The sequence below is a fragment of the Pteropus medius genome, unplaced genomic scaffold, assembly GCF_902729225.1.
Source record: "Pteropus medius unplaced genomic scaffold, Ma_sr-lr_union100, whole genome shotgun sequence".
In the NCBI taxonomy this organism is placed as follows: domain Eukaryota; kingdom Metazoa; phylum Chordata; class Mammalia; order Chiroptera; family Pteropodidae; genus Pteropus; species Pteropus medius.
In genome coordinates this window covers 5,563,922-5,636,010 of record NW_024342475.1, presented here as the reverse complement: position 1 = coordinate 5,636,010, position 72,089 = coordinate 5,563,922, and positions in this window count along the sequence as shown.

Below are 72,089 nucleotides of genomic sequence, written 5' to 3'. Positions count from 1 at the left end.
AGTTTGTTGCTCTTTTTGAGAACATCTCGCATGTCTAGAAGGAATTTATTGAAATAAAGCCACACTACAGTCCCATTCTTTTTTTTTTTTTTCAGTGCTGTATTTAAAATTGCAAACACGTTATTTCGGCTCATTGTTGCTTGAGTGCGTCTCCTTCTTTATTTCTGGTTATAAATGCAACTATGTGTTCAAATACACAGAGGAAAGATTCTCACCAGAAACCAGCCTTTTTAGGTATTCTGCTATTGTCTTTATCGAGTAGCTCTTCAGTATTTGCATGGACTTTATCTTATGCCAATAATCCTGGAAAAAACTTTCTGGGGTAAATCTGGATGATATGTATAACATTTGAATTTCACAATCAACTACAAATTTCCCTTTAAGACATTGCAACTCATCTTGCTATCTAACTCCAAGAGCATTTTTCCAGGGATGACATCACCGAATAGGACTGTCATGTCCAATGAAACATACCTGTGATGTCTCTGGAATGCACATAAAGGAGTTTATAGTACTTCCTTAGATATTCCCAAGCCCTAGAATTGCATTAATCATGTCCTTATCTATTTTAAAGCAAATATTTAGTTATATCATATGATATTGCTATTTTTTCAGTAATATATTATTTTGCAGTAATATATTCAAATTACATCATCTCCCCACCCCCTCCACATTAAAGTAAATGATAGGCACTATTTCTGTCCTCTAAGCTGCTTTAAAATTCCAATAAAATTTAAAATGAGTCTCTAGCCAGCCTCCATAGCTCAAGCTTGGAGGATACCTCCTACGATTTTGTTTACCAATGTAATTATCAAACATATTTTTAATAAGTTCATGTACTTTGTACTATGCCACCAGGAAGCGGGCAGAACGTTCTGGGAGAAAGTATACAGTCCAGATTCAATAGCTGAATCTTGCTGGTCTCTGGTTTGATGAAGATGACCCTGATATCTAGTGGCTTGCAAAAGGGACACATTTCAGAAGGTAAACAGTAATATTGTCCTCTTTTTGGACTGAAAAATATTTGCAATACATCTTATATAACTATTATTTTCTCCTGTTAGCTGGCTTATAGAAAATTTCCTGCATAAACCTATTTTCACTCATTTTTTTTTTTTTTGAGCTGGAATGAACGGTCCCTCTCACACCCTGCAGTTTCCCCCAGGCTCTCTTCCTCATTTACTTTCACATCTACCTTTCTACTGAAAGCGATGGCTCGAAACATCACCATCTGTTTTTTTCTTCAGTGAGAGAACTCACATCTTAGGCGTGCAGAGGCAAAGATGTGGAAGCTCAGATGCCAGCCGGCTCCCTCGGCCCAGAAGTTGAATACATTCCAGAATATATAGGACACTAAAGTGTGAGAGACTGAAGTGTCACTTAGTGACAGTTTACAGGTGGGGCAGAGACAGAGCTCAGTGGCTGTTAGATGTTTTTCTTCCGTTTCCTTCTGGAAAGCTGTGGATTACTACTAAAGAAATTAGCAAAATGTTTTAATGAAGACAGTCTAAAAAGGTTGACGTAATCCCCAAAGAGACAGCTCTATCAGAAATAAGGAAAGAGTCCCCCAGACTGGATAACAGGAAGTAGTCAGAAGCTCCTATAGCACAGTTGCCTTTGTCTCCTCTTGTTCTCTTATGAAATCCTCTAGGGGAGGAAAAAAAAGATCCTATGTTTTTATAGGTCCCTTTTGTTCCAGTAATCAACACAGAGCAGAGGCCAGAAAAAAATGTGTGCTTTAATATTCCTTGATTTTCTTGGCCTATTTTCTCCCTATTTGTAAACTCATCTGTTAGCAGCCATCTCCCACCCAGCTCCAGAAGAAGCGAGGAGAATTCCATCAAGTTTCTAGAACACTAGTTTTTCTTCTGTAGAACTCTTAACTCACATTTATTTGTAAGAGCACAAAAATATAGATTTATGAAGTGGCAAAGGAATTGATTTCGAAATCTAAATTTTTATTTCTCTAAAGATTTAATAGTTTAAATTTAACACACAGTAATATTTATTCTTAAAAGTCTTATTTTTGGTACTAACAGAATTAACTAACACTTGATGTAGTGAATGCAGAGAGAATTTTTTCATTACATTTTAAATACCACATGAACGATTTGTATATAAATTTGATTAAAAAACAGATGGTGGTGTTTAGAGATAAGGATAATTTATTATTATGCTTTCTCTGTTTTATTTCTAAATTTTACATTTTATTTCCCAATCTCCATTTTGACCAAAGTGTGTTACAACAGTAATTAAAAAAACAAATGGGTAATGCTCCCATTTCACATCTTACTAGTAATCGATAGGGGCTTTATTATATCCAGCGTTTGGCTACATTCCTTAAACTAATTATCTTTTTTATGTCTTTTAATTTTTTTTTTTCTTTTCTAGGATGGTAGCCTACTTTCCAGAATGATCTGATTCTGCTCTCTTCATTCTTCTGCTTATTTTAGCTGCATTGCCTTTCACCTCAGAGCACTTCTGTATCACCTCCCCACACCCCAGCCATTAATCATTCAACAACAAATACCATGGAGACACTGGTCGAAAAATGAGTTAGATTCTAGAGTTTTCTGCTTCATATTTTAATTGAACTTCAGTAAAACTACTTAAAGACTGTTTTTTTTTTGATAATTCTTTTTTTAAATTTATGTCCTATTATTAAAATAAAATTTAAAAGGACAACATGCAAAGGAAGAGGTTGTTTATCTACCTTTTATGAGCTCTAGCATCTTGGAAACTAAGAAAGCACTGCTGCAGTTAGGATGGTCCCTGTCTTTGCCCCATCCCACACTAGGCATGAATGCTCTGGCCCTTTTGGAAAACTTGAAAAACCTGCTCCACGTGGGGCCTGATCTGGGAGAAAAATGAAGATCAAAGGAGAAAATGAGGAAAATTACTTTTTGTTTTTCTGACGTATTTTTGTTTAATAAGGTATGTAAACACCTCTGTAAATCTCTGAAAAGGGGCAATGATTCTAAAGAGATATCATGAAAGATCTTTTAAAAAATTCTACTATTGTTTTGGAATGTGAAGCCATGCATGATTCCTTTCTTCTTGACATACACTATGTGTGGATTTAGAGAATAAGCCATGATTCTTTGTTGTTGTTGTTGTCGTTAGAACTAAAGGAGAGGTTTAAAGAATTCTTACACTTATAAGCATTTCTAAATATTTTCTTCATTATGTTTGACCAAAGCTATTCTAGTCCTTTGCTTATTCTTTTATTCTCTCATATTAATATACTAAGTTCTTACGGCAAGTCCAGATGTTAATTTGCTTCAAATATCAATAAAGGTCCACATATAACCTTAAAATGGAGAAAAAAAAACGATTAATAATGGTTCATGAAACAGACCTGATTGTGTCATTTCCCTCCTCAGAAACCTGCCACTGTTTCCCTTTGCCTTCAACAGTGTCTGGATTGGTTATTCAGGGGTTCAGAACTCCCTCTAAGCCCCATCCCCCCAATCTAGTCCTTACCTACCTCAAACCTCATCCCTCACCACTCTCTAGCTGCCTCATCCATTTTTCATCCCAGTCCTATGGGTCTTTGAGCTTTCTAAAATGCACCTGTGTTTACATCTACCTCCAACTCTTTTGCTTAATTTGTTTCTTTCACCTAGATTGTCCTCCTCTCTCTTCTCTTCTTAAAAGAAAATTTGTTCATTATCCAAGATTGAGGTTTCTGAAAAATATCTCTATCTTATTGGTCAAATGAATATTTCTTTACTTTATTAGTTCCTCTGTTATGAATATGATGATAATTAGCTATGTATTACAGACAGCTGTACATACTACCGATTTCTTCATGAGATTTCAGATTCCTTAAAGACCACACTCAATGTGTACAGAATTAAAATAGCTATTATTTATCAAATGTATATGCATTTCACCCTATTGTAGATTGTTTGATGTTTATATTTATTGTGAATATTCCATAAAATATTTATGAACTCCAACTTCTTTCCTTCTGACTCATACAACCATATTACCCAAATATCAAATTACCCAGTAATCCACCATGACTGTATCAAAAGAAATATTGCATAAGATTTTGTATGAAAATATAAAGCACAATACTTAGACTAACTGGTATTATACAGAGAGATAAAGCACAATACTTAAACTAACTGGTATTATACAGAGAGCTTTAAATATTGATCCCTCCCCACAAAACCATATCTACTTCTCTCTCTTCTCCAGCCATGGAAATGATTTTATTTCATTGGCTCTTACAAACCATTTTACTTTCCTTCATGGGTCAGCATTCTTTCTTAGTGCCTGTGAGACCGGGTCACTGGGTAGGTAAATAAGCACTCTTGGCTCTTCCTGAACAAGACACCTGCCTTGATCATCTGCTGCAAGATTGGTAAGGCAAAACCAGCTTCCATGTCCGAATTTGCAGGCTGATTCTGCAAGCCCTGACTCCACTGACTTACCCTTTAAATTAACTTGGAACTGAAATAGGCTTAATGCTTAGTTTTATCTAAAGATACTGATCCTGTCCATCGTGAGAATGTTGGAGGATTTCTGGGCTTTTCCAGAGATATCTCAGGAATCTTGATTTACTTGGAATTTTGGAAGCATACTGTGGTACTTTTAAAATACATCCTCCAGGTCTTTGGCACTCCTCCTTCAAAAGGTGGACATTAACTCTTTGCCCTTGAATATGGGCTTGACTTAGTGATTTGTTTCTAACACACAGAATATGACAGAAATGATTGTGAGTAATTTCTGAAGCTAGGCCATAAAAGACAGCATTGCGTCTGCCTTGATCTCTCTCTTGGATCACTAGCCAGGTCACAAGGGTAACCTCTTCGCTTTTGGAGAGGCTATTGCAGGATGGACCTGAGATCCTTTGCCAACCACCAGCACCAACTTGCCAGCCATGTGAGTCATCTTAGAAGTAGATCCTCCAGTCCCAGTCGAGCCCTCAGATGGCAGCCCTGACTCATATCTTGGTTATGGCTACAAGAAAGACCCTGGCCGAGCTGATCCAGAACCTACACATCTATAGAACTCTCCAAATCTTGATCTAAAAAAATATAAGACAATAGATAATCATTTTTAAGCCATTAAGTTTTGGAGTGTTTTGTTATCTAGCTACGGTTAAAGTAATATTGAATTTGGTATCTGGAAGTGGGTTACTACCACTTTAGTTACTACAAAAAACTAAAATAGTAGCTTGGCTTTGGAATTGTTCAGTGGGTGGAAGCTGAAAAGACTTCAAGGAGAGTTTTAGTGAAAGTTTAAAGTGCTCTAAAAGGAATGTTAATATAAGCCTGATGGCTTTTGACAAGAGAGCAAGTGAGGGCTTATAAGAAAGTGAGAAAAATGTTATTAGAAACTGGAGGCAATGGTTTCTAGTTTTGTAGCAGCGTAAACTTTAGTAACGCTGTGAAAGTAGTGTGTAAAGTAGAAAATGGAACAAATGAATCGGAGGAACTAGCTAATAAGATCTCTAGGCTCGCTGGATCACCTGGCTTCTACTTGCTGATTATAGCAAAATGCTACAGAAACAAGATAAACTAAAAGAAGGTCTATGAAATGCAAAGGAACCAGGAATTTCTAGTTTTGAAAATTTCAAACTCTCTAAATAGCAAATGATGGAGTTAAAAATGGCTTCAGGGCAAAGATCAAATCTAGAGCACTGTCAGGAAAACGATGTGAACAGGTAGCCAAGGGTGTAGCTGTAAATTCATTTGTTAAGATTTCAGAAACATCTAATATGTACCTTAGAGTAGTAGTCCCCGGCCTTTTTAGCACCAGGGACAGGTGCTCCTGTGAAAATCTAATGCCTGATGATCTGAAGTAGAGCTGAAATGGTGATGCTAGTTCTGGGTAGCAGCTGTAGATACAGATGAAGATTTGCTCACTCTCCTGCCGCTCACTTCCTGATGTGTGCCCAGTTCCTAACAGGCCATGGATCGGTACCAGTCAGTGGCCCAGGGGTTGGGGACCTCTACCTTAGAGGACAATTCAGAAATTAAATTTCTAAAAAGCTTAAAAGTGTTGTCCCTCAACAGTCTCAGAAGAAGCCCAAGGTAGAGAAAGGCTTATCTCAAACACATTTGTGGTTGTGCCTTTTGTCTAATGGAAGGAATACCAACAGGAATGACAGGAGATCCACAAAGTTTTCAAAGGGAATTTTCTTGGCAAAAACATTGTTTAAACTACAAGAGACAGAAATAGTAGACTTGAAAATAAGCTTTCAGAACCCAAAGTTTCTACAAGTAAAAAGTGGGTTAAGAAAACTATTCCGTTAAAAACACAAGCTGCCTTTTACGGAAAAGAAAGAATGATTCAGAGGGAAAAACAAACAATTTAGAGGGTAGAGCCATGATCTATGAAAAATTATTCTCAAGCTTTGACTCTTAATCAAGGAACTATCAACAATCTAGCTCTGCTAGATTTTAGAATTGCCATAAACCAGTGACTCCTGCGTGTCTTCCATTTTGCCATTTTAAAAAAGGAGTGTTTACATTGGATATTTAAGCTTATCTCACCATTACATACAGGTGTGTGGCACAGTAACTATCTCTTCAGCTGACAGGGCTTCAGAGAGGAAGGAGCTGTACTCAAGGAACCACATCTGAGAAGCTTCATTTGCAGCAGGATTTGATTTAGATGCCAAGATCCTCCAACTTGAGTCTCAGTTGCTGCTGTAATAAATGAGATTTGTGGGAAGTTTTGGAGGAGGTGTGTGTATTTTACATGTGAAAGGAAGGTTAATAATCTGTAGTCCTAGGGCAGACTCTGGTGGTTTTATAATACATCTAAAAAGTCTTTGACATTTCTCCTTTCGAAAGCTAAAGCCTAAATGTTCTTCCCTAAATATGGCTCAGACCTAGCTACTTAGTTCTAACAAGTAGAATGACCCAGAAGTGACAAAATATGTTTGTTGATGCTAGGTCATAAAGGCATAATTACTTCCTCCCTGGTCTTTTTCTTGGACCATTTGCTCTGTGGGAATCCAGACATTATGAAGACACTCAGTGGACTGTAGAGAGGAAGAGAAACCGAGGCTTCCTGCCAGCACCGCCTCACCAATCGTGTAAGTGAGCCATCTTGGAAACACATCCTTCAGACTTAGGACTACAAATAACTACATCATTGGTTAACATTTTGATTGTAACCTTGCAAGAAACTCTTAGCTGAAATTCCTTGAATAAGCCACTTCCAAATTCTCAGCCTACAGTAGTAATTATTTATTGATGCATAACAAATTACCCCCAAATTTAGTGATTTCAAGAATCAAAATTTTATATTCTCAGTTTCTGTGAAGCAGGAATTTATAAGTAGGTTAGCTGGGTGTTTCTGGCTCAAGGTCTCTTATGAGGTTGCAGTCAAGGTGTTGGCTGGGGCTGTACCATCTGAAGGCTTGACTGGGCTGGAGGATCCACTTCCAAGATGCTCTCTTGTGCAACTATTAAGGATGCCTCAGTTCCCCACTGACCATTGATGAAAAGCCTCAGTTTCCTCTCCTGTGGACCTCTCCACAGGCTGCTTGAGTATCCTCACAACACGGCAGCTGGCTTCCCTCAATTCAAGTGATTCAAGAAATGGGCCAATGTGAGAACCACAGTGTCCTTTATCAGCTGGCCTTGGAAGTCACAGATCGTCTTTTCTACAATTTCTTATTGGTTACACAGGTGGGTCCCTTTCAATATAGAAGTGAACTATACGAGGACATGAAAACCAGGCAGTGGGAATCCCTGTGGACCATCTTGGAAGCTGGCTACCACAGTGAGGTAACGAGTGGTTGTTACTAGTTCAAATTCTAGGGTAATTTATTATGCATCAATAGATAATTAATATACAAACAGACCAATATGGAATATTTTAGTTAATCCTCATGATTCTAAATGAAAGGTGTTAGTGCTGCTTGCGTGCTCTGTCCATGAAGTACCAGGAGCTGTCACAGACCAGAAAGGCACATACTTGCTTCTGTTTTAATAAAGCTCTCTAGTTGGGAGACCTGAGAATCTCGGGAATCAGCATGGCATCCTAGCGGCTGGTGCCAGAATATAAATCTTGACAATTCAGTAGCCAGTTTTATTTATCAATTTTCTAATTTTGTATGTCAGAATTTAATTTTACTTACGTTCCAATTTTGGATTCTAAAACCTCTGTATTCTTTTTGGTAAACAAATGGCATATGCCTTTAGAACAAGCTTTTTATACAATACCTTTTCAAATATAAAAGATACTGGGTTTGTTTCCTATCTAGGCTTTTTTCGGAACACTATAATGTAAATCAGTCTCCCCAGACAGATGCATAGAAGTAGTGAAGATCAGGGAAGTACAACATGCTGTTTCCAACAAGGTGGAAAATTCATCTGAAACGACAGAAATCCTGGGTAATGATGAATCTCTGAGGATTCATGTGTCACAGCAAACTAGCTGATTGGTGTGTGCAGTTGAGCTATAGCTTAATATCAATACTTATGCTCCCCTTTGAATTGAAAATGAAGCAATTAAAAGTTACTAAATCCTTGTTTTGAATTGCTTCTGGTCCCTTTGGGTTTGCTAAAGCCCAGTTTTGTGGCTCTTATTTTGAGAAGTCCTGTCTTGCAAATTTGAAAGTTCATAGACTCTATTTTGAAATGGGCTTCATTCCACAAATAGATTTTGCTTTATTATTTTCCACTCCCTCTGGGGATGTCTTGACAAAAATAGCAAAACCCAAAGACTTCCTGAAGGCTAATCTTTTTTCTGGGTCATATGATTTTCAGTTTTCATCTGGAGAGTGTTTTCTGATAACAACAGGTTTGGCTGGCGGTGAACTGAAGAAAATCCTGTTGCTTTAGCATTAACAAAGAGTGGAATTTCAGTGCAGCATGGTTATTTGCTTAACACAATAGAAGCTGGTGCAGACTGGGACTTGGAAGTGTCGGATAGATTGTGTGGGAAAAAATCTATATTCCTGCAACTGAGTCAACAAACACTTCTGAATGCAGAAATGCTGACAAGACTGTAACAAACAATTTGGCCAACTTCGGTTCATATCCAAATAATAAACTGGATTAAAAAAATCCCTATGAAGAAACGGTTACATATTGAAAACAACAGGGCTCTGCAAACTAAGAGAGAAAAAAAGAAGAGTCAGTGAAATGAAACCTTAGAAACATAAAACAGTATGCAATTAATAATACCTGTCTCAGAGGCAGGTTTGGTATAGGTGGAAACCACAAAAGAAGAAATGATCAAAAAAAGATGCTGAAATTCTCAAGGTCATTACTCAAACGCACCATGAAGTGTAAAACAAACGGTAATTAGATTATAGCAAGACACTCTACCTTCTGATATTTTTAAGCTTTTGGCTCTGTTAGGTAAACAGCTTCCAAGTGGATATGAATTTACTTGAACTTGATGTGTCCAAGTTTATTGGCCAGACATAGCTTTACAGATAATTTGAATAAATCACTGCCTTACATCATGCAGATTTCCGGCCCAAGAAGGCTTATGAGGTTACTGGGTCAAGAACAAGTCCTGGACTAGGAGTTAGGAAGTAGAAGTTCAAGGCTGCCTAAGCAATCCAGGACAGGTTGATTTAATACTATGAGTCCCGATTTTCTTATCGACAAAACTCAATTCTCAGTTCTTTACCTATCTGATTCACAAGGTGGTTGATAAGGCATCGAATATAATTATACACACATATACTCACACATACACTCACATGTGTGTGTGCACACACCAAAAAAGCATTTTGGAATCTTTTTTTTTTCTTAATTTACTACTCTGATCAATAAAGGGAAACTATAGAGGCCCAGGGCTATAGAGCTTGGAAAGGTGGCCACCTTGCAGGGGGAGAAGAAGTTGGTGGAGAGGATAGCACACTGTAGTTGATCAAAATGAAAACAAACATAAATTTTAATATTTTGGCTAAGTACTACTATCGTCCTCATTATTCAATTGATGTCACTTGTGCTCAGGCAAGAAGGGAGAAAGGAGTGGATCCTGAGTCTACATTAGGTTTCATTCTAAACCTCAGATTACATTCTAATAACGTAGAAAGGAGGGAGTGGAGGTGGACTTCATAAAGTGAGGTGTGATGCTCTCATTTACTTCTGAGCATGTATATATGATTTTTTTCTTATACTATAATTCCTGGGAGACACTTGGTAATGAGCAACACAAAGACTGGTCTGCTGTGCCTATTAAGTGCTCTGATTATTTAAAAATTGTAATCACTATGTATCCTGTGCATTCCTTTTCTTCTCTTGAATAAAAACCAGTGAAGCCATGGAACTCTAAAGCCAGAGATCTCAACATTAGATATTACTGATCATAGAAGAAATAAAGAGAAAGTTGGAATAGCACAAACCCTTCATATGGCTCTAAAACAGGATTTCTCAAACTCCAAACTATTGACATTTTGGGCAGGATAATTCTTTGTGGTGGGCTGTCCTGCGCATTGTAGAATATTTAGAGCATACCTGCACTCAACCCACTAGAAGCCAGCAGCAAGCAGCCTTCTCTCCTAAGTTGTGACAACCAAGAAATGTCTTCAGACATTGCCTCATGTCCCCTGGGGTGCAAAATTGCTTCCCTTTGAGAACCATTGCTCTAAAATATCTCACAAAACTAATCATGGATTACTACTAACTTAGGGTATATTTGTGTAGCAATTGGCAGAACCCGTATCTTGCATACGGATTCTATTAGTAGAAGGTCGATGGCATATTAAACTATTTTTAAAGCATTTTCAAATTTGTGTGTGCTTCAAATAATAATGCATTTTTGAAATTGATAAGACTACTGCCTTGTTATTAATAGATAATTTTATGTTTTAATAAATAAGCAGGACCATCCACTTATTCTATGACTCTCTTTTTAATTCTACTTGCTTTATTCCAAATAAGATTCTGAAAATAGTGTAATTAAGGAATAAAATAATAGTATATAAAATCAAACACATTAAAATGTAATAGCTGAAGTTTTTCCTTTAAACTTTATGTATTTGAGATTTTCAAAATTCACTATGCTAGCAAGAAGTCTTAAAATAGAAACAAAAAAGATAGATTTCCAATCCCCACACACCTGCAACATTGGAAATATATTTAATGCATGCATGTGTGATGGTTAATTTTGTCTCAACTTGACGAGGCCAACGGAGGCCCAGGGAGCTGGTTAAACATTATTTCTGGGTGTGTCTGTGAGCATGTTTCTAGAAGAGACTAGCATTTTAATTGGACTGAATAAAGTAGACTGTGCCCTCCAGTGTGGGTGGCATCCTTCAATCTATCAAAAGCCTGAATAGAACACAAACATGGAGGGAAGTTGGATTCATTCTCTGCTTGACTCCTTAGTCAGGCATCAATCTTCTCCTGCCCTCCACACTCCTGGTTCTAAGCCTTCAGGCCCAGACTGGATTATACCACCTCAAGGTCCTCAGGGTCCGGAACTGTGGCATTGGCTTTCCTGGGTCTCTAGTTTGCACAGAGCAGGTGCTGAGACTTCTCAGTCTTGGTAATCGCATGAGCCAGTACCATATACTAAATCTCTTCATATATAAATTATATGTACATATAGATAATGTATATATAAAAATATATAATCTCTATGTATCTATACCTATATCTCTACATCTATATCTATCTGTATTTTTATCTATGTATCTTGTTTCCAGAAGAACTTTGACTTATGAGTATGTGTGTATGTTGAATGTTGAATATTTTCTCCTAACAGTTCATGTCCACTTTGAACTTCAGAAAGTTATCTTATTTGAAAATAGGGTCTTTGTGGATGTAATTAAGTAAAGGATTTGAAAATGAGATCATCCTGGATTTAGGGTGAATCTTAAATCCAATGACTGGTATTTTTATAAGAAGAGAGGACACAGACACAGGAAAAAGGACATGTGAAGATGGAGACAAAAGTCAGAGTGATGTGTATCTATAAGCCAAAGAATGACAAGAATTGTCTACAACAACTAGAAGCTGGGGAGAGATATGGTATAAATTCTCTTCAAGAGCCTCCAGAAGGAACCATTCCTGTGGATAACTTTATTTCAGATTTCTGGCTCTCTGAACTGTGAGGGAATACACTTCTGTTCTTTTAAGCCACCCACTTTGTGATACTGTGTTATGGCAGCTCTAGGAACCTAATATAGTATGTATGTAGTAGTATGGGTCATTGTCTTAGTCAGGGCTGCTATAACAGAATACCATAGATTGGGCGGCTTATAAAAAACACAAATTTATTTCTCACAGTTCTGGAAGCTTGTGTGGTTTAAGACATACATTTGAAGTCTTATAATTGTGGGATAGATGGAAGACTGAGCAGATGAAAATATCCAGTATCTAATGAAGATATCCCAGAAATAAAGAAGGAAGGACTGTAAAAACGACTCAGAGCAGTTGGACTCAAGAGTCGACGATGAGGCAAGAGTCTAGTGCAAAACTAAGCTCAGAGTCTTTGAGGTTATGGAGAGGTGCATTCAGATCCCCTTTCCGCATTTTCTTCACTCTGGGTACATGACGTGAAATCATCAGCCTTCAGGTGTCACATCTATGGAAAAGTATACTCCGTGGGCTTCCTGTGGACTTCCTGTGGACTTCAGCAGCATTTCTACTTGTATTGATTACCAAAGTCCACATACTAGATTCTCACTCACATTGTCAGAGTCAAGGACATTTAGAATTGCTCCTTTTCAAAGAAACCCCCTCTTTTATAAGTGAGAAAACTAAATCAGGAAAACCAATTGTCATGAAATTTGATGGCAATCTATTCAACCACTTTTTTAAATGGATTGCTCAAAAGGCCCAGATGTGCAATGTGTGGTAAGCTTTCCTCTAGTAATACCAAACTGACTTTGCATCAGAAAGAATAGTTATGAAAATTCCAACTAGCTGTGTCTCTTTTGAGGGACTCAATTTTGGTTAAGAGAATTAAGGAGAAATGTCACAAATTTTTGATTTATAAGGTCATACTTTCTCTTTTAAAGTATTTATGATCATTAGAAAATTTAATGTTTCTGTGTTTATTCTTTTGACGACTGGCAATAAACACTAGTTAAAATAGTAAAATTTGAAATTATAATGTATGACCATATTCTGATGTCCAGAAATGGAAAGAAAACTCCAAAAGAAAATTCTAATAGAAAAAAAATAAAAAAGGTAAAATAAATTAAATGTCTTTTATTGCCCTGTTTCCTATTGATATTGAACAGAGTTCAGCTACAGAGCAGAATCAATTTAATTTTATTGAGGCATGTATATATTTATTTTTAAAATTTAAACTTCAGTGGGTATATAGAAAACACAGGCAACATTTTAAAATATGGCAACTATAATGCAAACATCAAAATACATTGGGTCAAGTTAGATTAAATTGCATTGTCCACCTCTTTTATCAATAAAATACATTCTAAAATCTGTACTATTTAGTAAAAAAATAAGATCAAGTAATGAAATGATCAATCAAGTGATGAAAAAGTTTTCAAATAAGAGGCTCTGTGTACTTTGGAAAGAGATGTTTAAAAACACAAATTGCTTATTTTTAGCACAAAGTTTATTTTTGATGAGCAAACTTGTATTGACTACCAAAGGAAGGTAGAAATGCTGCTGAAGTCCACAAGGGGAAAATCTAAGCTCGTTTCTTTTCTCTTTCTCCCTATTAAAAAAAAATAATAACATTTTCTTAATTAGCTTATTTTTTGGCACACAAAGAACAAGCTTAGTTTCTTTTCTTTTCGTTCTGTCAGTTGACAGGAACTTCAGGTAAAAGAAATGATTTTAATAAAATATATTCTCTCACACAGTGTGGAGTGGAAGGTAGCTGAGCAGGAATAAAGATGTTAGTGCTGGCTCCTCAGAGACGTATAAGATGTTCACGTTAATCTATTCGATCATCCCTGAATTGCTGATTGCGGCTCTTTTCTCTCCAAGGCACAAAAGGGAAGCTTAATATATTTATAAATGTACATACGCAGAATATACAGCCTGTATTAGGCATGCTCATTTGCTTTCTTTTTTACCACTCTCTGTTTCTGCCTTTCTTCGCACTGTGAGCTGAAAAATGGAAGCAATTTACCAGAGCCATTCCTAAAGTTCGCCTACCCGGCATCCTGAGTTTTATAATTGCTGTGATATTTCACCCATGCCAGCTGAGATGAGTGAAAACTGTTAGTGGGCTATAGTGGGGCTGCCGATATGTGGATATGTCATGGGCAGCAACCTATAAATCTCTGTGTTCCATTTCTTCTCACACACAGTTGCTACTCCTGCGGCCATGTAGGGATTCCTGGGTTTGGTTACAAGAGTCCCTCTTTCCTCTCTGAGACATTAGTGATCATTGTTGAAATTGCTCTTGAGACAAAGCGAGCATCTTGGGTAATAGGCCTTTATCCTCTTTACTACTCTGTATAGAAATCCACACTGTATGTAAAGATACCTGACCCTTGTTACAAAAATTAAGCGTCCAAATAAACCGTCAATTTTAGGATAACAGGTTGATCTTTGGTTTCCAAAAATGTTGTAGTTGAAGTCTCATCTTTCTCTGAGCAATATCTGAATTGGTGGTTAGATTGGAGTTCTATAGTTTTTCTCATGCTTGCCTAGACCCATGGTCATTCAATAGCCTCTCCTATATGCCTTTGCCCAAGATGGATTTATCTTCTTTTAACTTCCAGATGAATGATGCCCTTCACTGTTTAGTTAATACACTGAAAATGTTCCCCAATTTTGCATTTTGCTTCATAGATCAATTACTGCCCCATTGTTATTCTATTATATGTAAATACATTTAACAAAAATAGATTACATAATTTTTCCATCATTTATAGTGTTGATCACATAAAAGCTGGAGCTTAAGGTAACAGAGTGAGATGACATGTGTTTATCAGTCCCCAACCTAAACCATTCCCCAAATTTATCTTTCTACTAACACCTGAGCCCTGAGATAAATTAGAAATGGACAGTTATAATGGGGAAATTCTTTAGCAAATATCAGACATTTGTAGTTTTTATTTTTATCTCGTTTGTCCTTCTAGCGATATCTACATTAGGAGGAAATTACCACTAATATCTTTGTTTTGACTCAAAGGTAGGATAAAAAAAGTCTATAATTAAAATATTCTGAGAGAATGGTGATTTATTCAGAGGAGAAACATCTTCAATGGCACCACTTTGATACTGACCTACTGACTAATATTTCTTTAGATGGTTCTTTTTTTTTTTAAAGTATGCTTTTTTCCAAAATTGAAATATCTTAATTGTTCTTGTTGAACTTGTAATATATTCTCATTAAAAACTATAAACAATACAGAGCCTATATAATAGTAAGTGAAAGGATGATCTCCTAGTAATATATATTGCTAAAGTTTGAGTTATGTTTTTTCCTGCCTCTTTCACATATATATTTATTCTTAGAATAAAAGTATATCGTATATATTGTTACAGATATAACCAGATATTTGCACTTACTCTATTGCATGCCTGTTTTCACATTCATCCTTATAGGCATGTCTAATTCTTTCTATTGGCTTCGTAGTGCTCCATGATATAGATTTATTATAATTACTAACCAATCCCCACTGGTGTACATTTAGGTCGTTTCTTCATTCAGTATTGTGATAGTTTCTTAGGGCTGCCATAACAAAAGACCCATATTGTGTGTCTTAAAACAACAGAAATGTTTTTTATCATAGTTCTGGAGGTCAGAAGTCTAAAATCTAAAGTCTAAAGGTGTTGACAGTGTTGTACTCTCTCTGAAGGCTCTAGGGAAGGATCCTTTCTTGCCTCCTCCTACCCTCTGAGGGTTGCTGCAATGCTTGGTGTTTCTTGGCTTATAAATACATCACTTCAGTCTTTGGCTGCATCTTGTTAGGGCCTTCTCCTTATGTGTCTTCTCTGTATATCCTCTCCTTTTCTTCTAAGAACACCAATCATATTGGATTAAGGGCCCATTCTAGCATGACTTCATCTTAACTAATTGCATTTGCAACAACCCCATTTCCAAATAAGGTCACATTCTGAGATTCTGGGAAGGACAACATTTTTTTCTGCGGGATTGGAGAGGGTGGGACTATTCAACCCAGTACAAGTTTTACAAATAAAGCTCCGAAGATTATATAATATACAAAATTTTCTGACTAATTCTAAATAAAGGAATTGCTAATGTGAAATGTATAACATTTTCAAGGCTCTCATGTTTATTTCCAGACTTTTCTTCTGAAAGGTTATATACCGACAGAGTACTGTGCTTGGTTTTTCCACATGCTTGTCAAAACTGGGTAGTGTTAGGTTTGCTAAGCTACTAGATTTAAAAAATATATAGTTTTTATTATTTTATTTTGAATTCTCTTGCTTATTAGTAGGTTGAGCATTAAAGCAAAATAAAACGGATTCATGATCATTTGAATTCTTTTACAATTTACCATTTATTCTACTGTGGTAATCATCTTTTTCTTAATATTTAAAAAAAAAAACACTTTATATATTAAAAATATTAAGCCTTTATCTGTTCTCTATGTTGCAAAAATTTCTTGTTTGTTGTTATTGTTGTTGTTTGCATTGATAGTTTCTAATAACTTCATTTTTACCTCACAAAGTTTTTATTTTTTGTAAAGTCAAGTATGTCAGTCTGTTTTTTTATGGCTCCCTTTCTTTAAAATTGTAAGACCTCCCTCACCACAAGATTTTATAGGATATTTTCTGGGTTTTGTTGGTAAAAATATTCTTTCAGGCCCTGCTTTCTCAGCCTTGTTTTAACTCCTTGGATGTTCCATACCAGATGCCCTGTATCTCTTAGAAATTCTTCAAAATCTCTGGCATGCTCATGGAGCTAGACTCTGCTTTCAGGGTGTTGCAGGGTTTTGTTTGTTTGTTTGTTTGTTTCTCTCTCTCTCTCTTTCTTCCTTTCTTTCTTTCATTTTTCTATGACTTTGTCATTGCCAGGGGATATAAGGAAAGACCTCACCATAAGCTCAATTTGCCATTTGATAAACAAAGACCCCTTCTCTTTAAATAATAGATATTAAAATAAGACTTGTTGACTAGGAAAATAAATACATATAGGAGTTGTAAATTTTATGTGCTGCAAAGGAATTAAGTAAATTCATTTCTTTCCATTTGTAGTTTTGGAATGACTTAATGAGGCCTTAGAAATCTGGACTCCTCTTTAAAAATAAAACACAAACTTAATTTAAAAAATTAGAAAATGAAGACAATATTACAGGTTTTCAGTTGGGAAACGTCAACTCTCATTTAGTACTTACACTAATAGTTGGTTTTTCATAAAGTATGCTAGTTCCCTGTCTATTACAACCCCTAATAAAAGTAGTTAACTGCCTACCAAAATGCTACTGTCATATGCCTTTAATATCAACTGGCTTAACCACTCTGCAGCTCAGAGTCAGAGGGTTTATAGACTAAACTAAGCAGTTTCTGCTTTTACTTTCATCGTAAGTATGATTATGTCATACTCTGCTTCACCCTTCGATGGCCTCCTATTGCTCTTACTAAAGTACAAATACTTGGACTTAGCCTGCAAGAGTCCTTAGGAGGTGGTTCCTACCTATTTCTTCAGGCTTTCAAAGCTCCTAACCCACTGACCTTCCTTTAGTTCTCCTGACTCCTTCTGCCACAGAACCTACAAGCCTGTGGTTCCCTACACTTGAAATGCTTTTTCCCTCAGTGTTGCACTTCATTTAGGTAATTCCTGTGCATCTTTTACTTCTTAGGGAACTTTCTCAGGGAGCTCCTTTAGGGAAACCTTGCCCTGTGCTCCCAGGCTATGTTAGATAGTTCATTACTCACCATCATGCATTTTCCTCTTTTCGTCCACAGCGTTCATCAAAGACATGAAGAAAGAATGACATGAATGCCAGCATATGAGATCCATGACAGCAGAAAACATTTAATACAGTAATCCCCATTATCTCCAGTTTTGCTTTCCATGATTTCAGTTACCCGGGGTTGACCACAGTCTAAAAATACTAAATGGAAAATTCCAGAAATAAACAATTCATAAATTTTAAATTTCACGTAATTCTGAGTAACATGATGAAATCTCATGCCGTCCTGCTCCATACAGCCCAGGATGTGAATCATCCTTTTGTCCAGTCTATCCATCCAGTATACGCTCCCCTTCCTGTTAGTCACTAGAAGCTGCTTGGGTTATCAGATCAACTGCTACAGTATTTCAGTGCTTATGTTCAAATAACCCTTATTTTACTTCATAATAGCCCCAAGTCTGATAATTAAGATATGCCAAAGAGAAACCATAAAGTGCTTCCTTTAAATGAAAAGGTATGTATGTATGTATAGGAAAAAAACATAGGATATATAGAGTTAGACGCTATCTATAGTTTAAGACATTCACTTGGAGTTTTGGGACATACTACTATACCACATTTTCAGTCTCTCGAAAAAATGTTTAGCAGCTCATGCAAATTTATTAAATATTTTTAATGAATAAGGATAATCTAATTGATTGAGAGAATAACTGTAAGTCTCTTGTGTGTATTGCATTTGAGAATAGAGGAGGTGAATGTGGTCATAGTTAAATACTTCTTTTGCCCATTAAATCTCACCTGGCTGACCAGGCTTTCTGTCTGGATCAGTAGATACCAAGAAATCTTCTTATCTTCGTACTCAATGTATTCGCTTTCATCTCCGGGAAGATTTACATTGGAATAATCCCTGTGTCTCAACACAATAATAAAAATAAATAATATAAAATTGGTATTTTCCACCAATATCTATGCTGTTTTCTCCATGGAGATATCTTCCCTTCTGTATGAGTAACATATTTAAATCCTTTTTTTTTTTTTTTTTTTAGATTTGTAACTTCTTTAGAAATTTTCAAATGTATAGATGGCATGTGTGGGTCCTCTTGTTTGGATTCCTCCTTTCTGTGCCCTGTGACATTGCAGTGTGGCTTCACTTCTTTCTGTGTAAACATGAACAGTTCACAAGGTAAGCAAGAAAAAAAATCAAGTTTCAAAACTGTTATGAGTGACTTAGTCCTGTATAGAGAATTGACTGGTAATGTGGATCAGTCCCACAAAAATGAGCTATCTTTATAGATTATCTTTTTTATGTTTGCAAAAATATTACTGCCATTGCCATAAAGCATGTTATGAAGTCTTCTTACTTTGTTTTCATTCTCTCTCCCTTTATAAAAAAAATAGGATGCCATGGCTATCGTAATGATAATTCAGTGGTGTGCTCAGACCTGCTCAAGAGTTAATGGTTAAATTTTAAGAAATTTAAGAGCTTGTTGACACCATGCTGATAGCTCAACATCTACAATGTGAGAACTTCTCACCATGAAAATTAGGCAAATGTTACAAATCAGGGCTCTAGTAAATGCTCTCTCGGGAGCTAGGTATTAAGCTTTTACCAGCACACCATTGCATGACATAGGAAACGCCTCCCCTCTTCAGAAATGTATATGCTCTTCCATGCTGCATTCTCAAAAAACCACATCAGTACATGCATAGTTTCTTTGATCAAATTTATGCTATTCTAGGTAAATTTGTATCTCCACTGTGTCTTTCACTTTCTGATGATCTGGGAACCTAAATTATTTCTTGCATGTGTATCTTTAACATCCCAAGGGATCATAATTAACCTGATTCTTATTAAAAGTGAGTAAAGAAATCTGGAGGGAGCTTTGGAAAATCCTCGGAGTTAAGTGACTAGAGATCTAATTCTGGTCCTGACATTTCCCATGTGTGTGACCTGGAGCAAGTTACCTAACCTCTTTGTGCCTCAGTTTCCTCTTCTGTAAAATGAAGATAGTCTTTTGTATCTTTTTGGACTTTGCAATAATGAAATGAAATGGAGAGAGTCAACTAACTCTGGCAGACTTCACCAAGAAGGATCGTGAGGTTAAACACAAAATGAAGAACTCCCTCGTGTGTGTAAAAGTGGATTTCTTTTGGAGTGGGCATATACGTTCATAAAGGTCTAGAAGTTAGTGTGTCAAGTGGTTGATCAGAGATGAGGTCAGAAGACGTCACTGCCTACAAATCGTAGTTGAGTTGCACTTCAGAAATAGCTAAGGGGAGGATGCTTTGCTGGCCACAGCTGTCAACAAGTGACTCTCCAGTTGAATCAGATGTGAGTATCCAGAATGGAAGGAGAGTGCTTACATCTTTTCTTCCTTGGATAGGTGTGCTTGGTGTATCACCTTCACGTGCATCAATGAGTTGGCTTTCTTTGGCTTTCCTTGGCTGTGTAAACCTACTTGTTAAGGAAACCCTTTGATTCCTTGGGCAAAAATGACAGATGTGAAGTCATCAATAAAATCTTTAGTGTATATTTTGTAAAATGCATGTGTGATTATCTACATAGGACAATGATGTGAACATTTGGGGCAATAGAATTTGGAAACATATTACTAAAGAGGAAAAATATTATCTATAGACCTATTTTTGTTTATAATTTTTTTTGATGTAATCTAAATTCACTGGGTTCGACTTCAACTTTCTAGTTCACTTGAAAATAAACCAGAATGTTGCTGTCTCAGTTAGTGGCCCCATAATTTCCTATCCCAATGATTTGGTGATTTCCATTCTTCTCTCGCCTACAATTAGATAAGTAAAAAACACTCCCCTTTAAATGCTGGTAGACAGATTCATACATATTAGCTTCTGGACACCACAATAACTAAGACTCCATCTGTGTGTCTGTACAATTTATACACAGAAAACCCTGGAATTATCAGTTCTTCTTTTAACAAAAAGAATGGGTTAGACACATTCATGCCAAAACTAAACATTAATGTACAAAACAAACAAAATGTTTTGGTAAAATATGAACCATCCCAGTTTCAGTTCAATTTGAACTTATACTCATAATACTTTTTCAAGGTGGGAGAAAAGTGTCTATTTAATGTTGAGATATCTTTAACTTCAACGTCTGGAAGAAGTGGTATAAGTGTTTCACAGAAGAAAAGAAATACCAGGAGAAAAGCTTCCACATCTCATCATCTCATTCTAGCCCAGGGTCTCAAGGCAATACTGAAGGGGAAGATTTGCTATATTTTACAGCAGACAAAGCTTTCAGCACAAAAGGAATAATCCTCATTCCTTTTATTATAGATACGCGCACACATATACAGATTGCACATGAATTTTGGCACACAGACCAGAGCAGGGATTGAAGAGGTAAAACAAGAATTCCCTAACTTCAGTACATTCTTATGTACAAGATTTCCTGCCAAGTTCTGCAGCTCTGAAAGGCTTAGAATGTCTGGAGAAAATTCCAAGAAACATGTAAACTTGACATCTTTTATTTGTTCTCTACTTCCAAACTTCCCATCTCTTATGGGTCCCCCTCCGTCACTAATCATAACAAGGGTTCCTTTTGGTCCTTCTCATTACACACTTACCAATTGAAAGTGAAAAATTATGCTTCAACTGTGAAAAAGGTTCCAGCTTCTAAAGAAGATAAACTGGAACGAAAGGTCTCCTTTGTTCATTTTTCTTTTCTCTGAGAAAGCTACCTTTAAGGGTTGCAAGAATATAGCAAGCAATTATTCTAAAAGGATGTGCTTTGATACTTTTAATTCATTTTATCTTCCTTGTATTATGAAAGCTATACTTCTTTTTAAGGCTTTCAGACAACCAGCTTAATTTTCATATTGATTCATTCGAGGACAAAACAAAACTTTGTATAAACTGAATGGAAAATGACTCTTTTGTGGAGAAGAATTTGTGCTTGCATTTAATTATAATGCGTGGAAGTGTTCCTCCCTATTTAAACATTTAAATGAGGAGAGAGTATAAATAGAAATTTTAAAAAGCGAGTGAGCACGACATAGTTCATCCATCCCAAAATGAAGGTCCTCATCAGTTCTTATTTTTCACGAAATCCAAAGCCGATGTGATTGTCTGGGCTTTCCAATGTGTGTCTGAACATTTTAGGAGAAAATTTTTCAGTGCATGTGATGATAACTAAATTAGTAATATTCTTCACTTATACAGACTTATCAAGGAGGGGGGCTCAAAGTGCTTTATTATCTAATTAAACCTCACAACATGCTGCAATTTTATTAATACATAAAGTGAGATATAGTGCAGTTTAATGTCTGACTTTATTGTATAAGATGGAAAAAGGAATGAGAATAGAAATTTGAGTTTGAAAATAGAGCACATTTCAGCCACTGGGCCATCTAAACTGCTACAGTCTCAGGGAACATGTATTTCTGTTTATCAGAAAATTTTGGCAAAACATAATAGTCTTTATATAAGGATATTCAGTTTCCACATTTGTAAAAAAAACAAAACAAACAAACAAAAAAAAACAGTCTTATCTTATGGAGTCATTTTATAGATTATGTACTATGAGACCTTATTTCTTCTTGTCTTTTTCTTTTCCTTCTACTTTTATTCCAACCACACCTTCTTGAGCCAAAGAGAGTGCTACTCTGCCTCTAGTTATCAGAGTGATTTTTGCTTTGCTCTAGGAAAGGAAGAACATTTTTTTTTTAATTTTCTTTAATGAAAAGTTATTCAGTATGTGAAGCTCTGTGAGAACTTCTGCCATCCTACTATGCTATTTCATGCTCATCCTTTGATTTGCTATAGAACTTAATACAGAACCCTGCATGTAGCAGGTGTTAAATAGATATTTACTGAAAGAAACAAAAAGCCCTTCCCAGAAATATTTGGGGAGAATATGTGACATACTAAACAGAAGACTGTTTCTCACTACATCCCATACCATACATGGCTAAGAATTTGGCAGAAAATCCCCATTCAAGTGGTCATATGGAAATGTAAGCTGAAGAAACATGCCGAGAACCTAAAGAGTACAATAAAATCCAGAAAAATTGTATGTATGCAGGTATGAGAATTGGAGTGTATATATTGGTCCTCTAATAAAATCTTAGTGGTTGAATATAGTAAGCATTTGCTATTATTCATGAATCTACAAGCCAACTGGGCAGTTCTTTTGGGCTGAGCTGGGCTCTCTTGCACTTTTGAAGGCGGGTGTCTGTAAACTGGTTCAGAGTAATCTAGGCTGGGGAATGTGAGCTCTTTGCATGGTCTCTCAGCCTCTAACAGATTCATCCAAGAGTGTTGAGTATGTAAAAGGTGGCCTCTTGAGACTGGCATACATCACTTCAGCTGCCTTCCTCTGGCCAAAGCAACAAGGTGAGTTGAGTCCAGGTGAAAGGTAGTGAAAGAGTTTGGCTCTTAATTGGAGGTGAAAGATCTGGATGCAGAGGGACAATGAAATCACTTTACCACAACGAGTGACTGTCCAATTGGCATTTTAACTCAGTGCAGAGAGAACTCTATTCCAGTGGGGAAAATGACTAAACATCTAGATCTAAATTAAAAAAACCAAACAAACAATAAGGGTAACAACAACAACAAAAAAACCCCAGAATATTATATTTATAAACTTGAAATGATAAAGGCCTTCTTAAGAAAAATATAAATCTTAGAATTTGTACTAGAAAAGGTAAATAGAGTTGTTATATAGAAAGTTAAACCTTCTAAAAAATACATGAAAGCATAACAATAATTAAATGATAAATGTCAAAATTGGTAAAAATATATGCAAATTATATTCACAAAATTAATATCTTTAATATTTGAAGAATTCCTACAAATCAATTTCGTAAAAAGATTACCAACATTATAGAAACAAATTTTAAGGGATATACAGAGGCCAATATATTGAAGAAGAAACAAATTACTAATTAACACACGAAAAGAGAAACGGTAATTAAAACAATAACGAAACTCAAAATTGTAACTATTGCATTATTAAAATTTCAATATTATTAAAGTTTGCAGGATAAATAGTCACTCTCATGCACTATTGGTGTGTAAATTGAAACAGATTTTTATCTATAAATCATACAAATAAGAAATATTACTTTATTAATTACTGAAATATTATAATTAAATCTTATTTTTGCATTAACCTTTTGTTTGTTTGCTTAACCATTATATTATTTCTACACGTTATTATGCACATAGTAAAGTAAAAGTAAATTAAGCTTTTTCCAAAATGATGATTGTATATCGAGCCTGTAAGTTACGTGCCTGCTCTTATTCTTATTACCTTGTAAAAAGTACTTAAACTTTTGGCTACACTATTTTCATCTGCAAAATTAAAAAGAAAAAATTTTGCTGTCTTCCTTTTTTAATAGTAAAATTAAATTAATTTTCTCAAATTAATGAAATCAGATTATCTTCTGTGCCGGGTTGTTGTTTATTAATGGTGGATGGCCATGTATTGATCCAAAAGCAGATGGGGAAAAAATTAATCCATCCTTCTAATAATAGATTTTTTTTTTAGAGCTATGTTTCAGACACAGTATCTGATAATTAGCAAATATTCAACAACTTTTGATTGACTATTTTATTGATTGATTGATTGCTTCATTTAATTCTCACTAGATCGGTTTCAGAAACCCAGTGTTTTATAAAAAAGAACTGAAACTCAGAAACTAAACACCTTGCCCTATGTTACAGACCTAGAAAATGGCAAGATTCCCTTGGGACCCTCCCTTTCCAAGGTTAGTGCTTATAGCTGTGTTCAAACTGAATTTAAACACAGTTCCTGGCTTGCTTCTATCTGTACCTTGTGATATATATAAGAACTCAGAACTATCTTTTCAAACAAAAAGCATATTTTGAATGAAATTAAATGCAATAAAATTTTTGCACTATCCATGAAAAATCCAGTGATGAAGTTGAAATTTTTACAAAGCCATCTTAAATTTAGATAACCACAAAAGTCTTGGGGGCATTTTCAAATTGTTAAATGAAAGAAATCCTTGTATGAGAATCAAGCAAACCTTTCCTTAGGCTTGCCTGGAGCAACCTATTAAAATGAAAAGGCAGAGGTAAATTTTTTCCCCCATCATTCATATATATTTAAATGATTATGTGAAATGGCGTGAAACAACTTGATCCTTAAATGACAACGAATGTAATTTTGACACTTTATCAAATTAGAAACCATATTTCTTTCTTACAATTTTTTTTTTTTTTTGGCTGGTTTTCTAGTACATCTGAGGATGGGTCTCCATAGGTCTGCTTTTTCTGTATTGGATGGTTCTATCATGTTCCCCACCAAACTGGGGACAGGAACCTCTGACAATGAAAAGTAGCTCAAGGTGCTACAACCTTTTCTCTGAGCAGAAATCAAGCCAGGACTACATTTCAAGTAAATGAATGACAGAGAGTTGCATGAGCCTCCCCAGCCCCCTACCCCCCACCCCCACTCCCACCCACCCCCCCCCCCCGCCAGCCTCCCCTTTTAAGATGTCCCTGTTTACTTTAGAGCTACATTTGGAAGAAATACTGGGGACTTTTAATTTTTAAATCCACTGAGTGGTATTAGGTTCACATAATGATTTTTTTAAAATACTGGATTATACTTTGCTTCTTTGTTTAAGTGGAAATGTGATTACTGAAGGCTCAGTTCTGCTACAGTCACAAATATAGTTATTTATTTTCCAAAGCTCAGTGTAGTAGGATATCAAAGTAGTTTTATAATTATCCAAACAAATATTCTTTTGGAGACTTCCTGGCTAGGAGGGCTGAAATGTTTTCATTAGGAGGAAGGGATTCATTCATCCCTGAATCTGCTTCTAGATAGGGAAAAATCTGATCATTTGCATAAATAACCACTAAAGAAATGTAAATGACAAAGGAGGATTTCATTATCACAAACCTCTCAGACTACCTAAAGGACTTGGCATGCAGGCGGATCTGGTTTCAAGTACCTTCTTACCTTTACAAGACTATTATCTTAGGCATTTCTGGAGAGAGAAATAATCTTACCATGTTTCTTGGCAACGGTCCTCACATATTAACTAGCTGGAGCCTCAAAATAAAACTCAATTGAAAGCCTCCTCTTGACTATTTGTATATTAAATATCTATCTGCAAAATCCTCCTGTGTTTCACTGTGCGTGTGGGAATTAGTTTTGCGCTGAGAACATTTCCTGAATTACACCGGCAAAACCAATGATTATAACAGGACCAGACTCATCAGAAAGATCTCTCTGTAGCATGGTACATTTTGCAAATCACTAGCACACAGAGTTCAATTTGCTCACATCATGAAAAAGGAAACTCGTGTGGATTTAAAAGGGAGAATGTCGGATCCATGATGACAGCATTGACTGATGCAGAACATCAGCCCCAGAAGGTTGAAAATGAGAAGGCATTCCCTTTCAGACCCTTGTATACAGGCTAAAGGTGTTTAGCAAACACAGAATTTGCACGGGGTAAGATCAGTGCAGCTGATTAGCTTGCTAAGATTTCACCCTTGGGCTCTGCCACAAGGCCTGCTCAGGTTTCAAGGGGTGGGAGTCTGGGCTTCAGCGGACCTGTTTCAGGAGATTAGTTCATGTTAGCTCATTTTAGAGAGGACCCTGGAAATTCTCAGCCCAACTGTGTGTGTGTGTGTGTGTGTGAGAGAGAGAGAGAGAGAGAGAGAGAGAGAGAATGGTGTGTGTGTATGTGCACACATGTAAGGATGTGAAGACTGTACATTTTTCTCCCAAGTCAAGCCTCCTTTCTCCTATAAAATTTCCGAGTTCCACCCCCTCCCCCACCACTGCATGTCCTTCTTTCCCTCCTTTTCTTCCATTTCTTTGCTCAATGACTACAATAGTTTTCTAAAGCTAAGTTGCTGGTTTGAATGTCTTCTCATTTTATCTACTTTCCCTTCTCCTCCCTTCACTTCAATCTAAACAGCAGCACCCTTAAAATCTAGGAAAAAATAAATAGTCCATTCTGGCTAAAGCAAAGAGAGCATATGTTCACATTGTCCCCCATCAGAAAAGAAGTTAAAAAATAAATTGAAATGCTCAAAAAAACAGGTGTTTTTAAGCAAGTGGAGCGGAGGAAGAAACTTTCTCTAGGTTCTTTTGGTTGGTTTAATAATTAAATTGACGAGAGAGATTAATAAGAGAAAACAAGTAAATTTAATTACGTATGTTATCAGGGGAACCCCACATACATGAGAGAATCAGAGACCTCACATACATAAGAGGTTCAAAGACAGAAAGAGAAAAAGAGGTATATGTGACATTCTGAGCAAAGGATGAGGTAAGGCACTTTGGGGCTTCAGAGTAGAGAAAGGTCACTGCGGGGTGATAAGATGAGTAGATATTCAGCAATTAGTAGTTTGCCCCATCTTATAGATAGGTCAAAAAAAGTTATTTTTGGTGGTAACACCTATTATAGGCAAGGTCCCTAATTTAAGATTTAAGGGAGAGGTAAACGTTTCCTGTGAGCCTGAAGGGTCTTGATTGCCTTTAGATTAAAGGCAATTTAAGGCAAAATAATTTACATGCCGAAGTGGTACATTTTGGGGAGGCCTATTCTGAACCCCTATACCAGAAAAGTACTCAGCTGTTTTATTGGTGAAGTTTTCATTTAATCACAGTGTTTTTGGTATTTTTGAAACATTAGTCTTGTTTTTTTCACTGTGTGAGATGACTAGTTTGGGACAGTTTTATAGTTTTAAATGAAACATTTGGTACATTTATGTGAAAAAAATGTATTAAGGTGGATAGTCACAACCTTGTATTTAACTTTCTACTCCTTAAATTTCTCAAAAATAAGAAGCAATAATTAATTTAATTATTAATAATTATGAAAATTTAACAATATTCATTATTTTTGACCTGAATAATAACACAATAGACTACATTTCTTGGGTCTAAATATGAGACATTGTACTAAGCTTTTTACATGTTTTACTCCCCCCTGCCCCCGCCCAAATAAAAAGGCCTAAAAAGTTTTAATAATTTTTCCAAAGTCTCATAGCTAGTAAGTGGTGAAGCTGGTCTGTTTGATGTTTGTCCATCATTTCATGGCACAATATTGCCTAATAGTTGCAAAAGTAAAATAATGGTAGTAGCAAGAATTGTGTACCTAGCAAGTTGTCCAGTCATCTGTGACTCTTAAAAATTGGTGTGGGGTGACTTGAGAGGAAGTGGTTTGATATTAGCGGCCAGAGGTATAGAAATAGTTAGAGGCAATCATTTTATCAGCAAACATTTCTAAAAAGCTATGTACCAGGCAGGAAAATATATCAGCTTGTTTCTTCTCTGATTTCATCTTTTTATAACTCTTTAGGGGAGGAAATTAAGTTGTAGAAAACTGATATTAATGCAAATAATTCTTGTCTATAGCAAAGCAAATGAATTTTGTCCAGTATGTATAACTGATTTCTACCTTACAGCAAAGATGACCCAAAACACTAAATTTTATTTTCCTACTGGATATTAATCAGTTTGGCATAGATCTGCAAATTCACTTTAGCACTGCTGATTGCCTATATCTATGTCTAATCTTTAAATTAAATTGTTTTTGAACTGATTTTAACAACTTGTTTGTTCCTTCTTTTATTAATGAGTTAAATAAAATCTTTACATATGTTCACTTTATTTTTACATAAAATTAATAATTTTACCTTGAAAAGTCAAGTATCCTCATTCATTTATTATCTAATAAAGCTTATGCTTCAGAGCAGTTAAATGGGGAAATGGGATTTATTTAATGTAACCTCTATTTGTGGTTGCTTATATTACTGTATCTATTTTTCACTTGGCAGTGGGAGTTGTAAGAAGTTGCTTAATGTGATTAATGCAGGATTGAAGGATAGTATTGGAAAACAAAACAAAACAAAGAAATAAATTCTAAACTTGGTGTATGAGTAAGACCACCTCTGACTGCGCCCCCTCCCCACCCCATCCCACCACGCTTCACACACATTTTCCCGATAGGAACCTGCCTTCATGTGTTAGAGATTATAGGGCTTTATCTACAATGCCACTGCTCATTTGGGCAGTTTATAATTCATTGCCATAAGAATGGAACAACTTTTGTCTTGATTTTTCGTAATATCAGCTGAAACTTGAGAACATTATTAGTTAGCATGGCCTGGCACATGGAAGCACAGGAAATATTGGTCTACGATGAGAGGAGGAGATAAAATGCTTATCACAAGGTTCAGTTTATCCTTCTTTGCCTGTTTCTAGACAAGTTGTACAAATAAATGTAAGTACAGTTACATTTAACTAAGAAAATTACTTGAAAATTAGAAACTGAAACATTTCTGCAGATTAAAGGAAAACAAGAGTTGAATTATGCCTTGAGAGTTCTGAAAGTGAAGAGGTTTGAGAAATGCCAAGGGCTGTAAAAATAACTGATGCAACACATGTATTTCAGACAAGGTTTAATGAATCATAACCCTTATCAGTCTAGGCCTGGAACAGGTTTGTGGATGAAAATAGTAATCTGTGGGCTCTCAAACAGTGTTCAAGGTGGAGAAAGTACTGGCTTTGTGTTTACCATAGACCACCGACACTCCTTAAAATGCCATGAAATGTTTGTGAATAGAAATAGGTGGATTTCATTCAAAGTTACTTAAAATCAGCTGTAACACACAGCTACATGAAAATTACATTAGAATTTTCTACCACCTGTTACTAAGACAAATGTAACGCTCAGCTGTAGCAGAGTGCATTAAAGCGGAGGGTCTTGAGTATGCAAAAATGAAGGAGGCAAGAAAAAGAGGCATACTGATATAATAGAATATCACCTAATTATTAAAACATTCGCTATAATAACATTATGGGAAACAGAAAAGTGTTCACAAAGGAATGTTGAGGGAAAAAGTAGAACATAATTTTATTGAAATTTTACAGATACAGGGACCACTAAAAATATAAAACTGATATACATATATATCTATGGATTAAAAATCAGAAGGAAACATAAAAGAGTTATTTCTTTCAACTTATATTTTTTTCTTTGATTATCCTTTAAACGTGACTGAACAATGCATTATTTATGTTTGAAAACAAAGTGGAAAATGGGGGGCGGGGAGAGGAAGAAAGATGAAAAGGAGAGAAAAGTGAAAAGAAAGCTTAAATTAGAAACAAGAGTCAGAGAACCAGCAGAAAGGAGGTCCAGGACTGGGCAGAGCTGGCTCTCCTTTGAAGGCTGAAGCACTAAGGCTTGTTGTGTGTGACCAGGGTGTGTCCAGTTCCTATTTCCCTTCAACGCTCACTTGAAACTCCTGCCTGCTGGACCACGATGCGATGCGTCTGGCAGACTTTCTGGTTTTTGTTTTCCTGGTCTGAGCAGCGGTGACACAAAATCCTTTTGCTTTATGCAGAGGAAGGAAAGTAACGTTCCTTAGGTAACTTTTGTCTTAGTAAATTAAATTGTCCGAGCAGACTCATGAAGCAATGTGCCCCGCTGGCGTGCTGTTAACAGGCAGCAGAGGCATTGGAGAGACGCGGAGGAGCTGCAAAGGCAGGGCTTAAATTCTTTCATAGTGAAGAAGTATGGGTACAACTCTGACTCTTGCTCTGCCGTTGGAGAGCAAAGATCTCCCTTATGAAGTTTCCAAACACAATCAGAAAAAAAAGGGTATTCGACAAATTTAAGTCAAAGGGAGACAATTATTGCATTTTTAATTTAGGATGCAGCAGTCAGAGATGAACAGACAAGATTTTAGATGACGGTAAGAAGGCAGAGTCATACACGTAGGGACAAAAGTATTTTAGCTCCTTCCAGAACACTTGGATAAAATAACAAATTACTTATATGACAGTTGATAATGCCATATTTACGGTTCTTAAATACAGCTCTCATATTACCTATTCAGATTCATCTTGGCAGAGCTAATTCTTAACTTGTTAATGCTTCGTTTAGGCAGTAGCTAAAACCTTATAAAAGAGAATATAAACTTTAGGAGGAAGTTTGCATGAAAGCGTTTTGCAAGTTGTAGATGCTCAATTAGGAAACCATATAATGGAAAGATGTCTTTGAAGTCAGAAAAAGTTCAGCTCTAAACTAAGCCCCTCACCAGTTTATGACCTTGGGTAAATTACTTACCCCAACACTCAGTTTCTTTATCTGTAAACAGATTTAGTGAGGATTCAGTGAAATGATGCACCAAGTGGGGCCAACACATGGCAGATATGCAACAGGAGTTATCTTGTGCAGGTATTTTAACAGTAGTAATATTTGAGTGAGGCACTTTCTAACATTTTCTAGCCCACATTTTAATGGTCATGTATCAGATACATGGATCTATAATCTGGTAACAATGAGTAAAATGGAATAGAATAATATGATTAGGCTCTATTAGAAAAAATATGGATTCCTCTTTTACCTATGTAGAATAAAAGAAAATAATATTTAATAAAAATAATGAAAGCCCAAACTTAAAGGAGCTTGGCCTAAGAAATTAATATGAGTTATCTCATTTAATTCTCATATCAATTCCAGGAGAAAAAGTGCTACTATATTGTCAGTTTGCCAACAAGGAAACTGAGTTAATGAAATAAATTGCTCAAAGCAGAGGGATTCTGGAATTAGGACTTCAAATGTCTGAGTATAAATTTCAAGATTTCACAAATAATAGACTTTCTGGAATTTTACGAGGAAGAGATCACATGTGTACATTAATCATACACAACCCAAAGCTTAGAAATGGAGAAATAATGTTTCTCTATAGAAACTTATTTATGCAATACATTGAGCATGTAAGGAGAGTCCCTTTTAACATGAAGAAAAGGCGTTGGCAAGAAGAAGAAAAGAAGATTAGTTAACATTAGATGTAGAAAAGGGAGTGACCAGGAGGCCAGCTTTGGCAGTGAATCTTCAGCAATGCACCAGGATACCAGGTTTGGCAGTTTAATAAAGAGGATATATGCAAAGATGTGGGAAGAGTATAGGAAAATCACAGAGGTAATATAGACCCCCAAGAAGGAGGGAAGTGCTACTGCCCCCAGGCATGAAGGGCCACCATATTGTGGAGACAGTGCTCTTTGGAAAAGGTACCCTCACAAGAGGAGTGGATTTTTTTGAGAAAGATGAGGTGAGCATATAGGGGGGAGCTGGGGCAGGAGATGCTCTGACACCACTCTCTTCCCTTCCTCCAATCTGCCTGTACTCCATATTGGCAGAACTGAACTGGAAACAAGGACTGCTCTGAAATAGGGCACATGGATCTGGTCATGAAAAGTTTCATACAGGATATCGAGGAGTTGGGATCTTGTTCTATAGGTGATTGGAAAGTGTTAAAAGTTTCAGAGAGATCGCTCATCAGCACCGTATCCCTATGGGCACATACAACCAGTTTCCTCTGTGACTACCCATTAACCTCCTCTTGCTCTGAATCAATGGACTGTGATTTTGAGGAAGATGGAATGAAAGACGGCAAAACTGGAGGCTGAAGTGCAGTAAGTATGCTAATTCAGTGATTAACAGGATGAGAGCTTGAAGTAGAGTAGTGATGGGGATGTAAAGGAGAGGATGAGTATGACAAATAATTTGAAGGTAAGATATGGAGATTGAGGAGAAGAAGTTGAAGATTAGTCTGGGTTTATTGCTTGAGAGATGAGTATCTCACACAAAATGAGATAGAGAATATAAGCTTTAAGAGGAAGTTTAGTGATTAATGTAATCAATTTAATAAATTTAAATTTGCTAAATATGTTTATAAGAGTCTTATATAAGTTTAAAGTCATCTTGATCTTAATCAATATCAAGACTCATAACTGTTAGTTTTCACTTCAAGCTCATTCATGATCTGATCTTTATCTTTTCCACAAATATGGCATCTGAAAATATAGACTTTGAAGAATATTGCAGGTATAAATTTTTTGTCTCATTTTTCTGTTCCAGTCAATTCATCTTACATATTTTTATAGTTGGACAGTAGTTCAAATTTGATTGCAAAGGTTTGGCTATAGGTAATCTTAATTAAATTAAAATAATATATATTTGAATTTATTATAAATATTATCCAAATAAATTTTAAAAATTAGTAGTTTAGTATGCCTAAATTCTTCCTTCTGGAACTGTTTGGCTTTAGGCAAACTACTTCTTACTCAGTTTCAATAATATGCAACCACTTGCAGTGTTATAAATGAGTTTTCACAAAACACTCCTTCCCTATAGGCAAAATAGAAATAATAATACTTTGCAAAATTGAGGTCATAAGTATTAATTATTTCATGTTCTAAGCAGAGATGCTGCAGACATTTTGTTTCTAAGACAGGATGTTATTTCGTTGCAATGCTTTGTTCTCCTATGTAATTATAGATCACTTAAAAAGTATATTTAAAATATGACTTTATGTTTAAATCTTCCAAATAACATGTTCAAAGGATAACAATTTAATTATGGAAATATGATTTTCTTTATTATCATATTCTCTCATATAAATATGATTCTAAATGCCTTAAATTCATGCATGAATGTTACCGTTCAACGTTTATTCTTGTTTTGCTCTACTTATTGCTTGTGATTTTGTCAGTTAACATAAGATTTTATTTGCAAGGCATCCTCTCTAGAAGGTGTTTGTTTGTTTGTCTATATATTTATTTATTTATTGGGGTGGGGGACTATGTTGGCAATTTCCATAGCTGCCACATTAATTGTATCTATTAAAATAACCCAGTACTTCCAGTTAAGCTAACATGCTGGTCATAAATAGTTTAGGACACTTATTAGCTGATTCATTGAACATTACCTTTAAACAATATTTAAAATCTTTACTAATTAGCACCATTTGTGCAGAATCAGTTTCTTAACAGAGTAATGCTTTACTATGTAAAGGTAAATACTTAAAACAAAAAACAGCTTGATATATGTAAGGACCCGTTTGCTCTAAACTCAGCCATTATCGTCCTGAATTTGGAACCTGGTGTTTATTTAGCCTCTGTAGACATATAGCCTCTGTAGACGTATAGCCTCTGTAGACGTATAGTCCACCTTCTCCGGGGATTGCCTTCTTGATACTGGTATACTGGGACTTAGAAAAATGTTCTGAAATGTGTTGACTACCTCATTTCTGGTGGAAAATCCTTTAATTGAATGTTTACCCCAATTACCCCAAATAGAACTTGACATATTCTTGCTAGTTTTAGGGGCCTTAAGCTCTTCCTAGGGCCTGACAAAATCCTTTTAAAAGCTCTTGCTTCCTGTCCTGTCTTATCTTGTCACTCAGTAACACAGTGTGGGGAGACAACATGGAGTCGCAGTATACAATGTCCTTGCAAAACGGAATTTTCTCCTAATCAGCGGGATTTTACATAGTTGCTCCGCAAATATACCACCCTTCAATTTTGCTGCAGGTAGTTGAAGAATAAAACTTTTACCAATTGCTTTAAAGTATGGCCATCAGAAAAAAAAAAAAAGAGACTATAAAATATTGAATTGTTCACATATGATCCAGATACTTTTCTGGCAAACAGGTTTGTACATAAGAAAGTACAGAAGATAATAATGTCCTTATCGCCATAATTCAGAGTGCAGCCTAGTCATTGGAGGCATATTCCTGGCCAGTTTATTTGCCTGAAAATTTATAGCTATTTCTTCTGGCTAGCATACAGTTTGTGATTACAAATGAGGTGAAATATAAAGAGTTCTAGCTTCTAGACAATCCTGTCTCTGGTGTGGGGAATTGATCTGCAAAGATATAATTAAATCTACTTTTAAAGAACTCTATTAGAGAAAAAAAAAAAAAAGAAACAAAAAAACTGCTATGGAAAGAGCCACAAACTTTAAACACATTGTCTTTAGGGTTTAGCAGAAAACAGAGTTGGGAAGCTCATTTACTAAAATAGCACCACACACAGTCTTGTCTTCATGGAAATGGATCAGCATATTTCTACTAATAGCTCATTTAAAAGGGATTTCAGTAAACTGATTATGATTTCTGTTATAAACTGAATGTTTATGTCTCCCAAAATTTGTATGCTGAAGCCCTAACCCCCAAGGTGATGGTATTTGTAGGTGGAGACTTTGGGGATTAATTAGGTTTAGATGGGGTCGTGAGGGTGGAGCTTTCCATGATGGGATTAGTATTCTTAGAAGAAGAAGAGGAGACACTTGAACTCTCTCTCTCTCTCCCTCCACTATGTGTGCACACAGTGAGAAGACTGCCATCTGCAAATCAGGAAGAGCATCCTCACCGTGAACCAAATTTGCTGGTACCTTAATCTTGGACTTTCCAGCCTCCAGAACTGAGAAATAATTCTGTTGTTTAAGCGCCCTCAGTCTATCATTTGTTACAGCAGCCTGAGATGACTAATACAAGTCTCTTGTTTTAGTTACTTGAAAAGACACTTAAGGAATCCAAACTTCCATGGTTATCAAGCTAAACCTGATGAATTAAGTTGAGGCGGGACCTGTCCTCCATTTCCTTATTCTGTTGTGATATAGTTTATTTCTACACTGGATAAGCATCAAGCAACTACAATAACTGAAAATCAAGAATATACTCTTTAATGAAAAGTCCAGACAATATTACTACAGGAGTAATATTGATGACATTGGCCATGACTTCATTGTCATTTGGGTTTGAAGGGAGTGAAAAGTAGAAAAAAGAAGGTGAAATTTGATATGCACATCTTCCTAATCACTTAGATCAATTGAGTTTTGCAGAAATACTCTGTATTTTCTTGAATTTTGACTTTATCATCAAATTAATCTAAGAAAGAAATGAAAGGTCAAAACCCTTAAAGGCAAGAGGCTTTGATTAAGGGAATTGTGTTGGGCCATGCAGACACTCTAGGGCTAACTACTCTCTTTGCCTTAAGGAAAGAGAGCTTGGAATGCTGCCTCTGGAATTCTTTCCACCCCAGCTATCAAACCAGAAGTCCCAGAAAGACAGAGCTAATTGGCTGAAGTTTCTACATCTGCCCCAGCACTCACCTCTACCTCCCTCTGTGTCCCTTGTCCTCACCCTACCAGCTCCAAATAAGAAAAAAACAAAAAACCAAAAAACAAAAAAAATAACAAAAACAGTCTGAAGACATTCCATTCAACAGACGCCAAAAATCTGTTTATCAAAGCTTAGCCTGTACTTTTTTTTTTTTTAAACATTGCACTAAAAAGCCTGATTTTACTGTTTACTCTTTAAAAAAAAAAAAAAAAACAAAAAACAAAAAAAAACCAAAAACATAGAACTGTGGAAGAACAATCTAGACTTAAGAGAACGGTTCTTGAGCCTACTGGTTGATGGCATCCTTGAGACCAAGATGCTCCTCTTGGTGGAGAAATGGGGTGAGGAAAGGTGGTTGCTTGGCTCTATTTACAAGATTGTCTCTTTACTGTCTTTAAAAGCCAATTAAAACAACCAGAAGAGGCTTCTAGTCATGCTTTAATTTCAGGCAGTTTTTAATTTTAGGAGAATGAAAATTCTTTATTTGGTAATTTCCTTTCTTGCTCAAGGTTTGTATTTTTATAAGGTTTCCCTCTCTTATCAGCTTGGCCACTGTCGTGGCTATTGTAACTTAAATGTTGACAAAAGGTAAAAAAATAAATAAATAAATACAACCACCAAAAACCTTTCCAAAACAAAACCACAAAAACAAATACAATTTTTTTTTTTTTTTTTTTTTTTTGGCATGTTGCCTTCTGAAGGGTGCAGTGCTGGGTAACGAGGAGTGCAACAAGTCTCAGGAGTATCAACAGAGACTGAAATGGAAGGAGCCAAATTTAATCTTTTTGGAAAAGAACTCAACATGTCTTCAAAGAAACTACTGTACCTTTTAGTCCTTATGTTCTGGAAGACTGAGTTATTTACTCACAACTGTTTAACACTTTTGCTCCAATGTATTTTTTTAGCCATCTGCCAATATGTCACAAAGTGTGGCCTTACAGCATATACAATATCTATGACCATATCTTATAGTCTCCATTACAGATCAGTAGGTATCATACAGAATCTGAAATAAATTCAAGGAAAAGCTTAGTCAGATATCCAGATTGCTTTCCCTATGAAGCATCATTTAGTATGGGCACTCACTACCTTTACCTAATGTCAATTTAAGATTTTACCATGGGTTGGGAACTACACTGGGTTCTGACAATACGAAAATGAACAGGACATAGCCTCTGCCTTTAGAGTCTGGAGAGGAGAGACAGGTAAGCGGGATGACTGGGGACACCTAAACTGAAAGATAGGGACCACAAAGTGACTGCTGTATCTGAAAATGGAAGAATCACTCACTCAGCTGGGACCTGGGGAAAGAATGAGCTTGGTTTTGTCTGTCAAGTCACTCAGAGAAGAGGGTATGAAACATAGGAGAGAAAGAGCGTTTCCCCTTAAAATAACTTTTATAGCAGTGAGAAGCAAATGCAAAATCCCAAACTTCCCAATCACTGCCCACAACAACTCTTTGCAAGCTCGAAAGAATATGTGAATTTTCATTCCCAGGGAAAAAGCGGGAAGGCATGTGTGACAGCACTGAGGGGTCTGGAGGATAGTCAGGGGCTGCAATTGTTTGGAATGGCTAAAGTTTCCATGTGGAAGCTGGGCTATTGGATGGACAGGTAAGCATGGGGCAGAGCACTAGGTGTGGATCTCTCCTGAGCTGTTATTTTAACAATGTTAGAGGAAAAACTGGAAGACTGGACATAGAAATGTGACCTAATTATGTCCCATAAGCTCATTCTAGTGGAGAGTGAAGATGGATTCGAGAGCTAGAGGCTGGGTGTAAAAGGAGCAGTTGGGCGATGAATGGTGAAAGAAGATAAAACAGCATAAGGAGGGCGGGAAATATTTGAGAGTATTTATTTAAGGCTTAAAAGCAACAAAACTTGGTAGAAATTAGAAATGGGAGCTAAGAAGGAGGAAGATTCCAAGATATTAGCCATTGCTTGTCTTTACTTAGTGCTCGCCATATGCCAGACCCTGCCCTATACGTTCTTGGGTTATTTCATTAAATACATATTAGAAATCTCTGTAATACCCATTTTTCCAAATGAGGAAATGGAAGCTCTCAAAGAGATTACGTCACTTGTTTAAGGTCGCTAAACTTGTAAATGGTTGGTTCAAAAGCTGGATTCAAGTTTATGCTTAAATAACTGGCCAAATCCTTGTACCATGCACTGAAACAGAAAAGAAGAAGAATCACAAGAGAATATAACATTTATTGAGAGCTTATTATGTGTTATGCAGCATTCTAGTCCTTTTTCAGAAATTAACAAACAATCCACAAATAACTCTCTGGCAGTATGCTATTGTTTCACTCATTTTACAGATGAATAAACTAAGGCTCAGAGAGGCTAGGTAATTAGACCAAGGTTACACAGCTTGCAAAGTATAAGAGTCAGAATTTGAATCCAGGCAATCTGGCTCTAGAGCCCATGCTTTTAAAAACTTCATTATACTAGGAGTTTGGAAATGTGCTTTAATACAACTACCCATATCCAAAGAAAAATGTCCTCAAGAGATTTAGATTTATTAGTTGGAACTCAGAATAGTGATCTAGTCTAGGGATATAGATTTGGGAGTCACGACCTTATAGCCGAAATTTGAAATCTTGGAAGTATGTGAGATCATCTACAGACCACCATAAACTATACATATTAGAGTAATTGAATAATTATATCCATGACTACAAGGCTTCTTAAATCTCCTCTACTGGCAGAGCACTATTTAATACCTGTTTCACAGCATGAAGCACTATCAACTACCCCACTCTCTCAGGAGAAGTTGTCACTGTCACTATTGATAATTAATCTCATTTACATGAATATTCGTTTACATGCAAAAATGTGTTATAATTGGAAAGCTTGTCAATGCATTTATTTTGTCACAGGCTATTTATTTTGTCTATCTTCCAGTTTTTAGGTGGATAGAAAATCATAGCATTTAGCTCTCTGAGACTGTGGTGTTTCTCAGTGTTTTAATCAGAGTGAAATAAACTAAGGCAATTAATTACATAATTAAGAAAAAAATATCATTTGAGGTAGCTCAATAGTGGAGGGAAGAGTAATTATTTTTAATATCGAATTATCTCCCAAGTTGTTTCAATTCTCGTCTGTGTGACTATGCCTGTAGAAGCAATATAATTATTATGAACAAAATTAACCACTTGCTGAAATGTACATGCTACAGTAGAAATAGAATCCATGCAAATTCTTTAAAAAGTCAGTCTTTCTCTCAGAAGAGGGGATTCAAGAATATGTTGAAATAAAAAAAAAATACTGTCAGAGGATGTTTCTGAAGTTTAAAGGTAAACATTTACTATTTTTTGGTCCTCCATGAGTGTGTCTAAACATTGTCATAATAATTAGTTAAGAAGTTATGCATCCAGAGAAATAGTTATTTAGTTTGTGGGAAATTGAATCTAGTAAATCAACTGAATCCCATTCTGTTTTCTTTCTCTTGTGGAATCATTTAAATTGTTTTTAGTGTGTAGAAACTTTCCAAATGAAAGTGTGAATCTCAAAATTTAATATAGGTTCCCATAATATTTTTAAAAGGTCTCCACGGACCTTTATTTTACCTGTTTTAGCTCATGTAATGTTTATAGCCATTGGGTGGGATAGATGTTATTATTCTCACTATTAAGAAGAGACACCAGGTTTCCAAATGGTGAGGTGACTTTCTCAAGGTCATGCTATCTTCAAGGGCACAGAAAAGACTTTCAGCAAAGTTTTCCACAAGAAATCCAATTTTCTTTACTATATTAGATGCTTCTAGGTTTGGGGGTCTTCATTTAGCAATTTGATAATGTTTTTGTGACCAGAAATGCCATAGAAATTTAACTCTTGTTTATAAAAATTATCTTATGGTAAAATTTAACTCTTGTTTATAACAATTATCTTATGGTAAAATGGGTTCTCTCATGCATTGCCTTACTTAAAATTACAATTTCCAAGAACCTATCAACACTAAGTGAGGACTTACTATACTCAAGCTGTGGTGGGAAGTCTGTAATAGAAGAAGAAAGATATTTTTTGTTGGGGGGGATTGTCATTTAATTAGAAAACTCTCCAACCTCCTTCTGAAGTAGGCTACTGCTACTTAAAATATAGAGATTCCTAGGATGCTAACACACCTCAAGTGACATGCCACATCTGTGACAGAGCAAGGACGAGCCTTCAGGATTGCTTAGGTCTTTGGCATATAAGTTCATACTCAGAGGATCTAGTTCTTTAAGCCTGCAACAGGTGTCCACAAGGTTTAAACCTGTGTTGATGCTTCATCTTGATTTTTTCTTCCTCTCACTGATAGCATACTAGAGAAACAAAAGAAGACGTATATCAGCTAAGTAAACTTAGCCTTAAACCAAGCTCAGCTTAAATTTAGAATTGGTAACATGGAATAACACCAATGAGAGTTACACTATGGATAATGTACACAGAAACTTTTCTATCAATGAATTCATTGTTAAGTATGTAGAAATCAACTCATGGCATATTATGATGGTTACTATACCATTTCCATCATACTCTGCCATGTGTTGGAAAGTCAAGGAAGGAAAAATACAAAAACATCTGGCAATAATGTTCATATTATTGTTTTTTTTCTATATCAGAATGTTCATGTTATTGTTGAAGATTTTATTTTGATTGAGAAAAACAGATGGTCTTCCAAATTCAATTACCTATTTGAAAATTATATTTTCTGCTTAACAAAGTCCTCATTGCCTGAATTGTGACCCCTTTTTATTCCTATTTTTCAATTATTTTCATCACTGGTTCTTGTCTCTAGGATAGCTTAGTTGGCTATTCTATCACAGGTTCGTGCACACATAGTCACAATTGTGTTGCAACAGACATTTGCTAATGTCTGTTCTTTAGTGGGAGAATATATAATGAATTGGTGTTCAGGAAATTTTTTAAAAAGCCCAATTTTCCTGATTTTGTGATAATGGCATTTATACATAGCAGTTTGGGACTAGACAATGTGGACTTTATTGCAGACAGGGTCAGGGAAACGAAGAACAGAAGCAAAGTTCCCTCCAGGACTCTGAAAACCAAAACTAATTTTAGACTGTAATAAATAATAAAAAACATTTATTCGAGCAAAAGAAACTGCAACTGAGAGACACAGGTTCAGGTAGCAACCTATATTATGTTCCACCTAGACCAAAGGGAGGTCTTTTTTAGAGAAAATTCTCACCTGAGTTCCCAATTTTATGCAAATGAGGTTTCCAAATTGTGCAGTTCAGATTGGATGGGGCAGGTCTCAGTCTGTTGGTAGAAGATGAAATCAGGGCTTCCCTGCAGTGGTTGACTCTAACAACGTAAACAAGCAGGGACATAGTGCCAGAAGCAGAGAGTTCAGACTGAGGTTCTTCCTGGTATACGCAGTATGCAAGGAGTCCTCGTCAGCGAATACTCTTATTATTCATAAAATTTGGCCCCATGGTTGACCACAGGGAGTCCATCTCTGCAGATAAATTCTTTCTCGGGGTTTATATCAAGTGACGCTTTCTTCTGGGGTCCACAACTCTCATGCCCTGACTTGTCTGAAGTGCCAGGAACTCTAGATTCTCGTAATATGAAACATGATATGGATGGTGACAGACCCGAAGGTTTACTAGACCTGGGCCACTGAATCCACATCTGCTTGAATGTGTACAGACAGGTAATTTCATACATTTATTTTTGTTTTTCCTGCTTAAACTGCATTAGAAAATATGCCAGAAAAAAAAAAATCACATTGTTATGTTGGTACTCAAATCAAAACTGTTTAGGCTTTGCCATGTCTTGAATCTGTTGAGAGTATTTTAAGATCATGTAAATAATCCCAAGGTTTCCAAGAATAAGTACTGGGAACTACTCAGCAGACAGCTATTTTAGTTCTCATCCATCTTCACTTCTCTTTGTCTATTTCTATTTCCAAAGCCATACTCTTTTTCCTCCCTCTCTTATTAAAGATGCCTAGCATTACTCTTCCGTAGGTTCACATAGACGATGCCTTTTATTTTTAAAAGTTTATCACTTTGTAAATGAAAAATAAGTGTGATTGTTGCTAGCATATATTAATTTTGGCTATATTGAAGTTTAAGTTGAAACCTTGGCCCAAATCCTGAAGACTATTAGCAAACACAAACAAGTGTGGCTTACATGTATTTATATTCAATCTAGTTGCCTGTTTACAAAATACATTTGGTTCTTTGAGATAACTTCCTGGACCCATTGCATTAGTGTGGAGTTTCCTAGCCAGCACATACAATGCCCTGGAATTTAAAAAGTCCTGGATTATTCAGTCAGCCAAGCAAAAGGGTATGAGTTAAAACAAAGTAGAAAGAAAAAGAATCCTTTTCAACAAGGATCCCTTGCTTGTCTGTGCCTAGAACTTCCCTGAAGGACTGCTAGCTGGACCTCATTATTCCGAGAGGCCAAAGGTCACATTCTTCATTCTTAAGGCAACACAAACAACAGTTGGTTACGGAAGACATGTTCTTCCCTCTAGTTTCAAAACTAACTTCTATTTTCAACTCATTTGCAATAAATGGCTATACCCACAGGACAGGGCTCAGCTTGGGTCTTACTTGATGTCTTCAATGGCCTCTCTTAGATTTTTTTTACCAGGTGAAAATCAACTGGTAAAATTCAAATCTGATCATTCAAGACAGCAATGTGGCCATATTATTTAGTAATAAGAAGATAACCAGCAAAAAAATTAAGAAAACAGAATAGGTAAAAGTGGTGTCTCTGGGAAGCAGAGCTGCTGGGGGAGGGTGTATCAGAGAACTATTTTTCATTTTTTTTTTTTTTTAAATAAGCCTTTAAGTACCTGCTTTTGTTTGTTTGTTTTTTTTTTATTAGTAAAGACATTATATGTGTTTTTTCCATTAAAAATAAACTCACTTTAAGTTAAACAATTTGGTTTGGTTTCTAAAAAATTTTCCATATGACTCATACCATTTTTAAATGTAATATAATTTTAACCATAATTTAAATGTCCAGATCAAGGTAATTTTTCAATAATAAATGTTTAGTATCTGGGCCCTGGAGGAAAGAAAAAAAAAACAAACCTTTGTTATAATACATTTTGTAGCAAAGCAATATTTGAATGAAGGAGAAAAGAGAGTCTGTGATAAGAAACAAATGAAAACACTGAGCTTTTAAGTTTAATTTTTAAAAAATTTACTATGATAGAAAAAATGCAGAACACAGTTTAATAGAGTTATTGGAGTATATTTTATCCCTGCTTTTATTGTCTCTTTAGAGCTCTATGACATTCTCTGGCTGCACCTATGTTATAAACCTGACGAAGGGTATGCACTTGGAAGACAAGCTTAGATTTAACACTGCCTCTCCCACTTCACTTTGTAAGCTCACTTCCTTCTTTCATAAAATGCATCACACGATAGCACCTATCTTACAGGATTGTCATAAGAATTAAATGAATGGTCTATTTAAAGAGCTTAGCACATAATAAGCATGCAATACTTTTTTATTATTGATAAGAAAAAAAGCAAATAATTCAATCATGATGTTGCACAGGCATAGAACAAGTATACAAAATACATGTGGCATTGCTATAACTTGAGTCAGATACATTTTTATATATAGCCCAATGTCACAGAAGATAACATTTTATCACTGATGAATGGTCACAGTACTCACAAATCCTATGCCCATATCAATAGCTGAAATCAACTAAAGCAAAATGGTTTAGTAATGAATGTTTCTATCCAAGTAACATCATCAAAGAGTTTTCTCCTGCTTTCTAGTTTTACAGGGATGATTTTATTTTCTCACAAAATTGGGCATATTTGGTCGTTGTCCAAATAAGTGCCCAGTAAATCATTTAGAAATTATGTCCCTAAAGACAAGAAATTCCAAAAATTAGGACTCAAGGGAAGATCATTTTCTCTCTGACTTACTTATTCCATTCCAGTTTCATAGGAAACAGCCCCATGTTCCCTGTGGCAAGAGAGACAGCAAGGGAAGAAAAAAGCATTTCTTTTGGATCCTCTACACTTTCTATTTGAATTGGCTCATGACTTAGCTGTCCTCTTTTCCACCTCAGGCAAAGCTACATAACACTTTTAAATGTGTTCTTTAATAGTCTTCAGAGAATGAGGCTTAGGATGAGGTAGATCTATAACTGGAGTGACTGTCTCTATGTCACTCACTCACATACACATACTTATAACAATAAAGTATACGTACATTGGTACTCAACATTGAAATGAGAAGTCCAATTTTGGCATTTTTGACTTTACCTTTAGACTTTTTAGTAATAAAAGTTTTATACATTTATTTATTAGGAGAAAACAAAAGCAAATAGAAAAATCAGGAGAAAGAATGGCGGGTTATTGTTTGAGGAAATGGAGATCATCCACACATTTTTTATGTCTTCTTTAAGTACATAAACATTTATTCTCAATAAGTCTATGGTGAAAACTCAATTGCCTCTTTACCTGTTTACCAATCTATAGTGCTTTAAGAATCTCGCACTAATCAATAATAGAGAGAATAAGTCTCACCTCTGAAAACAGAAAATATTACTATTATTTCCCAAAAGCTCATTTCAAATCAGAGTGTGTTCAAGAGGATTTCCACACCACTTGTCTCCTAGCCCCTCTCCTTACTGCATCTCCTGTCATTATCCTTTGAAGATTCCCCACTCTCCTAGGTCACCAGAATCTCCTTAGCTCTCAAGACACTATTCCTCAAGCCCAGATCATTGTCATGATCCACCTCCCATTTTTTTTTTTTTTTTTTTTGGAAGTAGAGAGTGAATATAATAGGTTTTAATTTCACATTTAACAAGACCAGCTATATCATTTGTGGGGTCCCAAAGCAAAATGAAAATCTGGTGTCCCAGTGGGAGTGGAGAAGTCAATCTCCCTTTGCCTTAGGACTTCTGAGGGTCCCAGAGAATGATTTAATCCTCCTCGATTGTGTTTATCCAAACGGCTCTTCTAGGATTCTCGGCAGTTTCCCTCTGCCATCCACAACTGTTTCTCCATGTTTTTGTAACCTCTCAAGACAGTCTGTCCCACTTAAGTGTGCAAAAAGCACAGACCCTGTTTTTTTCCCTCCAAAGCCAAAATAGGCTTTATATGTAACAGACTTAACTAAAAATCTTGGGATAATAGCAGAGACTTGAAACATTAAACAGCTAACTCCTCGTAAGTTTAGTGTCACTGTCCTTGATGTTTGTTGGTTTAGCCATGTGCAGGGACTCTCATACAGGCTACATATTTTCCTGGTCAAATAATTAATTTGACCAGAAAATTATTAATCTATATTTAGATTATTAATAGGTTATTGATCTATTTCTGGAGACACATTTTCTTCTGAGAACAGTCTTTTATTTCTAAATCCCTTAAGATCCCATTTAACTTATCAAGTATTACATTTGAAAACTTGAATCACGTAATGCCTGTGGTGTAAAGAAGGTTCCTCTCTAATCCAGGACAGACAAGCTTTGATAATATTCGGCTTTACTGTGGGAGGGAAGTCATGGACAGAGGAAGGCAGGATGGCAGCCCTTTTTGGCAACAGCAATTTGTTGATAAAAGAAGGATTGAAGAGAAGAGTGATGCAATCAGAAATGTGCCTCAAACTTCCCTCTTTCAGGATGTCAGCTCAGAGAGAGGGACATACTTTAGCTGAGTAAGGAAGACCTTCAAAGAAAAGGGACTTCTGCTCCCTTCCTGATTTGGGGCTCAGAAATTGCTTATAAATCTGTCTTCTTGGCACCAACATGGAAGGCATCCACATCAAAGCAAAGTGACATCGCAGACGGATATTGCATTAGATTCTCAGGGCTACGGTAACAAAATACCACAAACTGAGTGGCTTAAAACAATAGAAATGTGTTGTCTCACAGTTCTGGAGTCTAGAAGTCTGAAACAAAGGTATTTGTAGGGACACGCTCACTCTGAAACCTGTAGAAGTTAATCTTGCCTCTTCTAGCTTCTGGTGTTTGCCAACAATCCTCGACATTCCTTGGCTTGCACATATGTCACTCCAAACTCTGCCTTCATTGTCGTGTAAACTTCCTTCTGTGTCTCCTTCTTCTTTTTCTGAGAGCACCTCAGTCGTATTTGATTATGGGCCCACTCTACTCCGGTATGATCTCACCTAGGCTTAACTAATTATATCTGCAACAACCTTATTTCCAAGTGAGCTCCTATTTTGAGGTACTGGGGTTAGGATTTTAACGTATCTTATTGAGTGGGGGGAATACAATTCAACCCATGACAGAGATCTTGAAATTGAGATTTGCTGTGTCAACTTTGGTTTTGATGGCAGAGATGGAATAAAGAAAGTCCCAAAATTCCCTCATGGGGGATAGCTGAACTCTGCTGAGGGCCATCTCTGTTCACCAGCAAAGACTATGGACTTCTCGTCAAGATATGGTTGAGACCAGTCATTCGAAACATTGGTGAGAGCCACAGTAAGATTCAGTTACTCAGAGAAGGCACAGACTCTGGGGCTGAGAAAGACCAAATGTCATGCTAAACCACTGCAGCATCGAATGTCAGCTAGACATGGGCATCATTCTAGAAACCAGAGGCGTTAAGGACACTGACTCTTATTCTTTGACAAGAGGTTATCGATGTTCCAGCCTTCTTTTTTTCTTGTTTACTCAAATGCTAGTAAGAAAAGTAAGTGGTTTCAAAGTATGTAAAGGATAATTTCAATTCTTGCTTTGGATCGGATTCAAGATTACCTCATACGGATGTGCAGGATTCCCACTACAAAATGACACCACATTCACATACGTACCAGTCACACAGTCAACCTATACTAACATATAAGACAGTGTGAAGGGCACTTGCAGGCCAGTTGAGGCTTATACTGCACCTCCTGAGAATTACTTTCATGCTGCTTTTCTGTTACAAGTGCTTGAGTTGAAAGGCTGAGAAGTACAGTTACGGTGACTACTTAGTGCCCTTTCCTGGAAACCAAGACTGATGAGAAAGGCATCTAGGGCCCTGGTACAGACAATATTGATGTTATCACGAGAATTTCTTCTGAATATGAAGACCTGAAGGGGCAGAAGTAGACTAGAGCTAAGAGGCAAAGAAAAGGATGGGGGCCAGAGAAGATCGATTTGAATGAAGTTGAAGGAATAAGGCTGAGGCAAAATGCTAAATAGGTAGGAAACAGGGTGGTCAATGAAGCTGAGAAAGGGTTCAGCCAACCAAGCTTTTATATATATTTATATGTGGCTGGAAGCTTCTATTATATAGGCTTTCTGCTTGGGGAGGGTTAGCTGTTTAGAGCAACTGGACTAGAACACACTCAATAATGATCCGCATTCTGTGCACTGAGATCCAAGGAATTAAGATATCCCAAGGGAGTTAGGGTAGACGAACTAGTAACTGTGATTGGCCATCAACAGGAAAACCCAATCTAACTGACAGAATTACAATTCATTAATATTCCATAAATTTATCATATTTATTTCATTAGAATTTTTTCAAATTTATCATAATTGTACTGAGACTTTCATGTTGAATTTAAAATTTTTAAATCTGACAGTTCAACTCCTTTTTCCTTGTAGTTCGTGAATACATGCTCTATATACATCACCTATTATCTGCTAAGAAACAGATAAAGAACAATTTCCTGGTGATGCATCTCCCTAACATTCATAGCATAATCTCATAAACTTTATTTTTGAATAAAAGTTGTGAAAACCTACAAATGTCTTAAAATTGAAAATCGAAGCAGAAAGCATTTTTGTGTCCTTAAATACAGTATTTTTTGCCATGTATGCCTCCTGGGTAGAGTTAGTCTTTACGCACATTGTTGTGGAAATATTTTTCTTCCCTCACATCTTATTCTTAGTTATATTCTTTTTGTTCTAATTTTTCCATTTGAGCTAGATTGGGAAAATGAGAATTATTATTTCTGACAAATGTTATTTGAAAAGAATGATTTTTTTTTGTTTCCCAAGCATATGTAGGAAGTAAATTTATTTTTTAAAAATGGGACAAAAGCACCACTAGGATTAGTGAATAAGAATATTTAAATATTTTTGACATCTATTTACAGTTTATCATTAAAATTTACTTATTCCTCTAAATATCCCAATGATATAAGGAATATTTCTTTGTCTGAGAGGAAATATCCACAGGTGAAATATGTATTCACACCTGAATGTTAAAATGTTTCTCACAGAATGATCCTAGGACTTTTGTTACAATAGCACCCAGGATGCTTATTAAAAATTTGGATTCCTGATCTCTTACAAGAATCTACACAATAGAACCAAGGAATATGCGTTTTTTAAAAAAACCCTCTCCTCTCTCTGCCCCCATGCACAAACACATTCTAATGCAGGAGTTGACAATCATTTTTTGAAAAAAGACTAGATAGTAAATATTTTAGGCTTTATGGATCACACGTTCTCTGGTGCAACTACTCAACTCTATCACTGTAGTGCAAAAACAGTTTATAGACACTATATAAATCATTGAGCAAGGCCATGTGCCCGTAAAACTTTATTCATGTGCAATGAAATTTGAATTCCATAAATAGTCACATCACGAAATATTATTCTTCCTTTGTCTTTTAAAAAACAATTTAAAAAATGTAAAAACCATTCTTAGCTCTCGTAGTGGGCTAGATTTGTCAACTACACTGAAATCTGCTGACCCTTAAAGTTCAAAGACAGTTTAGCCAGAATAATGGTCAATGATATAAACAATAGTCACTTATAAATATTTGTCCACAGCAGAAGATATTTATGGTTTCCTATTACTTCAAAGAGAGAAGAACACTGGTTCTTCCTATTTAGTCATGCTACATTTTTACTATTAGGTTAATAACTTCAACTAATAATCTGTGCATGTTTAATTCTTGCGGTTATTACGAATGAATACCAATATTTTCTCAATCTTTTTATCAAGAAGATTAAAATAAATGACTACAGTTTCACATCTTAAATCTTTTTTCTCACCAAGAATTAACAGAAAGTGATATGCCTTGTGATGATAAAATGATTTCTGAGAATAACTTTGACTGAGCTGTTTTCCAGGAAGTCAGAGGAGTAGTAGCGAGGCAGCGTCATTTCATACCAACAACAACTTTCCCCCCTTATTTGTTTCCAAATCCTTTCTGCTACTGTAGATTCAAAAGACTATACCAAATCATCACTTTCTTATGGATTCATATGTAACAGGATGACTTAATGTGAAACTTTGACTATTTCTCTGTATTTTTCCCACCTTTCCTAAGGAAGCCTCATTAATGTTTCTATTATGGAGCCTGAAGCAAAAGTCACCAGTGGGTACCCCAATGCTGGTTTAATATTCTGAAACCTATGTTTTCTGAGAGGATGATGTTGGTCTGTTCCAGAAGGGAGGGGTAAGGAGATCCTGCCTTTGTATGGAGAAGAAACTAAAGCAAAGGGAGCTAAGGGACTTGCAGGAATGGAGGGTGAGTTTATTTGGATCACCACCCTTGTAGAATGCAGGGAAAGGAGAAGACCTAGAAAAGAAGGATGTACTGGGCATTTCAAGAGGATGACTCTACCACTGAGCCTTGACTCAGAACCCAAGCTTGGCCTTGAAGCAGCAGCCAAGGAATCCTGCTGCATTGGGTGATAAGCCCATCAGTAGTGACCAGACTAGACAAATGACCAGAGAACCCCCTTAGAATGTTTGAACCGTACAAGCCCTTGGATCTTCACATAAAACTGGAAACAGAGAGATAACGATAAAGCATCACCACCTTGGTGAACAGGATTGAGATTAGGTTTAATAAGATTGAAATAAAAATAATTTCTACTCAATAAGTAATTGTTTCAGTTGAGTACAATTCAGATTTTCTTCACCTACTTTCTTGTAACAATTATTTTGACAAATTATATTCATATCATTAATTCCACATCAGTAATCACAGAAATTTCAGCAATTAATAATCAATTGCTAGTAGAGCAATTTACTTCAATTATTAAAGAAAAAAAATTAACATTTATGCATCAAGGCTTAGTAATATGAAAAACCCAGAATAAGAAATAGATTCTTATCTGATTCTTATATTTCAATGACACTGAATACTACTATGAGTCATAACTGAAAAAAAAGGAAGAATAACAGTTTAGTAGAGACGATGATCTCTCTGAAATAAAGATAGTACATAAGATTCCTATAAAACTGAAGTTGAATGAATGGTAAATTATTTAAAAACTAATTAGATCACAGGAATATTCTCCCATTTTGTTTTATTAAATTGGTAATAGCCCTACCACATTTGCGAATTTTGACTTTTAGGAAATTAAATTTGACTCACAGGGATTAGTAAGGGCAAGGTTGAGTCTGTTGGTATAACTGGTAATGGTGCTAATTGAATTACTCCTCGGTCTTCCTACAGAGTGTACCTTGGAAATCTTTACAACTTCTGAATTATAAGGCCATAAAGAATTCAACAATGCTTTCACGTGAATTCATATTTTCTTAATTGTAACAATATGTGAATAGGTTTATAGATACATGGGCAACACAGCTTATTGTTTAGTTGGCAGACAATGCCTGAGAGATGTGGGTGAGAGGGTGCCTTGTACTAATCCAGGCTCTCTACAGATTAGTTAGGCCTCCAGATTCCAGACTTAGCTTCCTTCTTACTCTCTGTGTGATCATTACCACATAAACAAGTCGGTTAATTTCTTGGGTCTTCAAAATTTTTCATCTGTAAAAAAAGGCTAAAGGTTTTAACTTCATCAATGGTTTCCAAGCCTGGCTTATCAGAATCACTCAGGAAGCTTTTAAAAAACATGGATTCTCTGTCTGATGCCCCAAAGTTCTTAATCAGTGTGTACTGAAGAATTTGTATTACCTAAAGAGAGCTTTGGCCTTTGTCCTCAGCTACTGGAAAGTACTCTCTAGGACCTTGGAATGTCTTGCCCAAGAGAAGTGTCTTTGTTTGCCTGGGACTTTGGCCACCGGAAAGTCTGACAATGTGACAATGATGGGGGCTATGGTATACTAATTTCAACTTTGGGAGAAGCTGGAGACAGAAGGTACTAGCCCAAACCTCCAAATTGGGCTGGAAAATAAAGGTCAATCATGCAGGCAGTATATGATTGAGCCCTTACAAAAACCTTGGACATCAAAAGTCTGGGTGAGTTTCCTCGTCAGCAATACTCTGTGCAAATTGTCACACATGGATGCCAGATAGTAAAGCATCCTGATTCCACCCTACTTGTCTCTTCCTCTGTATCCTTTTACCTGTAATTAATGTGGCCGAGAGTATGAGCCTTCCCTGTTCTGTAAGTCTTTCTAGTGAATTATTGAACCTGAGAGTGGAGATCCTTGAATTTGTGGTCTGAAGTAAATGAAGGTGGTCCTTGAATTTGTGGCCAATATCTGAAGTGAGGGCACTCTCGTGGGCACAGTTCACTTAATTCATTGCCTTCAGTATATTTCAAAAAAGCTGGAAACTGTTAAAAACAAGAATTTGAATTGGGCGACAGACATAGGAGAGGGGACTTTGGGGCTGGGAGAATGGGATGAAGGGTTAAAGAAGTACAAATTAATATTTGATAGATGGTCATGGGGATGGAGAGCATGGCATAGGGAATGCAGTTAGCATTAATATGTTGGCTAGGTGGAAAGCCAAAGGAGAGACGGAGCAATTAGGGGGATCGTTTTATAAACTATATAAATGTCTAACCAATGTACTGTATACTTGAAAATAAAAAGAATTTGAAAGGTACTGCTGGTCTATATTATATCTAAAGGTCCTTTCTAGGTCTGAACTTCGTTGCTTTATACATTTTGTCTATTTGGCTTATGCTTTTGTTTTTTATTTAGTCCCCAAATGCAGAGAGTTAAGTGATTCATCTTCCTTAATTCATGGAACATTATCATTCTTGGTTTTGTTTTACTTTCCTATTTCATTGAGTTATCCTAATATCTATAGTACTTCTTTCCATCTTGTTCCTTTGAGTTTATTCTCTTGATTTTTTTTCAATGGCTTAAGTGCAATGCTTAGCTCATATATTTTCCAAGTTGCTTGTTCACCAAGTAATTCATCTTAAGCTGTATGTTGTTTTAGCTGCATTGCACACTTTTTGATATGTCATATTTTATTGTTTAGTTTAAATATTCCATGTTTTCTCACATAATTTACCCTTTAACCAAAAAGTCATTTAGTAATAATTCATTTAGTTTCTAGATATATGGAATTTTTAGTTTCTCTTTTGTTATTGATCTCTAATTTTTCTAAACTTAAAGTTGGAGATCTTGGGTCATTGTTGCCTAAATTTATTATTTCATTAGAAATGACAAAATGGTGATTTTATAATTCTGTCATTCCTTCTGTATTTTTTAGCTGGAATTCCTCCATAAAGAAGCATATCCCTTAGCAACCATTTTCTTACCCTGAAATAGAGTTGGTACAAGACATTCAAGGTGAATGTTTGATTTTCTTGCTTTTATCAATTCTCAGAATCAAGGGCTGGTGTCTTAGCAACATCCAATGGTGACCAATGTGTGTATTTTAATATCAACAACTTGTGAACTATTATATGCTTAAAGTGTTTCCATTTGTTGTCATCATTATTCTTTTTCATGCTCAGATTTCCCCCTCTGAGGCCAACAGAAGCACTTTAGGTGAGTTTCTGTGTCTTTGTAATGGGATTATGCTAATCTTTGATAACTTTCTTAATTTCTGGCATAACAAGAAGTTTATGCCAGAAAGACTTAATTTATTAACTTTCTACCCCAGACTTGGCATCAGCTATATGGCTATGTGTCCAGGCTCCTTTTAATGGCATTTGTTTTTAGAGACCACAGATTAGTACTAGCAATGTTAATTAGCTCATCGGCTCTGGTCTGTAAAATATGTGTAGTTTTTAAAGCAAAATACATAATTAAATTGTTCTGATACTCCCTATTCAAATTTAATATTATAACATTTTAACTTATTTATTTTATTTGCTTAGAAAATTTACCTCTCCTTCTCCTTATTATTTATTCTTTTAGTGTTTCTTTTGAAAACCCTCCCCCATACTTAAGGGTTTAAGTAAAGTAACCGCTTTTCTTCTTTTAACAATGTAGCCTAGAAATCCATATCACTACATAGAGTTACTCTTTAGTGTTTTTTATAGTTAGTTGTATGTATTCCTTCTTGCGGATATATCAAAAATTTTTAACTAGTCTCCTGTTGATGGTCATTTGGGTTGTTTCTAATCTTTTGTTTTTAAATGTTTTAAAAAAATAAATCAGTATTTTCTTTTTATGGTTTTAAAAAGTATATGCTTTATTTGTGTGTTTAATTGTGAGTACCCTTAATTTTTTAAAGGTCCATATGTATTTATATTTTCTTCATTGAATTTTAAGCTTATTAATATCTGTATCTATATCCTTAAACAAAACAGAACCAAACATGATTAAAAAACAAAGACAAAACCCTAACCTGTTTTTTTCTTCAACTTCACCACCAAACAAATTTTTGTTATTAGAATAAATGCTGAAAAAGTAACCTGTGTAAATTTCATTTTGTATTTTTGTCAGTATGTCTTTGAGATAGATTTTAAGGGTCAAATAATTAATTCATATGGAACTTTTCTCTATATAGCCAAATTCTCCACAAGTGTTGAATGATTTCGCATTCCCACCAGCGATATATGAGCATATATATATCCCCATGGTCTCACTAATAAAATATCTTGTCAAATATTTGGATCTTTACTGAGTTTATAAATAATGGACAGTATCTCAGTGAGGTTTAATATACTTTCATTTCCCTATGACCAAGACTAACTTCTTTTTTTGAATTATCTTTTTCTTGTAATTTTGTTAGTTGTTTTTTTTATATATTATGAGGCAATATTGATTTCAATTAATGTTTATAATAATAAAATCTTAAGATCTATTTTTACTTTATTATATAATGTCAGCTATGGAATTTTTACCTTACATTTTTAATTTGTGTGATAATAAAACCACTATCTTGGCTTCCTTTTGCCTTTACTTTTGTCTGGTACATCTTTCTTGATCCCTTGATTTACAAGTTTTCTGGATTCCTTGGTTTTAACTGCATCTCTTGTAGACAACATATTGCTCACTCTGTTTCATTTGAAATTACAAAGCTGAGAGTGTCTTGATCATTGAGTATAACCCATTCACATATTTCCATGAGTCTTATAGTCAGTTTTATTGTGCCATTATTCTATGTGTTTTAAACCATATTTTAAAATGTTTCTTTTTCTCTGTTTTCAAAAAAATAGATCATCTTTTTTTGGTTTTTAAAATTATATGTTTTATTTTATGCCTGTGGTAAGTACTTCTAGTTTTTTAAAGGCGTATAATTATTTATATTTTCTTAATTAATTTTTAAACATCAATATTTATATCTTTATCCCAAACACAGAACCAAACACAATTAAAAAACAAAATAAAAATCTTACCTGGTCTCTCCTTCAACTTCATTCTCAAACCCATCCTTTTCCATGAAGTTGATTTTTTTGCCTTTTCTTTAAAAGGCAAACACTAATAACTTAATTATTCATCTGTACTTACACGACATATATTTCATAGAACCTAAATGTATTTTTCTTATTTCTGAGCTGTTTCTTTTAAGAGAGTTTTATCTAGTAAAAATTCTGCAGATGTATATGATCGAGAATATAATTAAGTGGGAAAACCCTAGTTTCGATCTTGTTATTGACACTGAAAATAATGACTCTCTTGCCCTCTACATCTTGCCTCGTTGATAAGACCAATGCCTACCAGATTCTTATTCCATGGTAGGTGATCTGTTTTTCTGTTTTGTCTTGTTTTCCTTATTGGAAGCTTTTAACTTAATGAGCAGCAATAATCTGTCCTGGGCTATGACTGAGAAAGAAAATATCATAAAGAAAATGCCTTCCCTCAACTTATCCCTATTCATACTCCTGGCTCACTTCAGTTCTGGGCCACCATTTTCCCACATACTCCAGGAAATAATCACTTTCTCCCTTCCCAGGGCTGTCAAATGGCTTTAATGCCAGTTTCTCACATCCATCAACCTTTTCTGACTTCTATGGATCTCCAGAGTTGGGTACTGGGGAGAGAGCTAGCAGTCCCTGTTAGTTTGTTATCCTGACAGGAACTAGAACAGTCCCAATTTCATTTAAACCTTACTCAACTAGTCCATTTTGTGTTCTATATAATTTCCAAGTTATTTTGTTGTTGTTGTTTTTAACATTATTATTTGATTCTTTCAATATTCCAAAAACTATATCAAGTTCTTTGATACATGATACTTATATATTTATAACATAGATGATCAATTCTTTGTCATTATTAATTTTTTTTTTTTTTTTACCAGTTTGGCTTGATTTTTTTTAATCATTATGCTAGATAATAGGCCACATTCAATATGTTGAATCTGATTTTGAAAAAATTATACCTTTAGTCATTTGATCTGAATATATGTTTTTGATGTGTCATCAATAAGCAGAGAAAAAGCTTTTAGTGGTTTCGGTGAAAGAAGAATTTATTTCCTCTTCATCCAAATCAGAATGATTCTCTATAGAGCTATGCATGCACTCCAAATATTTCCTCCAGGCAAGCCTACGGTTGGAACATTATGGTCCATAATTTTTTTTTAAGTGTTGACAGAGTTAGATGTTTCATAAACTGAAGGCCTAACGAAAGAATCTGCTCTGAAATCCTGCACAGAGTAGAAAATGTTTGAACCCACTGATCTTCTACCCCCTTCTCCATATGTAAGAAACATAGATGTGAGAAAAAAAGCTAGCAGTCTATTCTTATACATAAATTATTGAGGATAGTTGCTAGTTTTTGAGATTTTGATTTAAATACCCTTATTTTGAACTCTCTTTTTTATACTTTCTATCCATATGGCCAACTCAAATTAGAAAGATGATTTTGACTAAAGAGAATTTGTGAAAGAGAACGTCTCTGACCCAGGGAACCATGGTTCCTACAGGAGAAAAGTAGTGAGAATACTGAAATCAACATATAAATTTGAGAACATATGGATGATCCAATCAGGCTAAAATGGTGAACTTAAACTTGGTCTCTACAAAATATAAAGCAAAGAATTTTGATTTATTAAATCTTTACACTTATATATCCATGTGTGTGTGCATGCATTACCAAGACTTAAATATAACCTTGATTTTTCTTATTAAATCAGGTTGTGTTGATAAACTTAATCACAGGAAGACTGAGGAAATAGAAAACCAATCTAGAAAGATTCCACATGGTCAGTACACATAGTCTAGAGTTAAACATCTCCAAGACTGATTCACAGTAGGAAAAATTTGTATGTGAAACATTAAGAGCTCATTACAGAATGTATGCAATTCCCCGCTTAAGTGTATACCCCCAGGAGAATTGTTTTACTACTTTCATTTTTTGTAAATAGTCTTAAGTGTACAAAAAACACATAATAGCTGTAGAAATTTAGGAAAAAAAGTTCCCCCATAACACCACAATCCAGAGATAAATACAGTTTAAGATTAGTGGACATTTTCCCCAATAATTTTCCCTATATATTTTATAAATCAGATTATAAATTGAATTATCTATCCTGTTTCCATCGATTATGTCATTTTTCCCATTGCATTGTTTCATAATATAATTTTTCATTTTATGAACATATTATAATTTACTTTTCCTGATGATTTTAATTTTGAGAAATGTTTGGGGAATTTCAGCTAGGAAGGAATTAGAAAGCATGATTAATGTAACCAATTTTTGATATATTATTTAAAATATTTTTTTTAACTTATTAAAAGGGGGTTAATAACACATGCATATCTAATAAGGGAAAAAAAGCTGCTCAGGAGAAATGGAAAAGATATTTATTATAACCAGGTGAAATTACTTTAATTATTTTATTCAACTTTAAACTAAATTGTTGTTTAATTTATTTAAAATTTTATCATTATTCCTAAGGCTTGTCAGGATAAGGACCAATCTTACATTTTGTTTTGCTCTGTAGGGTGTGTGTTTATGTGTGTATGTGTGCTAATGTGTGATTTTTGTGTAATGAATGGAAGAAATAAGACCTTAAGAATAGAAGATATTGAGAGTCTTTTTTTCTTTAATCCATACCCAATGCCCTAGACTGTTTCCAAAACTTTAAGCCAATGTATTGAAGTCTTCATTTTTAGGACCCAGTGATTCATTGTGCTTAGAATTTCATTTGAAATCCAATTAAAAAACATTTGAAAACTCATCTTGAATAGTGATAGCCTTCAAAATCAATGACAGATTATGTCCCCTCCAATGGTAGCAAAATTAAACAATTATTTTCCTTTATATGTTACGTGTGTAAAATAAATTCATATATTTTAGATTATATTCTTCTACCCATGAAAATCCAGCAACCCACATACAATTTTCCTGAACAAATTATCATTCAGGGTTCAGACAGAGAAGCAGAACCAACAAGAAGGAGGGAAAGAGAAAGAGAGAGAAAGAGAGGTGGCAGAGAGAAATAGATATAGATAGAAATAGAAAATAGATAGATATTCCCATTTATTGCACAAAAAAATGGGCTTATATCTTGGCGAGAGCTGTCTAAGCAAGCCTGGAGTCTGTAGGGTTGAAGACAAGAAGGGAAGATGGTGAGCAGACTGTTACTCACGAGTCTGAACAAAATCATGGAGTCTTCTGGCTCAATGAAGCCCTAAGCTCTCTTTTAAAGGGCTCATCTAGTAAGGTCAGGCCAATTTAGGATAATCTCCCTTTCAATTAATTTAAAGACAACTGATTAGGGATTCTAATCACATCCACAAAATCCCTAGATTTATGCTTGAATAACTGAGGACCATATCTTAGCCTTGCCAAGTAGCTATATCAAAAAGCCATCACACAGAGAAATAAAGTAAACTGAGTTTAAAGTCTGATTTTCAATGCTGATTGAGAAAAGTTTGATAAACTTGGTTTTTAAAAAAATTTTAAATTTTTTAGCTGAAAGAATTAATAAAGATGAGCAGCATGACTTCTAGCAACTCATTATCAGTCCTCAGTTTGCTGTGTTTGTGTAGTATGCATAGTTAGAAAAACACAAATTTTGTATCCTTTTGCTACATTTATTATTGACTTCTACAGTTCTTTAATCTCTTAGCCACCATTTGCATTAATATTAATATTTAATACAATTATGGCTAATATTATCCTCTGAATGCTTTTATATAACAATAGCTTTGCATTTACACAATACCGTTCTTCCAAAGAGCTGTGAGTGCTTTGTCGACAGTGAGCCAGATTTCTTCCCCTGCATAAGCTGTTCTCCACCTACCCCTAGAGAAATATTAACACTTTAGAACAGGACTTCAATTTGTGCTTGTAGCAGAAATAGAGTGATTAGTGTTCTTATAGCATAAGAGTCTTCTCCAATAGGCCTCAGGAGGATTATTCAGTGTTCTAAGCACTTCACAAACATCTCACATGTAGTAAGATATTCGTTTCAGTTATAAAATTGAACATATTGGACATTGAGAATGTCAGTATTTTTGAATGATGGGTAAACTTTAACTAGAACAATATATTGTTCAGGCCGATGGGGTTTTCCAACAATTTTAGGATGAAGCAGGTGGAGTTTGATTAGGGTAGCAGTCTTCTTATAATGTACACAGGAGAGAATTTTCATAACCAGGAAGAGAAATATTTTCAGCTGTAAAGATTGGGATAACTTAAATGCTTTTTCTTTGGCTGGAAAAAAAAAGAAATATCTATTGTGTTCATACTAAGATACTATCAGTGATATGTCCCAGGGAACAATATCATCCCATTAAGCAATAAGCCAAGCTGGTGATACTGTAGAGAAAACACTCAACTAGAGGGTCATGAAATCTCTTGCTGGTTTTGTTTCTAAATAGCTCTGTAGTTTGAGCAAATCACTTAACTTCTCTGTCTGTTTCTTCATTTATATGGTTAGAGAATTGGTCTAATGACATTTCTGAACACTTTTGTGTTTAAAACTCTAGAACAGATAAAATATGTTGACTGTAGCAAACATGCCCAGAGACAGGGTATGGATATCTCCATATGATATTAGAAATGCTTCAAATTTTTCATCTTTAAATGCCAAATATTTTTCATACCCAAGGGGGGCAAAGACATAGAGAGTAATACAACTCAAATTGACATATTTAATATTTATTCTAGAAAGCATGATGACTTTAGCTGCTTTACATATTCTAATATTATTTTAAGACTTGGTAAAATTATCTTTTAATTTTTATCTTAAAATTCCGAGTCTAAATTAGTTACTCAATTACATTTCAAAAATTGTAATCCCAAGGTAATCTTTTGGATTCTCTAGAATGCTAAATTTTCTTAAACATTATACTCTAAATATCAGATATACAGATTGCTATTCCCAAATGTAACACAAAAGTCTTCATACTATACATTTGATTTATGTCATCAATAAACTTACTTCTAAACCTCCCTCAGTTATTTATAGCCACCTGTTTATCCTTTATGAAAATAGTTTTCTATTCCAAGTAAATTGGGTTACATCATTAATAGGCTGAGTTTGGATATTCAGAGATTTCAGCTGGAGTATGAGGGGCAAATCGAGAGCTTTCTTGTACAGTGTCTTGCTCAAACTGGGCTCCAAGTCCAAACCCTATAAGTGGGATGGTTCTCCACTCTGATTTAAACCTGCATCCCTTACCTAGACTATTTCATCCCTAGTTTGAAAACCATAATTAATACTAAGCAGCATTTACTATTTAGTATTACTCTGAAGTTTCCTCATACTCATAGTAATTTAAAAGTTATTAAATTTGATTCTGCTCAACTAATATGTGTGTATCTGACTATGGCATAGTCACAACTTTTTAATTCATTCTAATGACAGTATAGATTTTTGCTTTCAAATAAACTATCTCATTTGAGCCTTATCCTTATAGGTGGGAAGGACATATGTATTAATATTATTTCCAATTTTATCATCATTATTCCTAACCTATTTTGTTGAGTTTAAAGCCACAACTTTTTAATTCATTCTAATGACAGTATAGATTTTTACTTTCAAATAAACTATCTCATTTGAGCCTTACCCTTACAGGTGGGAAGGACATATGTATTAATATTATTTCCAATTTTATCATCATTATTCCTAACCTATTTTGTTGAGTTTAAAGCCTATCTCTAGAAACTAATAACATTTCTAATATAGCTATAAGATACATGATGGATCCTGTTAAATTTTTGTTAAATAAATATTAGCTTTGAATTTTTATTATACAAAATAGATGCTACACCAGCATTGCATAATAAATAGTTAAATAGTTAAATTTCTTCATTTCTATAACTTAAAAAATCTGCTTCAGGATCCCTCTAAGTTGGTAGAAATGTGGATTCTAACTACAATGACTAGAGCTTCGTTCTTGCAGTGGTGAATTTTGCTGCTCCAATGATCAGCTGGGCAAGCACCTGAGGCCATAACTCTCAGGGGTCACTTTCCCTGGCTTCCATCCTATAGGTCGAAACTCTTTGCAGGGCTGAGTTGTGTGGCCAGGAATACTGCTCTAAGACTCTCCTAGACAGCCTTGGGAAGTACTGCTTCTCTGTATTGCCCTCCCTCCAAACCCAAATCCTTTCTTCTGAAGTCTGGGCACTGGGCACCACAGCCTCCCTCCTCCTGTGTTTGAGGAAGTTGTGTTTAAGCATCTTAGCTCCCTGACCTCCAGCTTTCCCAGGAGTCTAGGCTCTTTCAAATAGCCTGGTTTGGAGAAGCTTCTGAATTCTTTAAAACTTCTGTTTTGTCTCTAAAAATCACACACACACATGCACATGCACACATATACGCATAAGGCAGGAGACATAAAGTCCTTAATAACTTGTTAGGATGGAGAGAAAAAGAGCAATAGAATAAAAAATGAGCAGGGATTAATAAGCAAGCACATTATCTTTAATTATTAATTATTATTATAAAATATTTTAAATTTAGGGATGTATATTTTACAAAGTGCTTTCATATAGTATATATCATGTTTAATCTTCCTAACACCTTATTGCATCAAGTAAGAAATTGCAACTTCTCTTTTGCAAATGAAAAACCAGAGACTTAAAGAGGTGCTTGTCGTCAAGTCTCACAGATGTATGTGCATATGTGGGTGTGTGCACGTGTGCATACGTCTATTTTTAATGAGCATTTGGCCATTAATTTAAATTTTTTATTTCTATTTCACATTAAAGCAATCGGGGAAGCCATTTAAAAGCACTCATGTCCAGGGCTCACCTTAGATGAATTAAATCAAGGTCTCTGGAGGTGGCTGGCCTAGCGTTGCTATTTCTTTTTGGAGTTTTCTTGATGATTCTAATATGCAAGCAGGGATGAATACAAGAATTGAAATTAAAATGCATGTTTTCTGATTGTAAATGCCATGTTTTTAATGTTATATCATGGTAGTCATTCGAATATGGCTATTGAGGATGTTCATTCTTCCTTGCTCTGTAAGGTGGAGGGGAAGTTGTTTCATCCGGCATTTCTCAGAGCACTCAGCCATCCAGAAAGAGAATCTGCAAGAAAGAGCCTGGCAGCAGGGCCTAGGCAGGGCCAGGACAGAACATCTAGTTTTCCTGGAAGTCCTGCAGATCTGCTTTCTTTTGATCGGTTGTATAAAGTAAGTGTTCCTAAGTGGTGTGATATCACTAAGTCTAGGAAATTTAAAATCTATAGGCCATAAACATTGCTCACTAAATTCCATAGTGTTTGGAATGGGTCCTGGGTAAGGGGTAGAAGAACTAAGAGGATGACAATTAGAAGCTGTAGCACTTTTGTAGATAGAATTGTCAAGAGCACTCTGCGAAGGTAATAAATAATGTTCTGATGACAGCAAGACTTTAGGTTTCTCTCTGCTATTAGGCTTCTTTGTCACTATCAGACATTATTTCCATCACCTTTGTTTCACTAGCATCTATTCTGTACATGGAGAGAGACAAGAAGGAAGAAAAGAAAAGCTGTGATTTCTTACTATGCACTTGCTGCATTATTTAGGGTGCAGTTTCTTAGGAAAGACTGATATTCATTGTTCCCATGATGAGCCAGCAGCATTCTAGTAAGGACAGTCTCCTACTTTAGGACTCTTGGCTTTTCATTTGGGAGATACTGATTTCACTTTATCAACCAGTCGGGAAAATATATTTAGAATGTAGTCAGTGGGCGAACTGTTTGTTGTTGTTGTTGTTGTTGTTGTTGTCTTAGTTTAAATAAATTGAATTAAAAAATAGAAATGCAGTTGAACTTATTTGAAATATATCGCATTATTGGGTGAAAGATGGAAATCTTATTTACCGAAGAGACAGGTCAGCTGATTAAGGGAACAACTCAAGTAAATATGTGCTTTAAATCCTTTTCAGGTTTGGTTTTAAAAGTGTCAGTGTAATATGATACATTCCTTTTCACTGAGTATGTAAAAACTTGGTGATCATAAGGAAGTTAATAAGAAAAATCATTGCTTGTAAAATGAAGATTTGATCAGGAAAGAGAGAAAAACTTTAAGAGAGTTGTCTCAAAAAGAAAAACAAACAAACAAACAAATTCAGCAAGTACAGAAAATCCCTCACGGCAGTCAGATATAGAGGGGTCTTCCAGATTCAGAGATAAAGAGCAGAGTGGTTTCTTGTTACCTTAATTGCTTCCTGCCAGTTTGAGTTCCTAGTAGAGAGTGAAGCCAAGAGATCAGAAGGAAAAGACATTCTAGAATGATAAGGACAAGCCCGCTGAGAGACCTACCATTTAATTAGCACAGGTGGCTTCACTTGTTCAGTGGATCTAGGATGGGTGATGAGGACACCTTCGCAGACATAAGAAGCTGAAGTGACCTGAGATGACAAGTTTGTCTAATGTCTCATGGCTCTGCTTCCTAAAATGCATGTGAGCCCTGGAGGAGATGTGACCCTAAAATCTAACTTCACACCTGGGTCGGAAGATGTTTTCTAAGAAGAGATAGAAAACAACAACAACAACAACAACAACAACAACAACAACAAAAAACCCATGATGATTACATTAAACTGTATGTTAGAGTAAGCAAAGGTTGAAAAATTAACCTTTTACTTAAACATTTAAAAGTATCTTAGTCTTTAAATGCAGTTTATGTAGTGTTCTTTGATTTGGAGTCTATTTAATGATTATACTAGATGTAAAAGATTAATGAGTAAAGATCTATACTAGTTTATTTCTTTATTACTCGCTAGTTAAAAGGTTGGTAGTCAGGCCACTCCAATGAAAGCAGCACCTACTGTGATCCTCCAGGGAAGCCTGTCAGTTGATGAGGGAACATTAGAATTAAAACCACTCTCTTAGCTATCATGCAGCCATGACAAACATCCTTTTACAGGGTTAGAAAGCCTTTTAGAGAAGATTCCTTTATTCTTTCAACTAATAATTGAGTCTACTGTGTGTCGGGCACTTGCTGAGAACTGGCGATGAGGGATATAGGACACCCTGCCCTTCGGAAGCTCCAGCCTAGAGGAGAAGCCTGTGCAACAACTAGTTACCATGTGCTGTAGGATGGTTCAATTCAAGACATCGTTTCAGAAAGAAATGCTTTGTGGTCTAGCCTAACACACAAGATAGAAGTTATTGGGATAGGCGTGGGCCGATTTCCTCACCAAAGTAGATTTATTTACATATTTTCAGATTTATTTAGTTTTACAGATTTTTCAGGGAAAAAAATTATCTCAAGAATGTGGTATAAAGAGGATCAGTTTTAGAGCCTCTCTGGGGCTAAGATGATATGGGTTTGGCACATTACTTACGTTTTCTAAGCTTTGGGGGAGAAGTCCACATCTGTAAAACAGTGACATTTGGCTGTTTTAAAGAGTAAAGGAGAGAATGCAGGTAGAGCAGTTAGCATATGGGAAGTAATTAATAGTTCGTAGCTATTCTCATTACAATGACGGAAGAGGGACTCTGAAGGCACTTCTTACTTCAGAGCTTTGCCATCCCTGTCTGGTGATGCAATTCACTAACTTCAGTCTTGCTTCTGTCTAGTCTGCTGGCTACATTGCTGCTAAAATGATCCCGCTAAAACCCAGAGCTCCCCATGATGTGTCCTGACTTAAACCAATTCACTGACTCCAGTGCCTGAAGACAAAATCCCTCTTCCTTGCAGGGCACACAGGGTTGCCCATGATCTACTGCTCCCTGCTTTTCTCATTTTATCTCCTCCTTCACTCCTGCCTCTTTGAACTTTCTCCTCCAACAAGACCAAATACTGTACAGGGCCTGATCACAGTATGTCACTTTACGACTCTCTTCTTCTTGTTATTTATTTATTTTTTGACCCTCTTCTTTTGCCCTGGACTTTTCTTCTGTTGGAATGCGCCTTTGCCTCATCTTTCTGTAAACATTTTTTAAAATACAAAGCATTCATGATAAAACTCTCCAGACATAACCTTTCCATGATAACATGTGAATACTCTGTAACTAAAACACACAATTGCTTGTATATTATAAAATAATTAAATGTTTTCATGGTCCCTCTTCCTGTCTATATTGCGGGCTCCTCAGTGTCTCTTATCGGCCTTTGTATCCCCAATTCCCAGCCCAGTGTCTGGCATGTAGCTGGACTTCAGTAATGTTCACTGAAGGGGACTTAATGGTAGGTTTCCTCCCTCTCCCTCTCTCTCTCTCTCTCTCTCTCTCTCTCTCTCTCTCTCCATACCTACACACACACACACACACATATATATATGTATATGTATATGTATATATACCTATATCTATCAATCTATCATCTATCTATACCGATAGATACACATAAGTATGTATATACATATGTATGTATATATGCACAGATATATACACATGTGTGTTTATATATATATATACATTAAATCAAATCACCTATATATATATATATATATATATATATATATATAATTTTTTTTGCTGATTTGGTTTAATGTATACTCACAGATTCTTGTTTCCCTCAAGATAAAGTCCTGACAATTGCTACAATTTGTTGTTAGCATTGCTGATGATTATAAATCTTGTTTCAGGCAGTTTATCTCCATTATTGCATAACTCAAAATTGATTTGCTATGCATCATAATTTGAGTCTCGCTCTTCTCTGTGTCCTTGCATTGTCTGCAGTGACCTATGCTCATCTCGAAAACGGTATTGTCGTTACTCTCTCTCCCTGGTCCTGTTGAACCCCTCTGTGCCCTCTGACACCTCTGACCATTATCTTTAATTACACTCCATCTTTCTTATGATTTGCTTTATATTGCTTAGAGGCCCCCTGTCTCCAGTGTCATCTGGTGTCCCTTGATGATATATTCTGGAACCGATTCAGCGTGTCTGGAATATGCATCTATTCGTCAGAATAACCTGCTCTCATCACCTACACTGTCACAGTAATAGCACTTGGGGATATTTATGGGTCTTTGCAAATACCACAATGGCTCCTGCTGCATCTGATGATTGTTTTTCTGGTACTAATGTTTGGATGTTCGCTAATTTTCTTAAGCATAATGCTGATAAAATAGAGCTATTTTCGAAAAGCCCTCTCCACAGAAATGCTTTTAACTCCTTCATCCTGCCTAGTTTCTTAAGTCTTATTTTTTTAGACTTTGTAATCTTTGAATCACCTCTACTTTGAGTTTCCTTGTAAGATGTATTTGCAACAAATCATTGTTTCCATGATTATCTTTGTCACTGTCTTAAATGTAAATCACTGATACTATTTGATGAGAATTTAAATGAAATGAAAATACCATGGTCATATGTTATCACTTCTTACACCCCTAGAACACGAGGATTGATACATTTACCATTACCTTTGACTTTCCCATTAGTTTCCTGTCACCATTAAAGTAATAATATACTTTCTGCTCTTAGTTTAATAGATGTTCCATACTTCTCTTAAATACTAATATTTTGATGTCATTCCTTCCCTTTTACTTGGCTAATTTGAATCATTGATTTCTTCAGTTGACTTTCTGTTTTTCTATCTGATACTTTTCTTATGTTTTTTTTTTCTCCATGATTATTTTACTTTATCTTGGATTATTATAAAATCTTACAAGTTAACACTCTATAAATTTGGAACTTGTGCTAATTCAGAGCATTGTAGGTGGAAGTATACCTTTTTTTGTTTTTAAATCTGTGACTTAAAGACACACCGAGCCCAGAATCCATCCAAATCAGTCTGTTGCAACCAAAACTCACTGCCCATCTCTTGTCTTCTTTTGTCAATGCCTTGGGCGAAACCCTGGTAGTCTTTCTTCTTTCCTTAGTTGTGGTCACTTTCTGGTTCTCAGTTTTTCAACTTCCATCTATCCCTTAAAGCCTTTTTTAATGCAAACACCTCGTGTACTCAAACTCTTCTTCCAGTTCTCTCCAGCTTCTTGCATTATTAGCTAGCTCTCATCTGAGACCATAATCTCCCCTACAGTACCCCAACATTTGCTGTATATATTCTCACACTTCAGGTACTTTAGAAACAGAGCAAGGCATTGGCTTTCTCCTGTCCTCGCATTGTTGTCTTCGTATCACAACTTCTCCACTATTCCATCCGAGAAAAAAAAAATGAAGCAACAACAACAAACCCTGAGTTTTTGAAGTTTAAGACATTTCATATGAAACACCATCTCTTTCTCCCTATTGTTATTATCTACTTTCTCATCTCAAAAACAACATCATGGGTTTTGTATATGTTTTAAGTCTTTTTTTTTTCCCCCAAGGCCTATCATCAATGTGGATGACTTCTGCACCTGTGGGTACCTATCTATCCTTGACTCTCTCACCTCTGTTGAAATCTGCCCCATTTCAGCTTGTCACTCCCATAGTCACATTGGCCAGCTTGCTATAAGACATAATTATAAATACCTCCAAAGTCATTTATGAAAGCAGTGATATTAGACCATAGATTTTCTCTCTCTTCTGCTAACTCGTTAAGCAATTTCCATCATAATATTTCTTGTACCTTGCTGAGACTTCTATCCATCGACCTTTCAAATTTTCCCCCATCAGTCTTTTTCGTCCACTTCCCTGGTCATCCAGCTTACATTTAATAATGCATCTTTGACCATTCTTCCAACACCCAAAACCCTCTTGATTCTTTTTTTTTTTAATTTCCAACTGGTCTGACAGAAAAAAACTCGCCTTAGGAAGACCCGATTATCTTTTTCTTCTTCATTTGCACCTTGGCAGTTGAGTGCCTCTGGAGAAAGCCACATATCAGGGGAGAGTGGATCTACTTTAAATTCATAATCACTAACCTACAATGCTGCTTGCCAATTTTACTGGATTCTTATAGTTGACCATTAGTTCACTCAACACAAGAATGATTTCAAAGTCTTTCCAGTTTCCATAAATCTCTGAGCACATTTTTGGTCGTACACTCCTAGTCAATGAACTCATTTCCTAACTTACAAAGGAAAAACAAGCCATCAGATGGAGATTCTACCATCTTCTGGAAAACATACAAAAAAATCTGCCTTCAGTTCTGCTCACTCTATTTCTCTTTCTTCCTGACATAATAAGGCAACCCCCTTCTCCCTTATTTATCCTCTGGACTCTACCTTCTGCCATTGTATTCTTTTTCTCGGGAGAATCCTTTTTTTTCTCCAGAATCATTTTCACTGACTTTTAAATATATTCCTATTCTACGAAAATAATCATTTAGTGTAAAAAATCAGTGAGTTATCAACCATTTTAGATAGGCTATAGAATACAGTGGTTAAGGGCATAAGATCTAGAATCATATTGCCGGGGCCAGCATCCAGACTTGCCACTCATTAGCTTTGGGACTTTGGCAAGTTATTTAAACTGTTCATGCTTCAGTTCATATCTAAAATATGGATAATGCTCATTTATTTGTAAGGGGAAATTAATCGGAATACACAAAATGATTCAAAAGTATTTAGGATAGAGTAAGCTTTACACAAGTCTTTGCTGTTATAATTAATTTGTTTTCTAATTGAACCACAATTGACTTACAGAGTTTTTCCCTTGTCCTGAAGTTTGTAATTATATGCCTTTTCCTTAATGATACTATGTGGACCATTTTCTTTCTAGATCTGCCCTGCACTTGTCTTGCTCCTATCCTAGGACTTCATTTTCCCTTCTCTTTGTTTGGATCCACAGTTTCCTGCATCTCACAGATTTATCTTTTTGTGTGTGTGTTTTTTTCCCACCTGCTTTTTCTGGCAAAACTTTTCAGAGAAGTGTCTATAGAAGTAAAATTTATGGATCACTGAATGTTTGAAAAGGTGTTTAGCATCTCGCATTTGATGTATAATTTGAGTCCCAAATAATTTTCCATTAGATTTTAAAGACATTTTTCCACTATCTCCTTTCACCAGTGTTTCTGATGAGATATCCGATAGAAGCTTCTTTTTTGTTCTTTGATTGGTTACCACTGCTACTCCTTACAGAAGCATTGAGACTCTTAATTTTGCTCTGTGAAAAGTCATGAGGCTATACTTCAGCATGAGTCTTTTTGCATCCATTTTGCTTTATATTCATTAGATTCTTTTGATCTAAATACAGATGACTTATTTTTAGAATTGGGGAATTCTTTTCCTATTTTGTCTTTATAACCCCTTCTTTTTTCCCCTCAGTTTATTAGATATATTATTTGAATATTACACCTCCTGGATTTGTCCTTCGTGCTGCATATGTTCTTTTTTATTTTCTATTTCTTTTTGTTGTTTCCATTCTGGGAGATTTTCTAGATTTTATTTTCTGTTCTGTTTATTAGATTTTTTTTTTTTTAATCAATCACATGAAAATTCTCACCTGTCTTCACTGTCATTTTTTCATAGAATCCTGTTTCTATTTTATAAATAGAATGTCTTCTCAAATTTCTCTTATTTTAACAATGAAAAGTTTTCCTTTTTATGTTTTAAGGTTTCTTTAGTTTCTTAATTATGCATTTTTTTCTGGGTTCAGTTTTTCTTTTTGTTTTTCTCTGTTTTGCTTTTTCATACTGACGAGTTTCTTTCTTGATTATTGGCTCCTTTGTAAGAATGAAGATTGTGGAGCTGGTTGGAGTTTTCTCTGCTACAATGCAAAAAAGTTCACCTCCACATACACACTTTCAGGCTTCTCATTTCTGTGGGGGCAGACTAACTGGAAACCCCTTAAATATGGTAACAGCCTGTTTCTTAGCTGGCTTCTCTTTCTGTGGATGGGCAGAGAGTCTCAAGCTTCTCCCTCGACCCCACAGAAAATGTCAGAACAAGTAGAGATTTACTTTGGGCTGCCAGCACCCACATTGTTTTTCCTATTTTTTACTGGCAATAAATCCTTGGTTACCTGTACATGGAATATCTTCAGTGAAAATAAATATTCACGTGGTCGCCCTATTGTTAGCCATACTGTTTTTGTTCATTTTCTTCTTTATCTGACAATTTTCTATTGTTTTACAACCTCTAGGTGCAGATACACAGAATCACTCTACCTTCCCCTCATCCTCTTCACAGAGGAGTGTATTCTGGGCTGTGTTCCCTTATTTCTGTTTCATATGACCATAGGCTTGGCTTTATGTCTTCTAGTAACATATATCTGATGATGACTTCCCTTCTTTATTTTTTATTTTCCAATTTTTATAAAAGATGACTACATCTAATTAACATTTTAAAAAGTATTTCTGATTACAGTTGATACACATTATTATATTAGTTTCAGGTGTACAACATAGTTATTAGGTATTTATACACGTTTTGAAATGATCACCCTGGTAAGTCTAGTACCCACCTGATATTTTACACGTCTTTTTTTCTTTATAGTTATGAGTTTATTTTTTATATACTTTTATGACTTCAAGAGACATGGGGAGTGATCCATGTGCTTATTTCTGCTAATTTTAAACTTGAAGTTCTCATAATTAGTTAAAAATTCATGAATAAACAATTATTCTTGAGGCATTGTCAAGCACAGGCTTGAGACTTTTTTCTGTATCATCTCATTACCTTCCCATAATGACCCTAAGTATCCCCATTTTATAACACAAAAAAACTGGGGTCCAGCGAAGTCTATTAATTGCCTGAGGTTGCACAGGTCATAAATAGAAAAGCCCATATTTGAACTCAGGCCTTCAGATTCTCATCTGTCTGTGCTTTTATTTATGCTCTAGCTAAAAACAAGCTAATCAGCTTGGACTTTGGGGAAGGCCGGAGATAGCGAAGAAAGATGGAAACTTTGTACATAATCACTTGTGTGAGATACAGTTCCAGATCTTTTTTTACAATGGGTGAGCAAATATCAGCTCTGAGCCTGTCTCTGGGAATGAGGCTCATTGAACCGGGAGTGTAACTGGACAGTTAGAAACAGGAACAGTATTTGTGAGAATGAAAAATATTTGAAGGCAGAATTAGGATCCAAAATGATCACAGTAGGCTTAAACAAAAAAATCAAATCTAATCACAACTAGTTTATTAGGTTAAGATGATCAGATTTAGTAAATAAAAATATAGGACACCAAGTTAAATTTGAATTTCAGTTGACAAATGAGTAACCTTTTAGTGTAACTATGTCCCGCTAAGAAATTATTTGTTATTTATCTGAAATTCAAATTTAACTGGGCTTCCTGTGTTTTATTTGGTAATGCTACATAGGGATAAATACATTTTCATGAATTTCAGCCTTAAAACTTAATTACAGGATGAGAGACTCTGATAAGAATTTGTGTGAGACCTATTGTTTAGATTCATTGTGATATAATGTGACCCTATAGTATGGTCAACAAAAGAAATAAGATCTGAGGCCGGATTTTTAAAAAAGTCAACCCCCTAAGAAAAGGTTTCTCAATATGTAGAATGAAGAATACCTCTTCATAAAACCTAGGCTTTTTTTTTTTTTTTTTTTTGGGCTCCTAAAAAATTGAATGTCGGGAAGAGAGTTTAGAGCATCTATTTTTAATAAATTCCCTAGGTAATTCTTGTACACTCAAAAGTTAGAGAATACTAATAAAGCAAAACAAGACATCCCATCAGGCACTGTTTGGGACACACCCAAGAGACTGTGTTCAATTTCTAGTGCTACATTTTACAAGCATACATCCTGAAAAATGAGACTGGGATGCTGAAGGGGTTTGCTACGATGCTTTATGAAGAATGACAGAAGTGCCAGCACTGTTTAGCCTAAAGAACTTTCAAGAAGACATGAGAAATCTATTCAAATACAATTACATAAAAGTGTTTTGATTCCTTCCCTGCCCCCCACCCCAATATGTGCCAAGAAGTCAGAATTAGGATCAATGAACAGAAATCATGAGCTAAGTTTAATATAAGGATAAATTGTCTTACCATGATATTAAGAGTAGAATGGACCTTTTTCCAAATAATGAGTTCTTCATCAATGGGGTATTTTGAAAATGAAGGATGAAGGCTTTCCAGACATTTTGTTGATGGGATTTCTTCAGAGGCGGGCCTTAAATTCAATCTCTGAGCCAGTGCCAGACACTTCCTAAGGTCCCTTCCCATAAATCTTAGACTCAACATTGAGAAGTAGCATGTTTTCACTGATATGGATGAAAACAAAATATTGAAATTAAAAAAAAATAATAATAATCAAGCCTCTGAATATTGACCATAGTAGAAATGTTGATATAAAAGGATGTAATGATTTGCAAAATCACATTGGTTGCAGTCGAATGTGAATTTAGGCTCTTCATTTTGGAAAGAGAGAAGAAATGCCATTGTCAACAGAGGATTTTCTTTCAAAGGTAGAGTCTGTTCATGGAGTTACCTACGGAATCTCCTTTTTCAGAGTGAAATCTTTCTAAAACTGAGTCAAGTTGAGACAGTGGGATGTAGAAAATGTTAAGATTCTGGATTACCTTGAAGATCTTGTGACCCTTAATTAGCTTTTAAAAACACTCTTTAAAATTAAACATGAATAACTAAGATAACAATATGTATTTCTTTAAAAATAAGAATTCTTACGTTTATTCTTTTCTAATTGGAAATATTTGAAAATGCTGGGTACATTTCATCTTTCAGTACAAACCAATGTGCCATCCAGTATACTCACATTCCATTTTTAAAAAGTGTTAAATTCCCTTAAGAGAAGAAAGAAACACCTTTGAGTTAAGCACTTAGAGTTCATGTCGATTTCAGTGGGAGATGCAGCTGCTTAGAAACTATTTTTTTTTTCTTTTCATAATACAATGAATTTTAAAAAGTGAGCCCACTCATTACTCAAATTACCAAGGTCTTACTCACACAAGTGAAATTGATTGACTGGAGTTCTGGGAGTTATATAATGCCTGTGCTGACTTTAGTTCAGACCCTGAGTAGCATGTCCAGCCTTATTATCGTTATTATTTTAATAGTCAGTCTTTGCCTTTGCCCTTTGCTTTCCTAAGGAAAAGACAAAAAAAAAAATGTAAGCAATAAGAAATGAGACATATGAATAGTGGAGTTAGCAGCTAGAACACTGGGGATAAGTCACAGAAA